Source organism: Rhamphochromis sp. 'chilingali' (assembly GCF_963969265.1).
Source record: "Rhamphochromis sp. 'chilingali' genome assembly, chromosome: 15".
NCBI classification, from domain to species: Eukaryota; Metazoa; Chordata; class Actinopteri; order Cichliformes; family Cichlidae; genus Rhamphochromis; species Rhamphochromis sp. 'chilingali'.
Window position 1 is genome coordinate 24,391,808 of NC_137942.1, and position 51,210 is coordinate 24,443,017.

Here is a 51,210-nt window from a genome sequence, read left to right on the forward strand (position 1 = left end):
GAGTACATCCAAGCAGAAATGGGTATCACGTTTCCTCGAAGGCAGTGACCATAGCACACTCTAAACTGTCTGCAGCCTGTGCAGCAATAACAACAGCAGTTGTCGGTATCATCTAACTGCCGGTAGAGATAAGAGGGTGAAGACAGGACAGAGAACGGGCCCAGAGGAAAGTTCAAAAGTTCCTTCCATGTGAACACTGTTGGTCACCAGGCAGGTAACAAGACACACAAAATGCTCTATTTGATATGTGTGATATGCATCTGCTGTCTGACTGATGTGGCCTGCTGACTGAGTGAATGTGCAATGAACAGAGCACAAGTGACAGAAATGACTGAGGTGGAAAAAGAGGGGAGGTAGAAGGCATGTAAAAGACAGAATCTGTAATAGTGTGTAAACTGCAGATTACTCCAAATAAACTATGGATTACTATGTGGTGATAGGTGTCCCTCAGAGAAAACTGTTATTGAGAAGAAGTGAAAACGAGGAGCGGCAGGAAAGGAAGATAGAGAGTGAACGAGAGATGACGATCAAGTCTTTTCATCCGTGTGCCAACCACTGACAACAGGCTTTCAGTGAACCCACTCACTGATACAAGACTAATAAAGGAGATCACCTGAGCAGAGCATAGCCAACAAGCTCATTCAGTGAGTGGGGGCACGTGCGCACACACACACACACACACACACACACACACACACACACACACACACACACACACACACACACACACACACACACACACACACACTAGTGTTACAGGGGCAATTTATTTGCAGGAAAAGCAGCAGCGTTTATTATGATTGCATTAGTTAATTGCTACATGCATCTACACCTCAGGGGTTTCAACCAACTGGACAGCACTGGAAACAGTGAAGAAGGGTATACGTTTTTGGACTTTTAAATGTATTTGAATACATTTTTCCTGTTGATAAAGACTTCCCCAATGGCCATTCATATTATCAGTCACATTCATACAGCACTTTAATCTAAGCACTTAAGAGCTTTATTTACCTTGCACTCAAAACTATGGCATATTTAGCATCACTACCTGAGCACATGGAGGAGAACATGCACACTGATAGGCCCAGAGACCAAGACATGTGAACCCTGAACCTTGATGAACATCATGTCATTTTCACAATAACAATGTTAATTATCTTAGCATCTTGGCTTAGCATGTTAGCATGTTAACATTTACTACATAGCAGCACTAAACACAAAGTTTAGATGACATCATTAGTTTTGCTCACAAGCCATAAATATAATATAAACAGACCAAAGTAATGGATCTACAATTGACCTTTAAACAAACACAATGCTGGAGATGATCACGCAACCTGCTATACGGTCAAAGTGACAGAATAATACTCCACAGTGACATATTTGCTTATGAAACATGGGTGTAAAACATAAAGAGGAAAATGACTGACAGAAAGAAACACAGAGTTAAGGAGGGAGAGTGTCCTTCAGACTGAAGGAAAGACAGGAGGATGAGGAGGCTGGATTCAGGTTTCCTGTAAGCCTTTAAGCCCCATTCAGGTCTTAACCTGCGCTGTCAGACTTGACAATGCAGGAAATGCCAGCAGCTAGTAACTCACTGAAGACTTGTCTCAGTGGATCAGACATCATTTCTTGGTTGGTTTGACTGCTTGAACAGACTCACTAAAGATAAGACACACACTTTGACTTGTTTAATGTTACTGGGTGTAAATGTTCTGGCTATTCACTTATGTACCCTGCTTATCGCTCTGTAAAAAACTGAGCTTTTACCACAAAGTGGTAAAGAAAATAAATGCATAATAAAATATGTACAAGTTCAGACTTTACACAGACATTTAGAAAATTAGTCAGAATTTTCACAAAAAGAACAGACCTCGAGAAAAGAGAGAATACTTCACAGCTTTGTAAATATTTTTGATGAAGTAATACTGACAAACTTCCTGCAGTACATGCATGGATGTAGTTTTGAAGATTGCACATACTAAGTATAACCCCCAAACCTCATGTTCAATAAGCCTAGAAGTCTAGAATTAAAGTTTGGGCCAATCCTAGGTCTTCAGTGTAAAACCAGCCAACTATGTTTTATATTTCTACATTCTACAGAGAATGAAACAATCACAAACATTGTGGTGCAGAGGCAGGGCCCAGGGCTGTTGGCTAAACCCAATAGCTGTATTCCAAAACTGGGACTTTCATATGAGGCCTCAGTGTGTGAGGCTTATATTAAATATAAGATGTAATTCTGTACTTGTGATTGATCCCTATGACCAGAATGAAGAGAAGTCATTAGTTTCTCAATAACAGGGTCCAACTTTATCCTTGCAAACAACTAAAGTGAACCTTTGAATGTCAAAAACTGATAAAGGTTATGCAGGCTGAGAATATTCTGCTTTGATGTGAGGTTTTTTAAAGCATTTATAATGTTATCTTTAAAAGAATTGAGCGTGAGCATGCTTTCTTTTCAGATAATAATTATATTATGTGGGCGATTATCCATGACAATGGAAAATTGACCAATTATAGCCTCCTAAGATCCAAGGAAAAAGGATCTTCCCATTGAACTTTTTGATTTCCTGCCTCTTTGGAGCTAAAAGAGGCCACCCAAACACATGAGATGTCAGTGGAAAGCTCAGGATGTCCTCTATTTAGTACATCAGGATCAGTATGGTAGCTCAAATAAGTCAAAATATATAGACCAAAAACACATGAATGACATGACAGAGGACATGAATGAATAGACTGGTTCTTATATATACCATTTTGTCATCAGACCACACGAAGCAGAATGCCTGTGCGCTCTCCGACCTTATTTTCAAAAACATTCCTTATAAAGATACTTGCAATGACCCATCAGCTCATTCAAACAGCAACACTGACGTAGGTGCCCTTGATTCCCTTTAACGGTTTTAATTTCGTCATTGCAACACTATTGTTTGTCTATTGAGGAGCCGAAAGACAGTTAAAAACTTGTTTAAAAAAACTAAAAAGGTCTTTAGTTCCTCCTACAGAAGGCATCAGCAGATCCAGATTTGCATGAGGACACACAAACACAAACTCACAGTGCTAAATCAACACGAGCCACTGTTACAGTATTGTAACTCCTCCAGTACTGTCACAAAGAGATCTGACACTTTGTGCTACAAATTTTACTTTAAAACTGTAACTGTGAAAATAACATCTTTTTTAACAACTGTTAGGTTCCTCACTGGGACTTCTCTTTAACAAGTTTTCCACAAAGTTGTAAAAGTTTAACCGACTAAAGATATACAAGTGCAAATATTTGTTAGTTGGAACACAGCAGCTAAAAATAATTCACTATACAGCGATTTGTGCCAAATTTAAAAACACAGTTTTAAAGCCTTAAATGGCATCTGCTATTTCACCGATCTCCCTTTTTCTTTTTCCACAGAAAGCAGCAGCACAAGTGGATAAAACATCTCATGACAGTGAAGTTGATGGCCCTTCTTTAGTTATAAAAGCACAATAAGCCCCTGGCTTTTAAGTAGCTTACCTCATCTGTTAATCTGAGTGACTGTGACTGATATTCAGATCATCTGTTTGCTACGAAAATCCATCAATTTATGAACCAACCCACCCACCGTCTGGAATAAAACCACTAAACTCGCCGACTCCTCTGTGCATGGACCGACTCCTCTTCTGGACATTTATATAGTGGCCACACACACGCACAGACACACAAAGTTCACCTCGCTTCTCTGAAATGAAATGAGCAGATCGAATGGTAAACATAACTTCTGATGTTTCAGTATCCACCTGTACATCTACAGAACAAAGGCACAACAGGGAGCAGAGAGAGAACAGTGGTGATTCAGACATATGCATTTTTTTTTGCTGTCCCACGCATCATTAGCGCAGTGATTGGGTTTCTAGGTAAACACGCTGCACTTACAAATGTCAACGTGCAGCATTACCCAGCTTCCTGTCCCAATAAAGTGTTTAAGCAAACAACCGGGTGGATCCTTTGTGTATTAATGGCAGGACTGGCACACAAGCATCCTCTCCTTACCACACTCACAAACACATATCACGCTATCATCATTGCCAAAGCGTGTCTTAACGTCAGAGCCCAGAGAGTTATTTGTTATAAATCCTGTGCGGTGACAATAGCTGTGAGACATTTGTGTGTGTGTGTGCGTTTCTCTGTTGGGGTGCCTTTTCAGAAGTTGTCTCTCTCTTTCAAACACACACACAGACAGAAATCACAAGATTGTAGCTCTGATCATATATATATATATATATATATATATATATATATATATATATATATATATATATATATATATATATATATATATATATATATATATATATATATATATATATGTGTGTGTGTGTGTGTGTGTGTGTGTGTGTGTGTGTGTATCGACACATTCTGCAGATGCCAGAATAATAGAGCGCGATAGGATGCCTATGATAACAATAGCATCACAACAGAGCCTCACAGACCTGAGAATATCTTTCACATCAGATGATATCTGCAGAAGTAACGATACTAATGATAAAATGACGAACTCTATTAACTCTGTTTTTACAGGAAAATTATATTTTTGGGACAAAATATCAACATTGCATTGCTTCCTTCCACGTTTGGATTCTTGCTTTGAAGTTCAGCAGGTCATCTTAAACTGACTAGATATTTGCACCATCTGATTCACAGATGTACCTAATAAAGTGGCAAATGGCTATAATTCTAACACAACAGTTCCTGCTTTCCATTTTCTTCTTTACTTAAATGTTTTTTTTAAACAGGAAACACGACAGTTATGTGAAAACTGCATTCACTTGGTTACTTTTTAGGTTTGTTGAAATATTTCATGACTTTGTGAGTATTTCAAATTAAAATAACATTTAAAGCGGGCCAATAGGAATCGGATTTGCGAGGGAAATTACTAAGTGTGTTTAACTGTTAATGATTCAATCTGTGCTTTTAACAAAACAGAAACTGGGCTTGCATGTGAGAAGAGAGAATACAATGCTGGATTCGTTTCTCTGTACCGGGCCTGCTTCTTTATGGATGTCACTGATGCTTTAGACAGAGAAACAACTGGACCACTTATTACTGGCCTTAAAAGGCATATAAGTCACACAAAGGCAAATGTCTGTTAGCAGTCTGCCATTCTTTACCTTACAAAAGTACACATGATCAATACAAACAATGTCTATAGAAACTAACATCCACAGATATTACTGCAGAGTGTTTTATATAACTTAGTGCAAAAGGTAAAACTCTATTCTTGTAGCAGCTGAGCAAACATTTTCTGACAACTGAAGTAGTGGTAATATGAGTAGTTAAATATGTCTTGCTGTCTATAGAGACATGAAACTGCACAAATGTTTCTTTAACTAAGGATAAAAACATCAAAAGCAATGAGACATTTGTATTTTGTAATCATATTCTTCTTAATCTTTCACAGCTAGAATATTTTTTCATTTTAAAAAGTATTTCAAAAAAGGTGAACTTACATATTCTGTATCCATGAAAAGTCTCAATCCTTTTTTTCATGGTTATGGGAAACATGGGACAGGCTCCAAGTGGAAGAAAATGGCATATATCTCTTGAAAATAAGATATTCAATATCTCAAATCATTGGAATATTTCTTAAGGTCAATGAAGGATCAAAATACAGAAATGTCCAACTTCTAAAAAGTTAATTTGCACATTCAACACTTGGTTTGATCTCTTATGGTTGAACCAATTGGCTAAAACAATATAGACCCTTTCACAATGTCCAATTTTTTTTATTTTATTTTTATTTTTTTTGCCTGTCCCGTTTGGCTCTTTTGCCATCAGAATTATTGTCTAAAGGCAAAGAAAGATGCCCAAAGGATTTACTTTACCAAATTGACCATCCCAGCCTTGCTATAATGGTCCATTTGATTCACCTTTTATTGTTTATTTTATTTTCACTTACTGAATATGGGACAGACGTGACTGGGGGAAAGAAGGGGAGAAAGAAAGAGGGAAAGAAAAACAGCTGAGAAGAGGGACGGGGGAGAAGGGCAAAAACCAAAAACCAACAGAATGAGCAGAAAAAGAAAAAAAGAAAAAAAGAAAAAAAAAGCATATATCAATCACCTGGGTCACCTGCTGAGAAAGAAAAAAGAAAACAAGCAGAAGAGAACAAGAGTAATAGAATAAACAACATCACAATGATATATGGGAATATGACAGTAAATACTAAATATTAAACATTATTGTGCAGCACATAAGATCAACAGAACACAGTGTGCTTTGAGGTAGGAGCCAAAAAGGGTGTAGTTTGTGGGTGTGATCACCCGTGTGTACACCTGTGAGCATGGACGCGCTTGTTTTTTGTTTTTTAAAAGGTTCCTTCATGTAATGATCTGCTAGAGGGTTTTTTTTTTGTTTTATAATAATTTTTTTTTATACTGTCAGATAAATTCAACTGTTGCTCTCATTTGGCAACTTTTAAACATTTAGATTTCTTTGTAGGTGACATTTAGTCATCTTCTGTTTGTTAACTTTTCACTGCAGTAAACACAGTGATAACTGGACTCTTAACTCAAGTATGCAACTTCATGTAGTGAGCAAAATGAAGCACAAGAGGGCAGGAGAGACAACGTGATCCAGGCTCTCAGATCAACGCTTGAGTTCTGTATGTTGTTTTGTACGTTTGTAATTTTACACTTTTTGTCAAATGTGATTATTCACAGTGTGATTTTGTCTGTAATTATTTTTCAAGGCACCCTAAAAAAATATTTATTAAAAAAAGCAAAGCTTGGTTCCCACTAACTACTATTCAACTTAGAGTCTCGTGAGACTTGCATGTCTGCTTACTATTTTTAATGAAGTTTTCTCAGCCCATACAGTCAGGTATGTAGGTTTTTTGTAAAGTGACACATGTTTCTGTACTTTTGCCCCTGCACACCACCGCAATGGATTTTAAATCAAGCAATCGTGATGTGACTGGAGTGTAGACTTTCAGCTTTAATTCAAAGGGGATAACATTATCGTTGGATTAACATTCATGAAGGCTCAAAATAATTTAAACCATCGACTAACGTGCAGCTTCATGGACAGACGAGACCTGTGGACGGTTAAAGACATTTAAAGTTTATTCCAAGTCTTGAGCTTGCATTTAGCAGCTCTTCACTGGAATTTTTCAATGAGGCCCAGAGATCAATGCAAATGAAAGAGCCATCAGTGGGCTGAAATAGAAGAAAATAAACCTATTAGAGATAGATAGAAGAAGGTTTAGGAGTGGCCAAATCAATAATGATGGCCTGAAGGACCAGATAAGACAGCTAAAGTGCACAATCACAGAGTTATTTTCATGTCAGGAAACACAATTTCACAGCATCTAACCAAATCATTGTCAAAGTCTACAATCCACATCACCTGCCCAGTTCTGAAAAAAACATCTTTAGACAAATGAAACCACGTGTACCAGAACACTGGGAAGAGAGTATGGAAGATGACACAAACAGCTCCCGATCCAAACCATAATACAATGTCTTTAAGTCATGGTGGAGGCAATATTATGGTGTGAATGCTAACTGAATCAAGTCAGTTTGGGTTTGTTTTTTTGAGTAATGTGACTGCTGATGTAAGTACCAGGAGGACTGTCAAGTGTACAGAGTTATATTATTATTATTTTATCTGCTCAGATTCAGCCAAACGCTGCTAAACCGACTCCTCTTCACAGTGCAGCTGGATAATGACCCAAAGCAAACTACAAAAGCAACCCAAGAGTCTCTCAAAGACAAGGAAAAGAAATTAGATATTCTTCAAAGACCAAGTCAGTCACCCGATATCAACCCAACAGAGCGTGCTTTTCAATTACCAAATACAAAACTGAATGCAGAACAACCCACAAACAGGCAGCAACTGAAGGTGGCTACTTCAATTTATTTCCAGCTTCTGAAAATGGAGGAATATTTAAAAATAGTTGCAATTCCTAAATAGACAATGCGACACTTTTGCTAAATCCTTTGAATTAAAGTTGAAAGTTGGTATATCTTAAATGTTGGACTTCAAATCCACTATAATGGTGTTGAGAAGCAAAATTACAATAAAAGGTCACTGTCCAAAAACCTCACTGTACCCTTCTTTAAGTAAAATTTGTGAAAAACTGTTATCTGCGTAAATAAACATAGTCTACCTCATTTAGGGAGTTACAAATATATTACAGATTATTATAGTCAACTAAAACTAAACCAAAAACTGAAAGTGTGAATATATTAAACTAAATTTAAAAAAAATCTAAACTAGACTATATTAAAAAAAAAAAAAAATTACTTTGTACTTACAATCTAACTAAAATAAAAATATACAATTCATCAACACAAGGTACCTGAAGATCCTTTGGTGCATTTGTTTATCAAAACTGGGACAAGGAAATTGTGAGTGAAGCCTTTGTCCCTGTTAAAAGGTGTTATGGACTTCTTAAATCCTTTCCCTGACAAATACCTCACTGTACCATCAGTCCTGCCTCTAAACACTTTGCCATGGCAAGATTTAAGACACACAAGACACTGAATAGCTTTGTCTTTGATATCTGTACTGTACATATTTATTATAAAATGCTGCAGTACTTTAGCTTATGTTAAAACAAGCTATTTATTGATTAGCAAGCCATGCTAGGCTAAAGGATACTGCTATTCAAAACTAGCAAATTAGCATGTTAACGCTACACTCTGCTCGATAGCTAAAACAACAGACAAATATTTTCATCACATTAACTTCATTGTACCTCTGTCTCTGTTATCTTTTCCCCCTCTTCTTTTCTTTTTGTCTTCTTCTGTTTTGGCAGTTTTGACATTGTCATAATGCTTTCAGGGGTCACAAAACTCAATACCCCATTATTATATTAAAACTAAACCAAAAACTGAAAGTGTGAATGACTATTATAATAAAATGAATTAGGAATAAATAAATAAATAAATAGATGCAGACTATATAACGTAATTAAATTTTATTATCTAAAAAAATACAATTCCAGAGAGCAGGTTTAGTCTAATAATATTATTATTACTATACAGTTAAATAATGTGGGATTATTTTTCCAGATTAATGGTTAATAGTATTTATAGTGAAAGTCACACCTTTTTTTCCTTCCCTCGCTTGTGCTGCCCCCTGGTGGGCTGACTTTGCATACCATGGTTAAAAACTGTCTCTGACACTAATATAAATCACAATAAAGCTAAACGTTTCCAAAGAGTAAATACTAAACTAAAACAAACAACCTCAGTCTAAACTAAAAACAGAAAAAAATATATAAGAACAGAAAAAAATTACAGACTATGATAGCTGCAGTAGAGAGACAGGAAAGACTTTTAGTGTGAAAAACAGCCACACTGTCTCAGCAGGTCATGACCCTGGCCCTCATGTTATGATTGTCTTATCTCAAAGGTAAGATGCACTTTTGGTTTCAGTTAACCACAAGGTGCAGCAGTTGTGGAGCTATAGATGCGTTGGTGACTCATAGGTAACCCAGTCAAGTGTTTCTAACGGTTATTCACCAAGCTGTGAAAAAAGTTATTTACATCCAGGAATTACAAGCTACTTCTTCCTCTCACACACTAAATGTGCTCTCTCAGCTCATTGCTTTAAACAGCTAATGAACAAGGACACAACTCTAGCTCATGGACACCTGCACCCCACACACTCACTCACGCTTAGCCATGCCATATGGAGCCAAACAGCATCAAGTGTCATACCTGCACCACTCAGCACACACCCAGCCAACAGTACCTTTGTTTCTGTTTCTGCACCACGATATCATCCCACCATCTCTCCTCTCCTGCTCAGGTAATTTCAAAGCAGAATGTCTCCATCCATGACACACTCGATGAGACATCTTTAAGGCATCTTGAAGTACAACCCTGTCAACTCACAGCCCCCCTCTCTCTTTCTAGTATAAAGCATCCACTCAGTCCTCGTCTCCTAGACTGAAGAGATGCTTGTGAATTTTTAATGGCCCTATTATGCTTGTGTGTGCGCGAGTGAATGGGGTCCATTGGCTGGGAGTCCACACTTTCTGAAAGACAAATGGTCAGCTTGCTTTGGAGCGTTGGATACAGCTATACAAACAATTCGGCTGCAAGGAGGCAGTATGGGAGGGGGAGCTCAGAGGGGACATCCCCATCAGCTACTGTGCACCTGAAGGATTCATGTGACAAAAACATTTTAAAGTCACAGCTGGCCTTTTGTGATAGTCTTTATCACTGTTAGTTAGACCTTTGTAGGATTCCCATTTATTTGGGACCACCACTACGCCTTTCTACTTAAAAGGGAGTTGCCTGTGGCTTTAGTGCAAATCTAATTTGACACATATGAAGGGGAAAGACTTGCCTTTTCTCACCCTTGACCTTAAGCTTATGATGATGTAGGCATGCAGTTTGGTTCATACATTTTTGGACAATGACAATTTTTGTTATTTTGGCCTACTTCTCGACTTTTCAAAGAAGAGCTTTGAAGAAATGTGGAGAACTATTCCTGAAGACTGAGGTGGTCACATCAAATACTGACTTTCAAGTTTGTTAGAATTGTTGAAACACTGTTTTTGCCCTATATACTCCATTTACACTTATGTGTGTGCATAAATTACTGCAGCCATTTTACCCAGAAAATATGAAACTATTCAAAAAATAAAGGGTGGTTTGAGGTTTTTGGATAGTACTATTGCTTGCTACATAGCTTGAATTGCTTAATAATGCACTTAAACTGAAAACTATTAATTCTTTAAAAATAAATGGTATGAAGTCCAAAACACAATCATAATTACAACAGAAATATGAGTAAAAGCAGAAAGTAGAATAAAATAGAACCGCTAGTGCTGCTACAAGTTTGTTTACTCGGCTTATAAATTCAAAGGCATCATTGCTCTGACAATGGAAAAAGTTCACATGGCAAAACAAATTCATTAAAAATAATTGCATGTTCACATAATGAACTTTTGAGCCTCATTCTGCTGGATGGTCTCTTCCTGCTAAAAGGGAGTTCTTCCTTCCCACCACAGCTGAATGTCACTCATTAGGATTTTCTGATTGTTGGCGTTCTCTTTACAAATCACCTTGAGACGACTTTTGTGGTGAACCTGTGCTATGCAAATACAATTTAACTGGATTATTATTGCTATAAATGACCAAATTCAAAGTCAGACAATAAAATGCCAAAAAGTAATCTTTACTTTGACAAAAGAAGTGTAACAAAAAAATATATATATATATAATAATAATAATAAAGGACACAAAAACATACATGTTTGCATGCGCCTCAATCTAAGATTGAGATAAGGCTACAAATAAAACACACATAAAAAGACTGGAAATGTTGTATGGACTTTATTCTATCCATGTTCTCTCTGAATCAATGCATCTTGTGTTCTCTTTATCTTAATCAAAAGGTAAAATGCACCATTTTCTGTCCTTATCCAATTCTTGTAAGGTCTTTGATTCACTGCCTCTCTTAATTTCCATATACAAAATAAGGATGGTGGGTATTATTTTGTTTTTATTCTCTACTATACAGTTTATTTTTTCCTCCTCTCCTGGCGAGTTCCTCCTCTGTCCAAACAGAAGCTTTTCTTCTTCTTTTCTTTTACTTCTTAACAATTTGGATGACATCCTCGTGCTCCATGATGTGCGTTAGGCCCACTCTCTGAGGGCTGTACTTGGTACTGGTTCCCTAAAAGACCGAGAGACAACACATTTTAGTTCCCCTTCAATCAAAGGGCTTCATGTTCAAGTGTAAACTGTATATTTATTTGCCTTCTCTGCTCTATGTTTCAAAATGAGAATTTTGCTTTACATCTCTAGTAGAAAGAAAGTGTCTGTTCTAAATGCCCTGTGACCAGGACGTCAGCAGACTATGTTTACTCTAGTCAAGAGTACAATTGTACAGAGTTAGCTCAAACGGTTCATAGGACAAGCAGAAAATGTGTCTCTGAAGATTGTTGACCCTGGAAACTTGAACTTACCCAAACCAGGGCATATTTGAACTGGCTGGCTAAAGTTCTGTGGATTCGATGACACTGCAAGTATTTAAAGACAAAAATTAGACTGTGCACATACAGTGGGGCAAAAAAGTATTTAGTCAGCCACCGATTGTGCAAGTTCCCCCACCTAAAATGATGACAGAGGTCAGTAATTTGCACCAGAGGTACACTTCAACTGTGAGAGACAGAATGTGAAAAAAAAAAAAAAATCCATGAATCCACATGGTAGGATTTGTAAAGAATTTATTCGTAAATCAGGGTGGAAAATAAGTATTTGGTCAATAACAAAAATACAACTCAATACTTTGTAACATAACCTTTGTTGGCAATAACAGAGGTCAAACGTTTACTATAGGTCTTTACCAGGTTTGCACACACAGTAGCTGGTATTTTGGCCCATTCCTCCATGCAGATCTTCTCGAGAGCAGTGATGTTTTGGGGCTGTCGCCGAGCAACACGGACTTTCAACTCCCACCACAGATTTTCTATGGGGTTGAGGTCTGGAGACTGGCTAGGCCACTCCAGGACTTTCAAATGCTTCTTACGGAGCCACTCCTTTGTTGCCCGGGCGGTGTGTTTTGGATCATTGTCATGTTGGAAGACCCAGCCTCGTTTCATCTTCAAAGTTCTCACTGATGGAAGGAGGTTTTGGCTCAAAATCTCACGATACATGGCCCCATTCATTCTGTCCTTAACACGGATCAGTCGTCCTGTCCCCTTGGCAGAAAAACAGCCCCATAGCATGATGTTTCCACCCCCATGCTTCACAGTAGGTATGGTGTTCTTGGGATGCAACTCAGTATTCTTCTTCCTCCAAACACGACGAGTTGAGTTTATACCAAAAAGTTCTACTTTGGTTTCATCTGACCACATGACATTCTCCCAATCCTCTGCTGTATCATCCATGTGCTCTCTGGCAAACTTCAGACGGGCCTGGACATGCACTGGCTTCAGCAGCGGAACACGTCTGGCACTGCGGGATTTGATTCCCTGCCGTTGTAGTGTGTTACTGATGGTGACCTTTGTTACTTTGGTCCCAGCTCTCTGCAGGTCATTCACCAGGTCCCCCCGTGTGGTTCTGGGATCTTTGCTCACCGTTCTCATGATCATTTTGACCCCACGGGATGAGATCTTGCGTGGAGCCCCAGATCGAGGGAGATTATCAGTGGTCTTGTATGTCTTCCATTTTCTGATGATTGCTCCCACAGTTGATTTTTTCACACCAAGCTGCTTGCCTATTGTAGATTCACTCTTCCCAGTCTGGTGCAGGTCTACAATACTTTTCCTGGTGTCCTTCGAAAGCTCTTTGGTCTTGGCCATGGCGGAGTTTGGAGTCTGACTGTTTGAGGCTGTGGACAGGTGTCTTTTATACAGATGATGAGTTCAAACAGGTGCCATTCATACAGGTAACGAGTGGGGGACAGAAAAGCTTCTTACAGAAGACGTTACAGGTCTGTGAGAGCCAGAGATTTTCCTTGTTTGAGGTGACCAAATACTTATTTTCCACCCTAATTTACGAATAAATTCTTTACAAATCCTACCATGTGGATTCATGGATTTTTTTTTCACATTCTGTCTCTCACAGTTGAAGTGTACCTCTGGTGCAAATTACTGACCTCTGTCATCATTTTAAGTGGGGGAACTTGCACAATCGGTGGCTGACTAAATACTTTTTTGCCCCACTGTACACATAGTTTGCTTCTAACTTATTATGCGTGTAAAAGCATCTGACTTGAAAATGCGCTTTCCTTACCACATGTTCTACACTTGCTCCTCTTCTCATGATGATGGCATCATTAAAGTCAGGGCGCTCTAACAGAGAAAGCAGAAAAGGGTAAATTAATTTAGATCTAGTGTATATTCATCCATGTAAGACAAAAGTCTCACAAATGACTAAGAGAAAAATACATGTGTGCACATGTGGATACCTCCTCTTTTCTTTGTATAAATGCAGATCAGAGCCAGATATTCCCACAACCTTTCCAGAAGGTAATCCAGATTCAGCTTCATCCCACAACTGAAACATACAGTCAGAAAAATAGGATACTTTTACCTCCTTCATACAAACAGAAAAGGTGTGAAGTGACTGCTCTCATTTGAGAAAAAAAAAAAAAAAACAAACTCTGTGAATCCCTCCAACCTTCTAATTAAGCTGAAAATGGGACCAAAGAGGCAAAATAAAGGAATTCCTTCTGTGCTGCTGCAACTACACGAGAATGAGTGAATCACAATTATAAGTTGCATTGTTTTACTTAAGCCAGCAGGTTTTATGTGTCTGTTTCTTGTATTTTAAAAGTGACTAAAGAAACTGGACTGTGCACATACAAAGTTTTTATATAATATAAAAATGTCATATCGCAATATCATTGCTATAGCAACGTCATGTGTTTAGATTCCCAGGCATGTCCCCCATGATTACAATTACTTAGTAATAAGGCACTTAAAGGGAGCTATTTCAGAGACCTTCAACTAGTCAAAATACTTTTTAAAGGTAAACAAAGGAGACGACGAGTGCCACTGGAGCCCACACAAGCTTAGCTTCATGTGGATAGAAGTTACTAACACAACTTAAGCTGCTTTAGAGTTCACATTTGCATCATGCTTTATATTATATTACATTATATCCATTATATCATGGATATAATGCTGCTGCTGGCACTCAAATTAGGTGGTGTCATCAGTGGCAGCTCACTGGAAAAGGAGGATGGAAAATATCCTTCATTTAATGACACGAACAAACACTGGTTCCTGCAAACATCAATAAAACGTTGCATTTTTTTTCCCCCTTCATTGTCGGAAATTGTGAGCGTTATTGCAAAGTTTCTTAAAATATCATGATTTGATTTGGACTCTACTCTGGAGCCAGTTAGCTAACTTACATTGATTGATTGATTGATTGGCAATTTATTTCAACATGTGAACAACAACATTATGGTGTTTATTTCTTGTGAACCTGTGGAAAGATATCTGACCTGATGACAACACTGTGAGGTCTGCGTGCTAGGCGGTCCACTTCCTCAATGGAGATTTGATCCACCTTATTGTACACCTGTGAAAACACACACACACACACACACACACACACACACACACACACACACACACACACACACACACACACACACACACACACAAAGTCAAAGTTCAAGAGATTTGCCCAATATCTCAAAATTATTTCCCTTTTGTTATGAGTCAAAACACAGAAAATCATCTCAAATCTCTCTAAAATGACAAGGAAGCTTCTAAATAAGTCCAAGGCTTTAACTGACTCACATATAGACAAGGCATGTAAACTCTGTTCCCAACAATGACGTCAATGAACTCGTCTGGTGTGCAATCCTCCCTGAAGAGAACCTCTGCATTAAAGATTTCTGAGGAGCAGAATTAAAGGAATAACCAGACACTTCTGCAGCCTACTCACAAATTATGTCACAGAAATGCTAACTGGGCTAAATGTACATCAAAGAGATCAACGAAGGATACTATATTCATGAAGTATGAGCTGAACGAGCTTCTCCGAGCACTGGGTGAGAGGAACTGTGGAGTTGAAGGAGAGGCCGCCACCTTTCTTGGGCTACAGGGGAAGGAAAAAAAGCACATTTGCGCTGAAATTAATGTTTGTTTTCCAGCTTCAAAAATACCAGTGATACATAACGTGGTCATTTGTGGTATATCGTGATGTCTGTAGCTAAAAGCAGAATCGCACATCACAAAGAATCACTTAGAGGAAAACATCAAATCACTGCTTTGTGCATATAGGGTATTATTAGTATAGTTATTCAGACTTTTGCAGAGGAGAGACAGTGGCTATACTGGACAAAGGATGCTGAATATGGAGCTGCAAGGCAGGAGGCAAAGAGGAAAACCTGAGAGGAGACTCAAGTGAAGGAGGACATGTAGAGAGTTGGTATGACAGAGGAGGATGCTAAAGACAGGGTTAGATGGAGGCAGATGATCTGCTGTGAACTCCAAAAGGACCAGCTGTACAATAATAAAAAGATTATTATAGTTAAAGTATAGTTAGAGTTATTCGGTGTTAATAATATCTCAGTTCAATTAGGTAACTCAAAGATAACTCTGCCGTCCAGGATGTTTGATATTTGCACCGTCTCAGACAGTCAACTCTATTTATTTAATGTGCACCATGAAAGATTAACTCCGGTAACTCAAACTGGCAGGAATTTAGAACAGATGTATTGATAAAAATATAAATATCTGCAAATGTTTAGTGTATTGATAATGTATTGCAAGAGTCAGGGAAAGAGCAGACTGCTGTGTTGATATTTTGCTAAACCCCTTCAGTAGTTATTGCCACCATCAAATCAACATTTACATATAGAGAACAAACAGCCAAATGGCTGTTAGTGGATGCTGTTTACAATCTTCTTATTTCAGTTATTCCAACTGTGAGACAAAAAAAAAGACAAATATACACACTGTACCTTGAAATAAATATTGGGTTTTGTTCTGTTGAGTCTGATGCCCACTGACTCCAACTCCTTTTCTAGAAGTGCCCTAAAAACAAACAAAAAACCAAACAAAGAATATGTTTGGATAAGAATTCTAAATAAACACTTGTGTGTCCCTGAAACTCCATCCAAGCTCTCCAAACTCACAAACCTCTGAACATCTCCTTTGGTGGCATCCAACATCATGACGACAACATCTGCCGTCCTGGCAACAGCGATCACCTGTCGACCTCTACCCTTGCCTATAAGAAGTATAAAAGTTAGAGATCAGCTTAACACAACAACTACAAATTAAGGTCTTTTATTCATGTTTTTTTCCACAGTTTTTAGAAGCACTTACTTCCACAGGTATGATTTGGTTTTCCCTTTCCCCACAATATTAAACACAGCAACAAATACATGTAAAATCATATTCATCTGTTTATACATAATTCTAACCACAACTATAAAAACCACACCCTTATACCTAAATATTAAAGTCTCTGTACACTTTAAATTTAAAGCGACAAAATATAAAAATATAAATCCTAAGTGTACCTTGAGCAGCACCCTCAATGATTCCCGGCAGATCTAGCAGCTGGATGTTGGCCCCTTTATACTGAGGGAAAACAGAGTAGAAGAGTTTCAAGATACAGCGCTTAACACACTGTATGTGTCAAAATATTTTTAATGTAGATGTGTGTACCTCTATGACACCAGGTATGCAGGTGAGGGTTGTAAACTCATAGGAAGCAGCTTCACTTTCCGTTGATGTCATCAAGCTAAGGAAGGTGGACTGCAGAACACAGCAGAGAATGAAAGTGTCAACGTTAGTCAAAGATGGTGTTTTAGTATGTTACGCAGCCTTTTGACATGTTTGTAGTGTTACAAAGGCAAAGTGAGTCCTTCTCTCTCACATGAAACACTGTGTACTCCAGAGTTCTTCTGTTACTTGCTTCAGCCACCAAAATGCGCCAAGCCTTACACGTGAATTATACTTCTGCATCAGATCTATGCCATAAAAGAAACCCCATTCTAACCCTATGCTGCAACCTTCTACATAACCTGATGTTCACCTGCAGGGGCAGCAGGTGACCCTGACACCCTCCTCCAGCTTATCTAAGGAAACACTGAGGCCTTCCCAAGCCAGCTGAAAGATGGGCCTCAGACCTCCTCCCATGCCTGAAACACATCACCTACGTATGGTCCAGGAGGCAACCCAGTCAGATGCCTGAACCATCTGTCCAGAGCTTGTGGCCACAGTGGAGGATCAGAACACGAGCTGGTAAATCAACAGCTTTACTTTCACGATCAGCTCTCTCTTCACCACAACCGACTACCAGTCTGTTATAGTACTGATGCAGCACCAATTAAACTGTCAATCTCTCGCCCCACTATTCCCTTACTTATTAGCAAGACCCTGAAATTCCCACTTGTCCCAGCTTTGGAGTGAGCACTCCACATTTTTCTGGTAGAGAACCATGGCCTTGGACCTGGAAATGCTAATTCTTTTTTCCATCGCCTTGTACTCGGCTGCAAAGCTCCCTAAACAAGCTCGAGGTTGCTGCTCAATGAAGCCAAAGAATATCATCATCCAGCAGAGACGAGATTCTGAGACCACCAACTAGCTATGCCTATGAATTCTGTCCATATAAATCACAAAGACTCCCCTTAACACTAATTTAAACAACAAATAAGAGTTATGGCATGCAACTAAATTTTATTTTGGCCTCAGCTTTGTCATAAGGGCTAAGCAATCAGAACAAACTGGACTGAAGGGTTTTTTAAAGAGACAGGACTTAAAGCTAAGCCCTTCAGAGGGTGACAAGAGGTGTTGCTACAAAGTACAAGCAAACATTAATGCTCAAAATTACCCTTTTTAAAGCCTTTAAAAGTTATTCCAGAAAAAATTCCAAAATAAATTAGGATCCAGCAAATGATCAGAATAAGGCATGCTTCAAGGAAACCTGAACATACTAAAATTTACCCTGCTTTCTCGTGGTAGGATTATGGAAAAATAAAGACATTATTAGAGGAAGACAAGCACAAACTCCTTTATCTTCTACGTCCAGACCAGGAAACACAACCCACCGTCCACCATGTTGACATACCTTACCCACAGAGGGGAAACCGATGAGAGCGACACGGGCATCTCCTGATTTCATGACATCGAACCCCTCCCCTTTGGCCCCTGCTGACTTGGAGGGCTCCAGAAGTTGAGCTCTGTATTTGGCTAGCTTGGCTTTGAGCAAACCCAGATGGTACTCAGTGGCTGGAAGTAAGAGTGAATGGAAAGGGGGGATAATGGAGCTGTTAATGCTGCAATTAAAATAACAACAATACAGTTGTTTTTAGATTGTACTTAACATATGCATAAACAAAATGTGGAAATAAGACTAAATATTGATTCGTCTTGAGGTATAATGCAACACTCATAGCTGACAAACACACACAGCTGGGTACAAGTTGGTCCATTGTGGCGCTAACAGTTAGCGCTGCGACTTCTCCCTCTCACCTTTGTTTTTCTGTGTTCGAGAAATTTCTTTCTCTATTTCCGCGATTTTCTCCAGGATTCCCATGGCTGAAGTTCAGACAGGTGTCAACGCTTACACTGTTAAAAAAATCAGCAAATAAAAAAAAAAAGAAACGTGTCACTCCAGAGTTGTTAGCTTTGTTAGCCGCCCGGCTAACCGGGCAACTAGTAACACTTTAACAGTTGAGAAACAAAAACAGAGAGTGAGGATATGATAAAGCAAGCGAGCACCCGAATACAACACGGGTAATGTCAACAGCTTAAATTATTGAAATACTGTAGAAAATTACACTTTAGCAGAGGATACACTCAACAGCATGCACAGTTAACCGACATCACCAACCGGAACACGGTCCGTTCCAGTGAAATGTCCGGGAGGAAACAAGAAAACTCGGGGAAACTTTTACCGCGTGTGTCGATGTCGTTACATCAGTCGGGGAAGTGACCGCTTGTGACCATGACACTGTCGCCACGGTAGAGGAAATATTAAAGAGCAATTACCCGTCCACTAAGAGGCATTTGCATTTTAAACAGCTATACGTCCATGCCTGTCAAGTGTTCAGTTAGCGGTATTAGCTTATACGTAAAGTAAGCATGGCTGCGCCCACGGGACCGAGAGGATCACAGGTGCCCTCTGCGTTTGAAGGATTCCCCTTTCCAATGGCTAGCAGACCACCGGAGGACAGCTCCGGTAAAGAGCAGGAGCAGACCGGGGATGTGAAAAAGAAGCCATGCAGGGCTTGTACGGACTTTAAATCGTGGATAAAGATGCAGAAGAAGCAGGCGACAACTGCTAGTGGTGGTACCGCACAGGTGACACAATGGAGTCAGGCTGGAAACTTGACAAATTACTTCGACGGTGTAAAGTTTATGATGTCGTAACATTGTGATTCACTGTTTAAAGATTTGGTTGTGATGGCAGCCAGCAAACTGGAGAGATATCAATATGTATTTGTGATAACCAAACAACCATAAATCATTCATTCAGACGGGGCAGCAGGCCACTAGTCTCTCTTGAATTCATCAGGTGACTGTCTGTGTTGATCCTGCAGGAGACAAAAGCTGCAGATTCAGAGCCACAAGATCCCCAGTGTCCGCTGGACAGGGAAGAGCTGGGCCGCAGCACTTGGTCCTTTCTGCACACTATGGCCGCGTATTACCCGGATCATCCATCTACCACTCAGCAGCAAGAGATGGGGCAGTTCATCAACATTTTCTCCAAGTTCTTCCCATGTGATGAATGTGCACAAGACCTCAGGGACAGGTCAGAACCACACGAGTGCTGCCAGATTTAATGTACAGGGCTGAAAGTCACATATCGGCACTTGCGCACATCTTCACACATAAAGGATCTTAGAAATGATTCGGCATATTTTACTCTTTTATTTACCACCCTCACACTTTCAGATGCTTTAGGATGAAATGCCACGATCACCAAACCACATTTCCTCTCCACAGATTGAAAACCAATCAGCCAGACACTAGCAGCCGCCACGCTCTTTCTCAGTGGTTCTGTCGTCTTCACAACAACATCAACGTCAGGTTGGGGAAGCCTGAGTTTGACTGTTCCCGTGTGGATGAGAGGTGGAGAGATGGATGGAAAGATGGCTCCTGTGATTGAGTGATTGTGCTGAGAGAGATTTGAAGACTCGAGTAAACCCCGTCGTCGGTATAAAACACCACTAAACTGAGCTCATGTTTGAGTGTTGGGTTTTTCTGGTTTTGTTTTAATATAGTATAATTAATCTATTAATAAAATTAAAGATTACATAATAGTTTTCCTCAGTGTTTCTTGAGTTCAGATCCTTTCAGTTCAGTTTTATTTGTAAAGCACTGAAACATAAAAACAGTTTTCTGCAATATTATAGAGAGAAACTCAAAACACTAAACTCAAGATTCTGGGTTATATTATAATCCTCTCCTTGTTGGAAGTGCTTAACCAGGTATGACTCTCACTTGACCATTAGAGCAAAGACACCTGTGTATTGGTTCGTTATCACCAACCTTCAGTGCTGTGGAAACATATCGAGTCATCATTTCTTTATATTTTGCTTCCCAAGAGCCAGATTTTCTTGTAATTTTTCAAAGTGGTCCTAAGCAATAGTTCTCCAGGCTTTCTGAAAGTCTTTCAAAGTTTATCTTTGGACATCCAAAGTAAAGCTGGGAATGTCCTTCAAGAAACCTGGAGAACTATTAATGAAGACTACTCAAAGCAGGGGTGGGTAACTCCAGGCCTCAAGGGTCGGTGTCCTGCAGGTTTTAGATCTCACCCTGGGTTAACACACCTGAATCAGATGATTAGTTCATTACCAGGCCTCTGGAGAACTTCAAGACATGTTGAGGAGGTAATTTAGCCATTTAAATTGTCTGTGTTGGATCAAGGATACATCTAAAACCTTCAGGACACTGGACCTTGAGGCCTGGAGTTCCCCCACCCCTTACCCACAGAAAAGACAAGAAAGCTGCCTAAGAGAGTTCAGACTGTGTTGAAGAATAAAGGCAGTCATAGGAAATATTAACTTTCATTTTGTCTTGTATACTATATTTTCATGTATTTTTGCATGTTTCAGTATATCACTGCACCTATTTCCCATTTTCCCAGCAAAATATAGAGAAATGAAGAGTCAAGACTTTTGTTAAAGTACTGTAAATTTTGGACCAGTAAAATTTCTAAATTTCTGTCATTTCATTTTTTACTATACACTATGCAGTGTTTTGTCTGCTGGTCTGACAAAGTAATCACTCAACAGAAATCACTAGACTGTGTAAACGTGTGACAGAAATGTGTCTGTTTTCCAGAGGGAATAAAACATGTCTAATCAAAATGATTGCATTTGTGAAAATTTAAGCACACTGACTCAAAAGACTACATAAAAGCTCTTATTTTGAAGAGTTCTTATATTTGTTTTACTGATCATATAATTTTTTCTCTATTTATGCCATATTCTCCTGCCATATCTTGTCTAGAATTATTTCCTTTATAACCCTAGTGTCATCACACATTCAGTTTATTTCCTCAAACATAGACTATTAAACTACAAAAAACATTAGTGACTTCTAGTGGTGTCAGCCATAAATGCACCTCATTGTATAAATCAACACATCTACTGCTTCAGTGGCCTTTCTCAGAACACGTTACATAAAACAATTCACTGAATATTAAAAATGGCACATTTGTTTTTCTCCAGGTGTAATAATATAATATTTTTTAGTATTCACAATGCACTGGTTGTACAGCCAAGTTGCATTTATTTAATTTATGTAGTATTTATTGAATCACAAACCACGTGTCCTCAGGCAGTGTACATAAATTTACCAGGAATGACTTGTAAACCTGTGCTGGGATTTTTAGTAAGGCTGATAATGTTGATTTTTATGGTTCAGTCATCATTGAGGATTCATGAATGAATAAATATCCCATGATGAGACACTTGTGACTATACTTTCTGTGGTATTTGGCATTCCTGTACCATCATAAGACTTTTCTTTATTCCATATTTCATAATCACAGAGTGTTTGTGACTGGGGCACGCACAGTCTCACCCACTGTATTGTTTATAGCCTGCTTAGCTGGATGCTAACTTATATGAAACTCCTGGAATAGTTGTAAACCTGTAGATTTAGATGGTGCTCAGGACAACAAAGACATATGCTCAGGGTTAGGAGATTTAAGCAAAGTTTACTAGTAATTCAAAACAGTAATTTTATAGAATAAAATCCAGTTCATCAACGTAAAATATCTGAGGTGCCAAAAGCTCCAAAAGCTCACTGATTGCATTACCAACAACCAACCTAACCTTAACCTTTTTAGCAGACGATAAGTGGTAATGTGTGCTTAACATTACAAAACATGCCAAATTTAAACCTCCTAAACAGAGAGCTTGAAACACTAAAATGGAAATCCCACAATGCATCTGTTAATTTAAAATTTACAAGAAAGGTTTTCCACAGGCTCCCAGAATGCATTGTTGTTTGTAGAAGTTTACTGTATTTTTAAAAATACAGCATAAAATAATAATAAAATCATGTAGTTCTTACAGTAATTTGTAATAGCGCTCTTTAATAACCTTATCCCAGATTGGGTTTCCTTTCTTTTAAACTTTTATTTGTTTACATAAAGTTTGGCCAAAGATTTGGGAAAAGTATGGCAACATAAGCTGTCCCACACGGGTATTGTGTACTCTGTTTTTGCCATTATTAATCCCACTAACCTACTGCAAAAGCCCTTTGAGGTCAAACATAAATGTGTATTTCATTAACCTGTTCTATTTTGAACCAACAACATTGGTCCAAGTGGCCTCCATCGTTTTATCCCCGCTCTCACGCTATCCTCCTATAATTGTATTCCATTATCCTGTTTTATTCCTGTGTAACAACATTAAAGTGAGCTCTGGCATAAATGGCCTATCCCGCTCGTCCGTAGCGTGGGCACGTTCTGGCTCCTGCACGTTCTCCACCGAGCGCCCGCGCGCCGTTTGGGAGCGCGCAGGACCCGTCCCTACAGCAGCGAGCAGCAGCAGCGCATCCATCCTGCCGTGGAGCCGGGAGCGTGGAGCCGCGAGGAGCGCACACACAGAGCGACAGAAGATGGACGGAGTGGGATCGTTCGGAGCGGGCCGGTCCGGGTCCACTATCGACCCGATTACCTTCGCCAAGCAGCCGCAGACCATCCTCAGAGTGCTGTCCTGGGTGAGAGCGGGTTTTCACGGTGGTCCCGCTGTGTGTGTGTGCGGGGGGGGGGGGGGGGGGTCCTCTCTGTTGTCGTTGCTGCGCGAAACCAGTGACGTGTTTTCCCTGTAAATACAGGCTCGAGAAATCCACTAAAAGCTGATAAGGATGCGGTGTAAATGGAGACATGAAATCAATGTTAATGCTGGGGGTGATTTACAGAAATGTGCTGTACAGGGTGTAACCAGGGCCTGGTGCTTATCTGACACCGTGACCAGTGATTTCACTACAGATGTGTGTGTTTGTGAGGTGTAAACGACCTCTCCTCACCTATTCTCTTTCCCTTTTTTTCCTTTTTTTTTTTTACATGCCACCTGCCAGTGTTTAACAAACACTGAGCAGCAGACCGGGTTGTGCTGAAAATAAGAGAGGCACATCCATATTCACTCATCAGCATTCACGTTTCTGGGCAATTGTGCTACTTATTTACGGTCCCATTGACCTACCACTTCTTATTTATCATTTCACCTGTCGTTTACACTGTTAAGTCACAATTTTCAGCTCATGATTTTGCTGATTTACCCCTACACTGCCGTCGCCGTTCGTCATCCCACCTGTGATTGGTCCGCGATCGTCGTTACGCACGGAGGGCCACGAGAAGCTTCGTGCCCTGACGTTTCGTGTAGGCTAAACGCATCACCTCTGGGTGACACAGAGAAGGTCTTCCTCAGTGGTGCCAGGGCCTCAAAAGGAAGCCAGTGGATCGTATGCAATTAATGTCATCATCATCACGTGATTTTAAAGAATTTGACTGGATGCAGAGGTTGCCACGTCGAGTTAAGATAGCGCTGTGATGTACTTATGCAGAAAAAGCTGCCTCACTTTATAGCTGTGGCCACTCAAGATGGAGCCTTTTAAACTCTGCTTGATATACGTTAAGGTAGCCCTGTGCTTCCAGCCCCATGTGGTACTTCCCACCACTGCAGTGGCAGTTTACAGAAGACAGTATACCAGGAATCTATTTCAGGAGGAGGGGGAAATGAATTCTAGTCTGTAGTGGGAATCCACAGTAAACAGGCAATTAGGTTAATGCCCTTTCCTCTCGTTTGTTTAAAAAAAAAAGCTATTCGTCAGTTAGAAATCTCACAGCAGGATTTTTTTAATTAAGGAAGAAGCGAATCAAAGTTTAGAGCAGGCAGGTAAAAGGAGAAGCCAACCCTTAAAAAGACATATTGTTTTTAAGCAGCTTTTATTTTTTTTATCACAACGATTCACTAAAAGCACCCGAGTGTGCGTCTACTCAGATTAAATCCACACATGTGATTAGTTTAAAATGTGGACCTGACATTATTCCTTTGTGTGTCCCCTCCACCTCTGTCATATGACCCACAAGCCCCCCCCCCAGTAGGAGTGCATTTTTTCTTTGTGAGTGTGTGTGTCAGTCACATGGCCCTACTCTGCCATGAGTGTTAGTCAGCTGATCAACAGAGGGAAGAAGAAAGGCTGAAAATGAACTTGAGAAATTTAAGTTGGAGTTTATGGTAGTAGGTTTACGTGCAGTTACACACACACTGCCTCGGGACTGTGTGATTCTTTAGGGGAAGCGAAGCATCCACCTCTTCCAGTCGGTCAGAGAGAAAGAGGGGAAATTAGGTTAATGCCTTTTGGTTTGAGTATGCTCAGAGAGATGCTTTTGAGTAGTGTAGCCACAATCCCGCTTCCAGTGAGTCTGCAAGCAGTGTTTGTTTGCTGGATAGACAGAAAACTGAAACAGTATCGCTTTAAATGGTAATCTGTTTTTGTTGTTTTCTTTAATCTAGCTCTTCCTTCCTGTCGCTCACTTTGTTCTGACTCTGACTCCACCCTCTACTTTCCCTTCGAACAACAGATATTTTCCTTGGTGGTCTTCGCCTCCATCGTGAACGAGGGTTATGTCAACATGGGCAGCGAGCGACTCCACTGCATCTTCAATAAGAACACAGACGCGTGCAACTACGGCGTGTTCGTGGGCCTGGTTGGCCTGCTGGCATGCTCCTTCTTCTTCCTGCTTGACTACAAGTTCTCCTCCATCAGCTCTGTTAAAGACAGGAAGAAGGCTGTAATGCTTGAGATCGGCTTCTCAGGTGAGGATGTGACATGTGATGGGAGGTCTTGTTCGCAGACACAAGCAAACAGGGAAGGCACAGAGCATTTCTTCCAGGCTGTCCTGGTGTGTCTGAGTTATGGCAGCTACAGGAAGTGATTCGTTTTTAAAAGGTCTTGCTGTGAGAAAAAATGAAGAAATCAAACAAAATACATCATCACTAGTGCATAATGCCAAACCGCGTAATGGGACTGTGCACTGGATGTTTTTGGAAAATGTACTTTTAATCTAAATGGTTCGGCACTTTTGTGGTTAAAGTCCTATCTTTTAAATAGGACCTTTTGTGTTAAGTTGGGGTCGGCTTCATCCTCTGTGGCTCCTCTGCTTTGGGGTGTGCCACAGGGATCTATTCTTGGGCCGTTATTGTTTTCATTGTACCTCTTGCCTCTTGGCGCGATTTTCCGAAAGCATAAAGTGCCATTCCATCTATACGCAGATGACTGCCAGCTCTACTTACCTTTTAGTCATTCTGATAGTCTCCCAACTGGACCTCTGCTTGACTGCCTTACTGATGTCAAAGCATGGATGGCAAAAATCTTTTTAAATTTTAATGATCGGAAGACAGAAGCAATTTTATTTGGCCCAAATCGTTCTTCTCATACTCTGGATGTTGATCTTGCAGCTTTGACTTCCCAACTAAAGAGTTCGATCACAAATCTTGGAGTTAAAATTGATTCTGCACTCACCTTTGATGACCATGTAAACGGGGTGGTAAAATCAGCATTTTATCACCTCAGACGTTTATCAAAGGTTAAGCCCTTTCTTTCCAAGTGTGACTTGGAAAGTGTTATTCATGCCTTTATTACCTCACGTTTAGATTATTGTAATTCTCTTTTAATAGGGGTTGGGCAGGGCACTTTGTCACGCTTGCAATTAGTGCAAAATGCTGCGGCACGATTTTTAACTGGCAGAACAAAATTTGATCACATCACTCCGATTTTGGCCTCTTTACACTGGCTTCCAATTTAATTCAGGATCCGTTTTAAAGTCCTTTTATTGGCTTTTAAATCTCTAAATGGTCTGGCACCTGTTTATTTGTCTGACTTGTTGAAGCCCCACGTCCCCACTCGTTCCCTTCGGTCAGCTGAGCAGTTGCTGCTTTCGGTCCCAAAGTCACGGCTGAAACTTAGAGGAGACCGAGCGTTCTCTGTTGCTGTGCCGATGCTTTGGAATAACCTTCCTCTCCATATTAGACAGGCTACATCAGTGCCAGTTTTTAAGTCTTTATTAACCCTCGGAGGCTTTAAGTCAAAAAAGCTTTTTTTGACTTAAAGCCTCCGAGGGTTAAAAACCTATTTTTATTCCCTGGCTTTTAACTCTGTGGGTAACTGATTGGTGTTGATCATGTCCATAACTTTATGACCACAGCACACTGTTGAATCTGTGCCAGGTAGAGTTAGGGCAGTTCTGAAGAACAAATGGGGTCCAACATAGTACCAGCAAAGTGTACCTAAATAAGTTGGTTGATGAGTGGATAAAACCAATTATATACATGACTAGCATTGATTTCCTTGCTCAAATCAGATCTGCACTTTGACAAATCACAGGCTAACCACTGAATGCCTAAAGGGTCTGAAACTGAAGTGAGTGAACGAAGCCTGGAATCATGATTCAAAAGGCCGGAGTTCCCCAAAAATAACAAAAATGCTACAGATACCAGCTTGCTTCTTTATTTCAAATAACATTCAAAGGAATGAAACCTGTCACCTGAATTTAAGTTTTAAATAGTATTAAGGAGCATTTTATGTTTCTAAAAGGGAACAAAGAAGTGCTTCCAGTCCAAAAATTGGAGAAATCAACACCTACAGGTGCTCTTTCATCTATGTGGAACGCTAACGTTGAATAAACTATTAATTGCTCTGCTGGTTTCTGACAGGTTTCTGGACCTTTCTATACTTTGTAAGTTTCTGCTTCCTCGCCAATCAGTGGTCTCGGACCAGAGCTGAAGAGCTGCCACTCAACCAAGGAGCAGATGCCGCTCGGGCAGCAATCGCCTTCTCTTTCTTCTCCATAATCACCTGGGTAAGCCCCTCCAACCACCTAAAAGCAAAACCACCTTTAACCCCAAGAGCTGAGGCTGGAAATCTTTCTATCTGAGTTGATTCCATGTCTAAAGTTAATTATGAAACTCCAGCAGCAACTGGCCTTATGAGGCATTGATGTACGTATTTATTGAGACTTTGGACTTTCAAAAAGTTTCTTTTTTTTTATTGTAATAGCTGTACTGATTTTCCTAAATGCTACCTCTGACATTGCCTTTATAAAATATAAATAAAAACTAATCAGAAGTTACAAAACTGTAATAACTGCCTGGCTCACAGTATACAAAAACCTGCTAAAGCACTTCTCGATTAGCGCATACTGCAGTGTAGCTAGTTTAAGTCTAACTATAGAAATGTTATTTGTTTTAAGGCTTTTCTTTTGGACTCTCTCTTGGCTTCTTCTTGAAGTTTTATTGGTTTCCATGATGGGCTGTTTTGTTAGCTGTAAACTCAGTTCACTATTTTCCCTTCTTCTTTCTGACATTTTGTTGGCACAGACAAGCTACCTAGCTTGTATAACTAGCTAGCCAGCTTACCTATAAATTAGCTGGCTTTATTTCTACTAAATTCTATAAAATAAATGATAAAATTCTTCTTTTTAAAACCTTTGTTGCTAAAGTGTAGTTATAATGTGCTTTTATGATTAGGAATACCTCACATTGAGTCTCAGACTCACTTTTCCCTCTCTGTGGCCCTTTTCCCGGTCCTCCAGGCTGGTCTAACAGTGCGTGCGGTCCAGAAGTATCTGCTCGGCACAGACATGACACTGTTCACCACCGAACACATGGACGGTGGCGCACCCACCCAGCCATACCCCTCCAACTCTCCGGGAGGCGGCGGCACCACCATCGAGACCACGGAGACCTACCAGAGCCCACCATTCACCGAAAACAACGCAGCACCCACATACCAGGTTCCCATTTACTAGAAAGGATAGACCTGGTGATGGTGGTGGAAGAAGAAGAAGACGACAGGGGAGAGGGATGCAGATAAGAGGAAACTGCTTTCTGTGATGTTACACGTGCAGTTGTTTATGTTGATCCGGGCTGAGTTTTCAGTAAGCGTTGAATTAGCGGCCTCTGATTCCTCATTTCTTCCTCTTGGTACCTTTTCCTTCCCGAACATTCCAGTTTTATCGTCACTTTTGTACGCCTCTCTGTGGAGCAAGGCCACAGCACAGGTACGAGAGCTGATAAATCAAAAAGAAAAACAAGTGGAGGAAATGCAGAGCAGGAGGCCACTTTTGCCGACTTCAAACGCATTTTGACAAAAAATAAGTATGAAAAAAAAGTGATCAACAAGTCAGTGACTCCACCACAACAAAGCAGTATTAGATCCCTAAAAATAGTGCAGGAGGCACTCGCATCCAGAGAGCACCCTTGTCTTATTCTTTTCATTTATTCCAAATCCCCTTTCATGCCAAACACTGCAGGGAATCGTTTTTCTTTTTCTTTTTTTTGGTTGTTGTTTTTCTTTTTCTTTTTTAGCTAGAGTCTGGTCTTTCCTCGTATGTTCCCTGCTGCAGTTAGAAACCATCATCTGCATTAAATCTGCATGTTTCCAAACTTAGAGATCAACTAAGTGCCATACTGTACTGTGTGTTTCAGACAGTGACTTAATTTAGTAGTTTTCCACATACTGTAAAGAAAAGAAAAACAAAAAAAACACAACGGCAATGTTTTTGTGACCAAGTGCAATATTTCACATTCTTATGTAAGTAGGTAGATGCAGTACTGTGGGTAAACTAGTTTAGGTCAATTTCAGGTGCTGTCTCAAATCACATGCAATTCTTTGGATTGTGCTGATAAGTCTCGACGATCTGACCACCCTGGTGATGTTTTGCAGGAAATGGAAGTTGTATCAGATGATCAAAGCGCTCCAGAGAGAGAGAGAAAGAGGGAATTTCTCTTCCATGGAAGCTGAGCTATTATATATATAATTAGAAAAGTTCAAATTGTGCTATATCATCCTTTCAGACATGTTTTAGTCTCCCTTAATGAAATCTATCGCACATTTTAAAGCAAACGACACTCACGGTGCAAAATATAAATGGTACAGTGTCACCCTGACTGAGCCGGTGTGATTTTGGGGGTCAGCCTGATTACACTTCAAATTCAGTGTGGAAACCTTCATCCTTATTGAATCACCATTCAGTCTGGTATATTTCTGTGCCTGGCATGAATGGATTATTAAATGGACCTAATGGGCTCCTGCGCTGGAAGTGATTATTAATCCTGGAAAGTCAGTTACATGACTATTAAAAACACACACACACACACAAACTGATCAGGAGTTCGGGGGGAGGGTGGGGGCTTTTACAGCCTGTGCCCAGGGGGCCTTTGTCTCACAATCAATCCATGGTGCCAGGGAATGTATTCAGTGTGTTATTTGAGACAGCGCCCTGTGCTGACTGCTGTGTGTACAAAAATCAGGAGAGTGGGAGATATTCTGGGTAAATTATGTAGGTCCGTTTATGTTTACGTTTTAGAAGCTGCCAAACTGCCCTGTGTTCTTATTGCTGTCTTCTGATTACCACGTTACTACTACGTTACTACTATGTTGTTAATAGGATCTTCTGGAGGGGGGGGGCAAAAGAAAGAATATAGTTGGGGGGTGTTACAGATCGCTCGCTGGCTAATTCATTGATCCTGCAATCCCGCCACATTAAGGAGAGAGCGGCGGGTTGGGGTGTAATAATTAGTTGCCATGACGACAGGGTTGTGTGGATGTTGGTCACCAGGGGCCCTGATGTAGATAGTACCCATGCCAACCATGTCGGTGTGTAGCAGTGTCTGTGCTGTGCTTCGCGTGCACGCTCTCATCAGTGAATCTGTGGTGTCGTGTGGTGTGTGTGCGACCGTGCGAGTGTGTCCACGTGCACCATCGTCGTGCACGAGGGACGTGTAAGTCTGCACGCTTGTGTCCAAAGCCGTGAGTGTGTGCAGTCAGTTGGGTTCTGTGCTGCATCGAAGTTTGTTTTTTCTTTAACGTGCATTTATCAGAGAGGGGGAATCACGAGCGTGCTACGATATTTAATCATTTTGCCTCAGTAAAAACACTATTTAACCTCAGTGTCACTGATAAGGTATACATAATGCAAAGCAAATTAACTGGGCCAAATCTAAAAGAATTCTAGTTAAAGTGACACACATGACCAGTCGAAAGCCTTGCTTGCTGTTCTAATGGATCCAGTGTAAATGGTTATCTCTGCTGCGGCAGGACAACTGAAGCAATCATCATAATAAGGAAAGAAAATTGTTTGTTATATATCGAATGCTGTGTCACTCCGACTCTGATAGGATGTTTTAGAAAGACTGGCAGCATCGGTGAAGCTGACAGGATCATTTTATACGTTTGTAACCGCCAATGTATCCATACTTTAAATTTACTTTCTGATTCCTCAGTTGTAGTTTTGCACAAGTGTGTACACACATTAAAAAAAAAAAAAACAACTTAAAGTATTATTAAAAATCCAGATCCGGCCCTTGATTTCATGGACTGGAGCTACAGGAAGCCAACAGACTGAAAATGTTAACTACTGTAGATATGTAGTTATAGAAAAAAAACTCTTATTCTGCAATAATAGAATTTCTGTGTGTCCTCAGTTCCAGCACTCAAATGAATAACACTGATCTACCTGTGATCTTTAAAAAAAACCCAGTTTTACTCACCTCGCCGTCTGTCAGCGAGTGTTAAGTTAAGCATGTCTTTAAAACCGTGGGATAATCCAACAGTCCTGTCTTTCAGAGTTTTATTTTGGGACAGGGTGCAACGCCACTGGCTGCTGGACTACAGCTAGAATAGGGGACAGGAGGAGTACCGTTAAGTCTATTTGTAAGAGTTAAAGGACTACACTTTGTGTTTTAGCCCACCAGCTGCAAATTGTGCACAGATCCCCTACTTTTCACACGGGCTGGTCTTAGTTTATTTGAAAATGCTTTGAATATGTTCTCACAGACTCCAGCTTGGTTTACGTGTTGTTTGTTTGTTCAGATTTATCTGTTAAGGACGCTGGCTTACCATAAACCACAACCTGCTAATAAATAAAAACTTTGAAAAAATATTTAATCATAAATATAGGGGTTTTTTTATACTATTTTTGACACCATTTTTCTAGAGGAGACATTTGACATAGTTGAAAGCAGCTTTGTTGCTGGTGGAGTCTGCCATTGCCATTCTGAGAAATCGGATTTAAGCAGCTATGGATACAGTTTAAGTTCAGTTTATGGCATGAGTTTTGAAAATAGTCTGTCGTTATGTGTTAGAAAGCACCGATGTAGTCCTTTAAGTCTTCAGTGTTGCCGGGATGGTAGTGAACAGATAACTGTGGTTGGGTGAGAGGTGCTGCTGGGGTGTTACTGGGTAGATTGGGTTGCTGTCAGGTCAGGTTGTATTGATGTTCTCAGTGCTTCAGTCTCTTCTTCAGTCACTGTGGTAGATAATAATAATAATAATACAAGCATTCTCTGTGTTTCGTGCTCTGGCCCATGTACACCACCGTGGTATTGGTTTGATTGTAAAATTCAGTATGTTATTGAAGTAAATGAAATTATTGTGTGATGCTGTTCAGGGTCTGATGTGTCCACTACTACAGAAAATTTAAAAAACAACAACAAATAAATAAATTTATGTCAATAATGCATATTTATAACTAGAAAGCACTCTCTGTTGGAAATACTTTGTCCGATCACTCTTAAAGGGGCTAAAATCAGTCGTTCATGCCATTAATCTGTTAGACCGAGGTCATAAAGAAGGCATGTCATATAGTATAATGCGTTGTATGGATACATCAACCAAGAATTCAAGTGAACATTGATTTTATGGCGTGTTACCCCTTAAACGTTTCTTCTGAGTTGCTTCTTCCTTTCCTGAAGGTGTTTGACCTCTTCAGTGTAAAAACGCGTGTACAGAGATGTGTATCACTGTCTATTACCTGAATGTCTCTGGACTGCAGTCTGACCATCACTCCAATAAAAAAGAAACCATGTTCTGGACTGGCTGTTTGTGTCCCTGGGTTTCGTGGGTGAGGACCTGTGACTTTGTGAATGGGTGAATGACTGAATGTAGTGTAAAGTGCTTTGGGCTCCTTAGGGACTAAGTAAAGTGCTATACAAATACAGGCCATTTACCATTTACTTTATTTTCCATATACACACTATTTCCCTGGGCTTTCCAAAGCTTTAGAGAATGGAAGCTGTGCCAACCCCTACACTTCTTCAATAAGAAAGCTCTAATTGTGCACCAGACGCGCTCCATCCGGAGATGGACCCCAGAAAAGGAGGATGCTCTGAGAGACTGCTATGACACCACAGACTGGGATGTGCTCCTGAGCCCACATGGTGAGGACATAGAGGGGGCACACTGTCTTACAGACTACCTCAACTTTTGTGTGGACACAGTCGCCCCTGCTAAGACGGTACGGTGTTATCCTAATAACAAACCGTGGGTAACACAGGAAGTCAAAGCTGTCCTCAACATGAAGAAGAAGGCTTTCAGGAGCAAAGTGAAGGAGGAGATGAAAGCAGCACAGCGGGAGGTGAAACGCTGCCTGAGGGAAGCAAAGGACACCTACAGGAGGAAGGTGGAGCAGAAGTTGGAGAGGAACAATATGAGGGAGGTCTGGAATGGTGTGAAAACCATCACAGGCCACAACACCAAGAAAAGCACAGTGGGGGGGACTGTGGAGAAGGCAAACGAACTCAACAACTTCTTCAACAGGTTTGACCAGCCCACAACCCCCCCACCCTCACCCTCACCTTCACTACAGAGTCCTCTCCCCACTCTCCTGCCTCCCTCGCTTCCCCCCCTTCCTGACACCATGACACCCCCCTCCTCCAATCCCTCTCTCAGCAGCAAGACATCTCCCCCCCTCCCCTCCTCCCAAACATCTCCCAGTGTCACAGTGGATCAGGTCAGGAGGCAACTGAGGAAGCTTCGCCCCAGAAAGGCAGCAGGCCCAGACAAGGTGTGTCCTAGGATGCTAAAGGCGTGTGCTGCTGAACTTGGGGAGCCGCTACAACGAGTCTTCAACCTCAGTCTGCGACTGGGGAGAGTGCCCGCCCTATGGAAGACATCCTGCATCGTCCCGGTCCCCAAAAGGAACCGGCCCAATGAGCTGAATGACTTCCGACCGGTGGCACTGACGTCACATCTTATGAAGACTCTAGAGCGGCTCTTCCTCAACCTCCTCCGACCACAGGTACAACATGCCCAGGACCCACTACAGTTTGCATACAAGGCGGGTGTCGGAGTGGAGGATGCCATCCTGTACCTCCTACACAGAGCCCACTCACACCTGGATGGGGGAAAAGGCACGGTCAGGATCCTGTTTCTTGACTTTTCCAGTGCCTTTAATACCATCCGGCCCTGTATGCTTCAGGAAAAACTGAACAGGATGGAGGTGGACCCCTGCCTGGTGGCTTGGATCTCCGACTACCTCACCGACAGACCACAGTACGTCAGGCTGAAGGACATCACGTCTGACACAGTGGTCAGCAGCACAGGAGCACCACAGGGAACTGTGCTGTCCCCTCTTCTCTTCACCCTGTACACCTCTGACTTCTGCTACAACTCTGAATTATGCCATATTCAGAAGTTTGCAGATGACACGGCCATCATGGGGTGTATCTGGGATGATCAGGAAGAAGAGTACAGAAGTCTGGTGAGGAACTTTGTCGCATGGAGTCACACAAACCACCTGCAACTCAACACCTCAAAGACTAAGGAACTGGTTGTGGACTTCGGGAGGTCTAGAGCAGGTCCACTGCCAGTTCAGATAGAGGGGGAGGAGGTGGAGGTGGTCAACAAGTACAAGTACCTCGGGCTGTGGGTGGACAATAAACTGGACTGGTCATGCAACACAGAGCACCTGTATAAAAAAGCCCAAAGCCGACTGTACTTCCTCAGGAGGCTGAGGTCTTTTAACATCTGCAGGAAGCTCCTGAGGATGTTTTACCAGTCAGTGGTTGCTGGAGTACTTTTCTATGCTGTGGTGTGCTGGGGGAGCAGCACAGCAAAGAGGGACTCATCCAGGCTGGAGAAACTGATCAGGAGGGCTAGCTCTGTGGTCGGCATGAAGCTGGACACTCTGGTGACAGTGGCAGAGAAAAGGACATTAAAGAAACTGATGGACATTATGGACAATGCCAGGCATCCTCTGCACACGGCCATTAACAACCAGAAGAGTCTGTTCAGTGACAGGTTGCTTCTCCCCAAGACAAGAACTAACAGACTTAAAAACTCCTTTGTCCCACACGCCATCAGACTGTTTAACTCCTCTCTGGAGGGGAGAGGGAGGGGAAACAGGAGGACAAAGGAGGGGGGAACAACTAAGCTGTAGTGCCTCTGCACCTCACTGTACAATACCTTGTGCAATACTTTTTGTAAATAGTCAACAGTGCAATAGACTCAATACTTGAAATGTGCAATTCACTTGTATTTTTATTTTTTATTCCTATTTATCCCCTTTGTATATTTTATTTATATTTGTCTCTGTATTTATATATGTGTGTGTGTGTGTGTGTATATATATATATATATAACAGTTCTGTAACTGTAACTTCGGTCGTTGCTGTGCTTTTTTTGGAAGTCGAATTTCCCAGAGGAACCCACCCGAGGGATTAATAAAGTTCTATCTTATCTTATCTCTTATCTTAGATAACTTAACTTTAGAGGGAAATCATTCACAGGTAGATACAAGTACCAAAACTGGTACAAAACCTGTTTTATTATTGCTTTTCTGATCCATTTTCAGTATAGTTAGACTTGCACTGCACTTGCTTTTTATGTGATCTTGGTGTCAAATCAAACATGAAGACGTTTTTTGTTTGTGCTTAAATAATGTGCCATCATGTGTGTGGGGTGTAGTAGTACATATATTAGATCTCCTTATGCTCCTCACTAGTTACCCAAAATACAGCAAGCTAAATGTTGGAACCACGATAGCACTACGATTCATAAAACTAAGGGTTAAAAGGTCATTCGTGAGCCTGCACAGCACTGTGTCAGCAGACCACTGGAGCAATATAATGAAAAATGGTTAAAAAAACAAACAAACTGCCATCAAGTCAAACATGGAGAACTTTGCAGTGTCAACAGAAACTGTGTTTTTGGCAGCAGGTCAAAAATAGAGCAGTCTACTCTGTGAAAACTAGTCTGCCACTTTAATACACAGACACCCTGCTGACAACAGTACAAGCATGACAAAGAGATGAGTAGATAATCCATTACCTTTCAATTTGTGTCAGTGCTTGATTTTACTTGAGTACGCAGACCGAGTGTGGGTGGAAACAACGATGCCTTCAGCTGAATTTGTTCATCATAACCAAATGTGTAGTCAGAAGTGGAGATCTCAATTGTTACCATCTTGTTTCTCCCATGTTTAAAAAGACAATTTGAACAAAACTGTTGAGAAATATACAACAAGACTCATTGTTCAGTTCTTTAATTTCCTTTTGAAACCTTGTGCAACATCATGGCCACATTTGTACCAGTCCATAAACAAAATTATGAAATCTACTGGTGAGTTGTGCAAACGGAATAAAAGAGAATGGGGTTTATTGAAAGAAAAAAAAAAAAAAGCATTCAACTGATGAATCCATAATTTGTTCCAATTTCTGAAGCAGCTCACTTTCTGACACACCATCCTGAATGAGGAGTCCATTCACTGACACTGTTGACAGGCCTGCATAGAGCAATGAACAATTAAAAGCAATTAGACAGCTATAAATATAAAGCTAAATATTCAAACTGAACCTCTTATTTAACCAAGCAGCACAGCTGGAGACTCATGCAGACTTTATCAACTTGCCAGAGCAAGGTAAAAAAGAAAGAAAGAAAAGAAAATCAATATAATATCAGCATTAGGGAGCGTTGTATTCTTCAAGTAAAGCCCTGGCTCGCCTCTCCGCTTTCATTAAATAAATTTAGAATTCTGATTAGACGTTGCCGGTGCCAGTGCCAGCTGGGGACGTCCTCAAGCGATGAGAGTTGAAAGAAGATATAAGATGTGGCGACCCTGTGCATCTTGAATTGTAAACCAATCACATAAACCTATCAATATTAATCCCCATCAAAGTGGAAACACCATGAACCATCTTCTTTTGCTACACTAGGCCTCCGACTCCTCCCAGAGGAAATGAGCGGCTGCTTTCCCACACCGGCTGCTGCGTGGCTGTGTCAGAACCACAGAACTGAATTCGCCTCGCAATGGCAAACGGACCAGAGGAAGGCTGAGAAAGGGGGGCTAGCTGATGATGCGGCTAATCGACTGCAAAGAGGGGAACTCCTCGCTCTCCGTGATGTGCAGGGTCTTGTGGGAGTTGAAGTCTTTGGGGGCCAGCACCTGTCTGCAAGTGGGGCACACCCGGCAGTCCAGCTCAGCTGCCATGTTAACCGCTGTAGCAGGCGTCTGCCAGGCATTCTTCTTGTTTTTATTTTTCTTTCCTCCTCCAGCCCCAGACTGCTTCTCCAGTGCCTTACAGTCTCCGTGCGCAGTCAGAAGCTCCTGCTGCTTGCCCGTGTCCGGTAAGAGCACAAGCAGCTCATTGAAGATGCGGTTAAAGCCATCCCCAAGCAGGTCCTTACAGCTGCGGTGGTACTGGGATGCTGATATCACACCCTGGAAAGACAGAAAGGACATATGAGCAAAGTAAACAAACAGGAAGTGCCAAATGTGAGGAGCAGGTTCTTTCAGTGGGCTTCTTCTCGTTTGTCATTCATGTTAAATAAAGACATAGTCTTGGGAAAAGGTAAGCCCTAACAAAATAACCACTGGGCTAAACATTTTTCACTCAACACATGGAAGCATTATTATTATTATATTATTAATAATAATTAATATAATGCAGAAATCAGCTGCAGTTTTGTTTTACTGATCGACTACACAGTCCTACAACCAGGGGAGTGGCACTTTACATCCACATCTGTCCGAACTAGAGCAAAATATAGAGGTGAAGGCTTTAATGTAATCCAATCAAAGGTATTTAAATTTATTATGTTTGGCCAAAAAAATCGGATTCAGAGAGAAAATAAAGTTGCAGCCATAAAAATCCGGTAGTACATGCACATACGTATTCACATTTTTAGCTGGCAGCACATTTCTTTATAAATGTGGAAAATCATGACATCATTATAATGAATTCTCTTGATCTACTCTATGGTAATCACGCACACTACCCTCCTGACTCTGATTAACGGTGCTGAATAATGGTTGTGTTTATGTGCAAGATTACGATGATGTACGCTAACCTTTGACCTTCATAATCACTTTATCCTCATTTGAGGATGATAAAGCAGTGACAGTTATTATTTATTATGTCATAATTGATGTATAAGACCAAATACAACTAAATTCTTACCGATTTAAGTCAAAGTGAACTAGAATTTAAAAAATAAAATAAAAGTCTGTCCCTGAGGTACTACTTCTCACAACTCTTGGAGGGATGCACAACCTTAACACAGAGCTGTAACCACTTCAGGGGCATTTAAAGGGGACGGGGAACAAAAAACAAAAAACAAAAAAAACCCAGACACAATATCCATACCAACAGAGTATTTAGCTCTTATGTAGTGAGTACCTGTCTGAACTGGGCAGAGTAGTTTTTGAACTGGTTGAATTTTGATTCGTCATCATTGAGGTACTTCCTAATGGACTGGATCAGCTCCAGGTTCCTCTCGCGGAAGTCCTCTGGCACCAGGTAACCATTGCTCGGCACTTTGGGAGGCCTGGGAACAGACAAAAAACACTAAGTACCAACAAGGCCAACCAAAAACCTTTGTGTCAAGCAGTGATCATGTAATGTAGAAAAACGAGAGGCTCACAGGTTGACTACTGGGGGTGTAGACTCCACCACATTGCTGTTGAGGGGGATCCCTGTGAACCCTGGGGGAGGTTTAGGGGCTGACATACCCAGGCCAGGTGGAGGCAGGGGCATGGTGGAGGATGGGGCTGGAGCTGAGGCTTTCATTGGGAAAGAGGTCTTAAAGCCTGAAAAACAAAGAGATCGTGAACTTTGAATGATGCAGTACCAACTCTGAAAAACAGTTCTCAGGGTTTTAACTATAAAACCAACACCGCAGTGTTCAAACAAAATGCTTATTTGTGAGGCATTTATACGGTTTTACAATAGTATAACATCATTACATCATTAATTTGATGAAAACCGAAAATTAAGTCAAATCAAAGCTCAGAGCTCAGGGTTTAAATATTCACCTAAGAACATTTTGAAGAGCATGTTCACAGCCGGGTATAAAAAAGTTTTAACCAGTTTCCCTCTTTACAACAACTGTGTGGTGGGTGACTTGTTTGTTGTTTTTGTTTTTTTAAATTTAGGGATGTGGGTGCTTTGTAGTAACATCTGGCTAAAAAACAAACAAACAAAAAACCCCAAACCAAACCAAAACATTAGATTAGCCAAACCGTTCACTAAATGAGGAGTCAAACTCTATGACTCTTCTTTTATATGAAGTCTATGGAAAACCTTAGCTGTCTACCTTTTTACCACTGCTTGCCGGACCGCTCTCATATCAATCAAATATCATATTGCCTAATAATGAAACATTCCTGGTTTCCAATCAACCACACAACCAAAGAATAGAAATGACTTTCCATAATTCTTATTGACTCTGTTTATTGTAAGAGCTAAGTTGGAGAGTTTCCAAATGATTTCCAGGAAGTCTTCCCCACAGCTTCTTTGTGATGGCAGCTATCAGTCATTAAACGACACAGGAAATCATTCCTGCCTGTGGCCATCTCCCTGTACAACGCATCCACTTAACACACCGTTTGCTGCTACAACTACACATGTTTCTTTTCCAACTATTTATTTATGAGTGACTTATGTATGTATGTATGTATATATATGTATATATTGTACTATTCTTAGTTAGTGTATTGTCTGTCTTGTCTTAATGTTGGTTTAAAATGGAGCACTGTAACAAAAAATAGTTTCCCCCAGGGATCAATAAAGTATTCTGATTCTGATTCTGAAAAGCAGCTGTACATTCAGTTTTAAATGTATTAGTCGTTTGTAGTTTGAGGTCCTGTAAAAAAGACCTGTATGGTGGATATATTGGGTGGAAAGAAGCAACAGTACATGTAAATTGATGATAAATGAATACTGTGGATTGTTATTCCGTACCTGGTGGTGGATTTTTGGTCATGAGGGCAGGGAACTCCTCCTCTTGTTCATCTGCAGGCTCCGCATTGGGATGATTTGTTACGGGAGCGTCATCTTTGCTAGTGGGTGGCGATTGCTCAGCGTAGCCGTTAGCCAGCCCACTTGTAAGTGCCGCTGTCACAGGACCGGAAAGCGGTTTGTTCCACGTTTTCTCAGGAACATTTTCCTTTTGTGCCGTTGTTTCCACTGAGACTGGATTTACAGTTGTTCCCAGGTCTGATGTTGTAGTTGCAGATGTAGGGGGAGCAGTTGGGTTCTTCGGTTTTTTCTTCTTGTTGGCTTTTGGGGTCGGGAGATCGGTGTTGGGGGTTGGATTTGAAGCGCTCGGGGTCACAGCTGGGTTTGAGGATTTGCTGCTGCCTGCTTTAACAGTTAGCAGAGAGGAAATATCCAACATGGTGGGCACTGAGCGGAACTCCTGCTGCGTCATTCCTCCGCTTTCATCGTCGGAATGAAGGGGAGAGTAATTTGACAACGCTTTCCCGTTCTCACCCACTTTCTTTTTCCTCCGTGAAGACGACGAGGATGAGGAGGAAAGGAGCTGAGGGCCAGAGGATACAGAGGAAAGGGGTGGGGGAGGTCTGGAGGAAGGAGTAGGCTGAGTGTTGGGTTTAGCTGCAGATGTGTGGTTGGACCAAGCAGAGGTGGTACCAGCTGCAGGTTTGGGGGCCCGGACTCTGGAGACGAGAGCAGGGAAATCCTCTTCTTGAAAAGAGGACGTCTTCTTAGGCTGTGCAGAGTAAGCTGGAGTCATGGGGGTTGTGAGTGTGGCAGTTGACAGGCTGGGGAAGTCGTCCTCCTTTAAAGCTACGTGGGATGGTGCAGTCACTGCAGGAGCTGGCTTTACACTGCAGGGACAAACAAAAAAACAGCACAAATAACAGATTTGTGTCACACTATGCTCACATACACACTGAATAATGAAAACGTTGTACTCTGATGAAGCTTACACAGCTGCAGCAGCTGTGGCTCCCAAAGCTGGGAAGTCATCTTCTACATCTCGCGGGTTCTGGCTCTTCATTGTTTTTACTGTTAAAGAGGCAGAAATAAATACACTAAAACTAGCAGACAAATACGCCTGACATCTAGCAACCATAACCATTATGTATGTTTTTTCAGTTTACTTTTTACCTGGAGGTTTGCTCGCTTGTTTGGCATGTCCGATCGGGTGTCTGAGCTCTTCTGGTTCTGGTCTCTCGGCCCTCTCCTCTCTGCAGTGTTTGGGAGCGCTCCTCTCCTGCACTGCTGCTCTCTCTTCTTGTCTTCGCATTGCAATGGATGCCCTCAAAGCAGCTTCCACCTGCCTGTCTTCCTCATTTCTGTGCAGACAAGCAGACAAAACGGTAAAAAGCAAGAAACTACTCCCACTCTAACAGCTGCTGAAGTTTTTTTTAAAGTAATATACAGATACACAAGCACGCAAACACAGTAACAGCACAATGTGAGACACCCAGGTGCAACAATGCCGTGCAGTCATTCTTCAAATGTTTTCCCATGTCTGTCTCTCAATACAAGTGGATGCTCTGCAGTCCAGTACTCATGCATATAACTGCACCCATCCATCTTTTTATATCCTGCAAAATTTCCATGTCACAGACAAAGACGAATGTACCCTTTAACAACAGCCATCTCTTCCAATTCTGACAGCTCCACCACTAATGCTCCCTTCCAATTAACTCGGAGCTGGTCATTTATACTCACCTCGAGTACCTCCAGCTTTTCTGTCCCCCGTGAGGCCTTCCCCTTCCTCCTCGGTTGTGACGCACCTCCTCGTAGTCCTCGCCTGTCACCATACCTGTAAGAACGCATGTGTTTTGATCATCTCAAATGCCAAACAGAAATCCTGGTGGTATGGCAATACAAAAACACCACCGTCTCGACCGACCGACCTTCATTTCGCCTCTGCTGTCTTGGGGCGTAGTTAAACTGCAGGTCGATGTGGCGGTTCTGTCGAGCCTCTGCTCGGTTCTTGCTGTGTGCTGCAGCCTTGTGAGCCTTGTAGTCAATCTCGGAGCGAAACGCGTGAGTGAACTGTTCTGTGGCGCAGCGACCTTCCTCGCACAGATAGTGACTCTCTCTGAAGTGCTCACTCAGATACTGGTAATCACTGTTGGTAGCACGGTTAAAAACAAAAGTCTGGTTTAATATTCTTCTACATTAGGTAACAAAAACAAAGGAGGGTTTGTGTGGATGGGTGAAAGGGTCACACACACCTGTAGTACTCCTGAGAGCCGTCTGCGTCACAGAAGTGGCAAAAGTAGTGATCCCTACGCAGGTGTTTCAGCAGCTCATCGTTATCAAGGTAACGGTCATCGCAGAACTTGCAGAGCGGGTGGCCTCTGTGACTGGTGTCATCTGGGTCTCCATGCGCTCTGTGACGTGCCAGCTCCTTACGATTATACCACTTCCGTTCATGGGAAAAGATCTGCAGGGAAAGAGTAACTTTTAAAGTAAATAATTATTCAGGAGATCAGCAAACAAAGCTCTTTATCAGGATATTGACATCTGTCTTCTTTATATCTGGCTTCCTTCAACCAGCCCTTATTTGCCTGCAAATGTAAGTCTGTCCAACTCACCATTTTTATATGCAACAGCAACAAATGCATAAAAAAATAATTGCAAAATTTGTAAATCTGACTTAATGGTACAAGCAAAACCGTTTAAGTTAATGACCTGATGCACAGCACTTTCAGTTATCAACAGACAACTTGAACAACGCTACGGTTTCTCATTCGGTGTGAAAAGCAATACATCAAATAACAACCTTAAAAAGGAGGGTGAATTTAATACAATTCAACAACTGTATTGTGTAAGTGCTTTTGTTACCATTTAGTAGCAGATACTGTTGTCAAGGACAATGACCGAATGCCTTCAAACTGAAATAGAGTAACTAACTAAACATTCATATTTATATCTGAACACTGTTGGTGGTAGCTCCAGTAAATTAAAAGGAAAAAGACCAAAAAGAACCGTTTGTGCTACAAAGTTTCCATGTACATTTGGCCAGTCATGTAATACTGAGAACCCGATCAGACACCCCTTTATTTACTCTTTAGGGATGATGATGATGATACCTTTAGATGCTTTGTGCAGAGCTTGCAGCAGAAAAGCTCATGCTGCTTCCTCATGTGCTGCTCAAGCTCCTCAAACCTGGAGAAAACCTTGGGCTCCGAGCAGCAGAGACACTCGGGCAACAGCAGATGCCTGACAGACACACATCGAGGAAAAGTTCAGTCGGAGTCAAGTAAAAATCAAAAGGGGCATGAAAGGCAGTTGGATACAGCAGGAAAAACCCAAAATTCAAGCCAAGTTTTTGTTTAGTTAAATGACAGATCAGATTGAGGAGACTTCCTGCTAAAGCAAGTCATTTACACATTTGCAAATAAAAGCGCTCACTTTAGTCATCACACAAACTTAGACTCACTTTAAAAGCAATCAAAACAAGAACACAGCATGGAGTGTTCAAGAAGATAACACTAAAGGCTTTAAAAGCTGACTTTTAGTTATACCGGTTTATACACATGCTTGTATACATTTACAATATGACCATATACTGAGACAGCAAGAGCACCATCTCTAACCACACATAGCATTAGTTAATACCAGCATGGCTCTCTATACACATTTCCATTGTATTTTTCAAGCAACAGTTCAGCTATATTAACTGTAATTCTCTTACTGCTATTTCTGGGTTTTGTAGTATAAATGAACTGAAATGCCAAAGAGCAACACAAGCACAAAGAATAGAGACATCTAGTACCTGTACTGGGCATAGATCTTCTCATCCACAAAATAGATGTCATACTTTTTCTCACAGTGGAACTGCTGATAGGGCAGAGACTGAAAGGCTTCCAGTTTTTTCACAAACACCACCTGAAAACAACATGACAGTCTTATTAGTAATAACCTGTGGTAACTGGAGGAAGATGATTGTTTTAGAAATAGAAAGCATACCAGTGATGTCACACAAACACCTACTGTAATATCACATGAAATGATGCACGAGCAAAACCACGTCAGTACAGAGGATGCATACTTGGTACGCGTCTAATCTAGGCAATTCAACACAGTTTGACATTACAACATCCAGCTGTTGGGAAAGTTTACGTCCGCTCATCATGGCCACGAATGTCGTGTTAATTTAGTGCTGAAAGGTTGAAATGCTCTCTGTAATCCTGGCTGGATATTTGACTACTATTCTTTACAAAATTGTTAGACTTCAATCAAATTAGTCAGTCTCAGAGTTGTTTTCTAAGCACAATCAACAAATGCTCAGTGGGGCTGAAGTAGGGACTTTGGGAAGGCCATTCCAGAGGCTTATTACTAACCTGCTTTATCTATTCTAAATCCAGTTTTCATGTGTGTTTGGGATCATTGTCCTACTGGAACTGTGTCCACATTTAACCCTATCTTGTTTTATCAAAGTCATTAAAGATGTGTGCTATACAATCATTTTACCCTGGAGAAAGAACGAAATCATTTATAGCCCCAAACGACCATGACATTAATTCCCATAGTGAGTGGATGTAAACTTCTGATCACAGGTGTATTTGGCCTTTAGGGGAGTGTTATGAGGCCGGGGCCACCGTCCACTTGTTTTGACTCATTCCGTCATCTGCAATCAAGATTCGGAATTTATTCAGGGCTGACAGTAGGCAGACATCACAATGACCTCTAAAACTATATCAATTAAACATTTATCACAACCCAGTAATAACAGGTAGCATACCAGCGCCGCTAAAGCTCATGCTAAATTGAGAGGTGACAGCTAACGTGTTCAATTAAAAATGTATTATAGAGTTTACTGTCACCCTGGCTAAATGAGGTATACCCATAAACGTCGGATAGACAAGCACTCTGTCATCAGCTCAATTATAAAATCCGGCTTCTAAACCAACTCTTTCTGACCAGTGTCAGTCTAACAGATAAGCTAACTTATGCACTTGCTAATATTCGCTAGTTAGCTTAGCTAAGTTAATGACAGCTAAGAAAAAGTGTTCTCCACAGTGGGTACGCACAATGAGCTGCCACCTCTTTTTTCCCCTGGTGACTATTTTAATTGATTCTGAACACAGTTAGGATGCCAACACACAACTTGTGCCTACTTTTATAGAGTAAAAACTATGAGAACGCTACGGCCTAGCTAATGCCACAAGGCTCCATCCTCGGGTTAACGTAGCAGAAGAACGCGCACCTTGTCGAGCTCCTCCCGGCAGACGGCGCAGTACTTCTGATCGCACAGCACCCTCATCTTGGTGGAGCAGCGGTAACAAACGGGATGGTCGCATTTTCCCAAGGCGAAGATCTCGACCTCTTGGCAGCACAGAACACAGTTCTTCTCCGCGTCTTTTGTCGTTGTTGAGTCCATCTTGGTGAAAAGGCACAAGTCAAGCTTAATAGTTATTTGGGAGCGCCACAGAGCTGAGGTGCTTACGTAATTATGAAAGTCTACTGCCGCGTCACGTAAGTGTTACACCAGCGATCAACACACCACAGGGATGGACCGAGCGCACGCTGCAGCGGTGCTTTTACCCATCACACCTTGTGGGATCTGTGCGAGCCCCACGTGCGTACCTTGGTGGGAACCGGTAAATGTGCTGATAGGAGGTGTTGTACTTTGGAAAACATTCATTAAAGCTGCGGCTAAAAACAGCAGACTGAAGCTACAATTCACGCGGGCCCACCTTGGAATATATATATGTGTATATACATATGTATGGGAAGGAGGATCTTGAAGTTGATGCATGCGCATATATATATATGTATATAATTTTTATTTTAAATCGTTGTATGGTCTAGATCATGCTGGTGGTGTATATTTTCTTGCCACACTTTAGGCCCATTAATACCTACTGCTTCCAGTTCACCTATGCATCAACTTCAAGATCCTCCTTCCCACTTTCACAGACCTTCATAACCTTGCTCCTTAGTATTTATCTGATATTCAATGTCTTTTGTCTCTTCCACTTGGGACTCCATGGGACTCAGAACCTTTAGTTGCCCTGCCCAAATACTTTGCAATGCACTTCCACCTGATACAGTTTCCTTTAAGGCCTTCAATGTCTGTAAAATGCCCTCATCTTAAAAACTATACCTGCCACCAGGTCATAATAAAACTGCTGCTTAAAATGTTTGTTTGCTGAGGGCCATTCCAAACCAAGCCTGTCATCTGAATCAAACACATCCATGTTGAAAGTAGCTGTGTTAATAAAGCTTTGGTTTTTAACATGAATTCTTGTGCTTACGTTTTTCTAATTGCCTCTTAAAATCTTTGTATCCACACACTCATCTTTTTTATTCTGCTGCTGGTAAACAGGAAGTTATTCCTACAGTTATTCCTACAGTCAGGTCCACCAAGGATTTTCTATTTGTGCTTCTAAAGAGATGAGTCAATGCCGTAACCCAGATCTTGGTGCTCTCTTGTGTCTATGGATGACTTGGAGACAGAACCCAGAGAGACAGAAGAACTTTTCTGATTTGGCTGTTTCCAAAAAACACCCAAAACTTTGCACTTCTCATCTTCCACATAATCAAACATTACCTCTTTACCTATAAATTCCCAAAGGACTCTTTAGTTTGTAATGTTTTATTGGATGGCTTACGCAAGTTACAGTTTCACCTTTTTAAAAAAGTGACTGGTGTCCAGGCAGGTGAAGCCCCCGTCACTCATACAGTCTGTCAGCAGTGATTTCCATTGCTCATCTGTCCTTTATTGTGGTCAAGTGTGCAGGATTGTTAAGTGTCTTTGTAAGCTAGCGCCTCTTGTAGTGGTTGTTGCTCAGTCCCATCACTCTGAAGGTGCAGCTTGCGATCTTCTCGTAGAGAAGGAACATGAGAGCAGCAGTCAGCACCGTCTGCAGCAGTTTTGCTTCAAGGCCTTTAAAAAGACCCAACATGCCATACTTCCTACAGAAGAAAACCAGCATGAAAACGTTAAAGAACAAGAGGTGAAAGAGCAAAATTATTAATATTCAGTAACTCAGATGATACATCACGAGGGCCCAGTGATGAATGCCCATACTCCATATAAAGCATACTCCCTAATTCATAAGGTTCGATCAAGGAATTAAACCAGGGATTATTTGCTTGTTATGCTGGATATAATTAATCTAATTGTTAAAATATAAATGCAGAGATTATTCAGTGTGTTTTCCTGATGAGTTCTCTAGAGTCTGATTGTACAGTTAGTTGTATATAATTATTACAGATGTGTATGGTAATGCATTTGCAATGGTTTCTGTTGTAAATAAATAAAAAAAAATAACGCAAAAAAAACCAAACAAACAGAGCAGCTTCTGTATGCATACAGATTTTTTTAAATACCAAATGGAGCTATTTTTTTCATCTTGTTCTTCATAGTAATTCTAACCCATGTTGCCTAGTATGCTCTGTTTAAATGCGGTCACCCAAAATCAAACAGATTCTAATGTGGATGTAACAAAACCCAAAACCATATTTGGGGTTCCCATCCAGCCATTTTCCTCTCCTTATCCAATTCAATCACCACTTTTTCATAGAACGACAGCCAGACACAGGCAAAACCTCAGAGAACACGCTAGTCAGATGGCGGCTTCAAACCCAGGACCTTCTAACCCATATGTCATGGTGGCAATTTGCACTGCAAGTATGTTAATATGCGTGTGTAAACACTTACCTCACCCTGTTGACCAGCAGACACTTTATAGTTCTGAGACTGGACAGCAGCTTTGACTTCTCTGTCGATGTGTTGTTGTACTGTCCAAACTGTGGTGATTGAACAAAAAAGAAAAGCATCTCTGAGATTAATGTTTTCTTTGTTACAGGTTCATACATTCACAAATCTAGCTACTAAAAGATTATATGTGTCACTTTAAAAGTGATCAACAGAATGCAGACATACCCTAAGAATGGACTGTATAGTCTGCAGTGGGTATGTCACAGTGGTGGCGATGGCTTTGGCGATGGCCCCGATCACAAAGACCTCCAGTGATGACAGCTTTGGGCAGAAAGAAGAACCTGAATCTTTTGTGTATCATCAGAGGAACAAACGTATCCCAAAGGTGAAAGTTTTGAGTTCAGATGACCTCAGTAACAGGTGTAGTTTAAAGTTTTACTCTGCCTATCAGATTTTCCTTAGCTAATAAACATACCAACAAACGCTGCGGTAGTGTCCAAAAAAGTCTCAAAACGTGGTGTTCAAAAGATCAGGGAACACATGCAGAGCCACTGAACAAATCATGTGAACAGAATTACCAACCAGACAATGTCTGCATACTTCCCTTCCCTTTTCTTACTCACCTCCTTGGGAATGCCTCTCCTCAGCTGCCTCTTCAGGCCCTCATAAATCATGAATTGGATAGCGGGGTTTAGCACCAGCAGCAGGGACGGGAAGGTCCCGTTCCACAGTGCTGCGATGCCCTCGTCACGGATGATCTGCACAAATGCATCTGCAAAATCAAAACAATTTGGAAACAAACGCGCGAAAGAGAGAATTTGTAGTATGCACATGTGTAGAAGGTTTGCACAAATACTCATTAGAAGAAAAATGTAAGGTCATTTACCCAGAATCCCAGAGTAGTTGGTGGGATGGATGTCTTCATTGTGAAACTTAGAGCCCTGGAGCTTCAGTCTGGTATTGACAACCCACAAAGGGGTGGTGACAAGTACATTTACAACCCCTGGAGAGACAAAGAGGCAGATGAAATTGAATCTTTACTACCGGTTTCAGCATTTAGAAATGTAAATAATGTAAACTGGTTTTATACACTGTGCAGAATAGGCTACTAAATAGGAGTTCACGCTAGTCATTCTTAGGACAAAGGTATGAGGGACTCGTCTGAAATTAGATGGCAGATCTTGCCAATGACCACCTCACCTGCTGCGATGCCTATGATCAAGTCAGTGCTTGGTGCTGACTGTTTTCCTTTCAGCCAGCTAGCCTTGAGGCAGTGGAAGCAGTAGAAATAGACAAAGTTGGAACAGCACAGGCTGCAGATGACAGGGAACCAACCTCTATAGGGTGCCAGTCTGAATTAGGGGGCAGAGGTAAACACAGGAACACATCTTAGCAGCCTTCTACTGCTTGAAAGACTGTATTTTGATGTTTGAGGGGATGCGTGCAAATTTATTAAAATAGTTTTGGCTTGAAACACATTGAGATTTTCACTATTTATACTCACAATCCTTCCTCTTTCACAATTTCTGCCAGAATGGCTGGAGTTGATTTGGCTTTCCTGTTTTCATCCACTGAACACAAACAGATGGGGATTTTCTTTCAGTAAAAACAAAACAAAAAACCCCAAAACTTTTGGAAATGAGACTGTGATTTCTGCTCTCTTACCCTGGAGCCGTAGTCTGGCAGTATCAAGAGGGAAGAACACTGTCATTGCAGTCACACTTCCCTAAAGGGGCAACAGTAAGAAATCCATGGCATGCCATTTTTTTGACATATGGAACAAATCCTCGAATGAACCCCATATAAAAATCAAGCAAGTTACAGGAACATACATGTAAACGGTTTAAAATGCACACTAGGATCTAAAATAAGACGTTTTATATATGATTGTTATTCAGTATTCAATTCGGTGCGTATAATAAGTTACACGTACATAAACATTTCGCCGAATAAAGAGGTTATTATTATTGTAAACACTTCCACATTTACAGCTACATTATCTACTATTTATTGTTTTTGGTAAAGTTGGGAGTGGAAATTGTTATTTTGAACTGAGCTCTGTTTGGATAAAGCATATAAGAAGTGACGCTACAGCAACTCCCATTTGTGACTTAAAATTAAGCAGCGCATACTGAAACTAAGATCAACTTACCACTGCTCCTGAGACAGCATGAACCAAACTCTCATACGAGAAAACCTCGCTCATTGTCACCGCCAAATTGAGTCTGTTACATTCAATAATATTCAATATTGCCTTGACAGCCTAATAATTATTATTACAGCCTCCTTTCTCTTGCTAGCTGTTCTTGTTTGCCTCTCTCTAATAAACAGCTCGCTTCCTCGTTTCAGACTCGCGCGATGGCTTTAGGGAAATGTAGTTCTCTTCGCCCTACACGTTCCTGTTTGAACTTCAGGATTTCCTTACAGAGATTGGATAAAACCAGGGGTGATTTTAGCCCATTTTTGGGGTTGCTTCAGCACCCCCGAAATGAATCAAAGCACCCCCAAATATTTCTTACTTTTTTGACAATACTTGCTACTACACACTACTAAAAATATAAAAAAGCATGCAGTACTTGGTTGAGATGTAACATTTTAACAACAAAAGTATAGATACCCCCCCGTCCCAAAATGGTTTGTTCCAGTTCGGCTCTCACCTACTCTGGCTCTTGCGCCGTCGTTGCTGCCAGAGCGATGGTGGCTGAGACGCAGCGGGTCGGAGGTGTAAGTGCCTGGTTTAAAACGGGACATGTTAACTGCATTTAACCTTCAGTTACTTTTTATTTAGTTAGGTAGGAGTCAGGCCATGTTTCTTTTTAGCTGAAAAACATTACACCCAGGTAACCTGCAGTATTGAAAACGTGTTTTGCGACAATGTTAGCTACCCTACAATCCATCCTACTGTGTAGTAAAATCAGCGACATTTGACTGTCCTGTTGTTCCCATTGAAATTTATACAGCCTATTTAAAATCTAAAATTTAAAATTGTCCTAAGAAAAGAACCAGGTAAGAAAACAGACAGGGAACAGTGACAGGCAAAACAGAAACTGCTAAACTGTTTGTGAGAGTTGACCACCAAAAGTATTTGCCAACTTTAAGGTGAGGCAACACAGGTTAAAATGAAAGGAATAAATCTGCAGAGCCATAGTAGTATCTGCAGTAAAGATATTTTCATACATTGTACCATAGGCAAAGTTGCCTCCATTTTTATAATTTTCTTTTAATCAATAATTTGTACATTTCAAGGACTCTATTTTTGGAGTCTATTTTCATATATCTGTATTTTATTATACATACGATGTAGCTTGCCATCACCAGTGTGTGAATGGGTGGATGACTGGATGTGTAAAACACTTTGGGGTCCTTAGGGACTAGTAAAGCGCTATACAAATACAGACCATTTACCATACACATTAACTCATTCACTGCCAGCCATTTTCAAATCAGGTAACTCCCCACTGCCAGGGTTTTTGTGCATTTTTAAGTAAGTAAGTAACGTAAGTTCAACGTAAGTTTTTCAATTGACGTCTATAGCCGTCAATGGCAGTGAATGAGTTAAAAG

At 41.0% G+C, this 51,210-nt stretch overlaps 5 protein-coding genes across 6 annotated transcripts; 2 read left to right on the forward strand and 3 right to left on the reverse strand.

Moving 5' to 3' along the window:
- Nucleotides 1-11,309: 11,309 nt before the first annotated feature.
- On the reverse strand, nt 11,310-19,363 carry drg2 (developmentally regulated GTP binding protein 2). Its single transcript, XM_080904525.1, has 14 exons — nt 19,253-19,363; nt 18,945-19,040; nt 18,541-18,701; nt 17,136-17,225; nt 16,988-17,048; nt 16,602-16,692; nt 16,424-16,496; nt 15,465-15,555; nt 15,255-15,352; nt 14,954-15,030; nt 13,910-13,998; nt 13,735-13,793; nt 11,964-12,017; nt 11,310-11,671 (listed from the first exon to the last, which is right to left on the reverse strand). The coding sequence occupies exons 2-14, from the start codon at nt 19,006-19,008 to the stop codon at nt 11,585-11,587; spliced, it is 1,095 nt and encodes a 364-aa protein (XP_080760651.1). The 5' UTR covers nt 19,009-19,040; nt 19,253-19,363; the 3' UTR covers nt 11,310-11,584.
- A 10-nt stretch (nt 19,364-19,373) lies between these two features.
- gfer (growth factor, augmenter of liver regeneration (ERV1 homolog, S. cerevisiae)) lies at nt 19,374-21,790 on the forward strand. Of its 2 annotated transcripts, none has more exons than XM_080904527.1 (3): nt 19,374-19,823; nt 20,015-20,226; nt 20,421-21,790. In XM_080904527.1, exons 1-3 carry the CDS (start codon nt 19,557-19,559, stop codon nt 20,581-20,583), a joined length of 642 nt encoding a protein of 213 aa, XP_080760653.1. In that variant the 5' UTR covers nt 19,374-19,556; the 3' UTR covers nt 20,584-21,790. The 2 variants fall into 2 exon arrangements, with proteins under 2 accessions (XP_080760653.1, XP_080760654.1); XM_080904528.1 differs by having other exon boundaries at nt 19,378-19,775.
- A 1,507-nt stretch (nt 21,791-23,297) lies between these two features.
- Nucleotides 23,298-33,015, forward strand: syngr3a (synaptogyrin 3a). Its single transcript, XM_080904526.1, has 4 exons — nt 23,298-23,651; nt 25,519-25,753; nt 27,650-27,795; nt 28,528-33,015. Exons 1-4 carry the CDS (start codon nt 23,550-23,552, stop codon nt 28,741-28,743), a joined length of 699 nt encoding a protein of 232 aa, XP_080760652.1. The 5' UTR covers nt 23,298-23,549; the 3' UTR covers nt 28,744-33,015.
- A 3,213-nt stretch (nt 33,016-36,228) lies between these two features.
- On the reverse strand, nt 36,229-45,508 carry znf598 (zinc finger protein 598). Its single transcript, XM_080904714.1, has 12 exons — nt 45,189-45,508; nt 43,755-43,867; nt 43,069-43,198; nt 42,208-42,419; nt 41,884-42,101; nt 41,696-41,789; nt 41,126-41,313; nt 40,945-41,023; nt 39,956-40,842; nt 38,637-38,802; nt 38,393-38,540; nt 36,229-37,434 (listed from the first exon to the last, which is right to left on the reverse strand). Exons 1-12 carry the CDS (start codon nt 45,360-45,362, stop codon nt 37,060-37,062), a joined length of 2,784 nt encoding a protein of 927 aa, XP_080760840.1. The 5' UTR covers nt 45,363-45,508; the 3' UTR covers nt 36,229-37,059.
- Nucleotides 45,509-46,555: 1,047 nt separating this feature from the next.
- Nucleotides 46,556-50,015, reverse strand: slc25a17 (solute carrier family 25 member 17). The gene is made up of 9 exons (XM_080906069.1): nt 49,801-50,015; nt 49,314-49,374; nt 49,153-49,219; nt 48,849-49,000; nt 48,535-48,651; nt 48,272-48,420; nt 47,874-47,969; nt 47,649-47,737; nt 46,556-46,900 (listed from the first exon to the last, which is right to left on the reverse strand). The coding sequence occupies exons 1-9, from the start codon at nt 49,852-49,854 to the stop codon at nt 46,747-46,749; spliced, it is 939 nt and encodes a 312-aa protein (XP_080762195.1). The 5' UTR covers nt 49,855-50,015; the 3' UTR covers nt 46,556-46,746.
- Between the last annotated feature and the right edge of the window lie 1,195 nt (nt 50,016-51,210).

Coding starts and splice junctions, on each gene's coding strand:
- syngr3a (XM_080904526.1), top strand. CDS start 23,550: ATGGACGGAGTGGGATCGTTCGGAGCGGGCCGGTCCGGGTCCACTATC. Junction 23,652..25,518: donor TCCTCAGAGTGCTGTCCTGG/GTGAGAGCGGGT, acceptor TTCGAACAACAG/ATATTTTCCTTGGTGGTCTT. Junction 25,754..27,649: donor GCTTGAGATCGGCTTCTCAG/GTGAGGATGTGA, acceptor GGTTTCTGACAG/GTTTCTGGACCTTTCTATAC.
- gfer (XM_080904527.1), top strand. CDS start 19,557: ATGGCTGCGCCCACGGGACCGAGAGGATCACAGGTGCCCTCTGCGTTT. Junction 19,824..20,014: donor TGACAAATTACTTCGACGGT/GTAAAGTTTATG, acceptor TTGATCCTGCAG/GAGACAAAAGCTGCAGATTC. Junction 20,227..20,420: donor GCACAAGACCTCAGGGACAG/GTCAGAACCACA, acceptor TCCTCTCCACAG/ATTGAAAACCAATCAGCCAG.
- znf598 (XM_080904714.1), bottom strand. CDS start 45,362: ATGGACTCAACAACGACAAAAGACGCGGAGAAGAACTGTGTTCTGTGC. Junction 38,803..39,955: donor GACCAAAAATCCACCACCAG/GTACGGAATAAC, acceptor TTTGTTTTTCAG/GCTTTAAGACCTCTTTCCCA. Junction 38,541..38,636: donor ACACCCCCAGTAGTCAACCT/GTGAGCCTCTCG, acceptor GTCTGTTCCCAG/GCCTCCCAAAGTGCCGAGCA.
- drg2 (XM_080904525.1), bottom strand. CDS start 19,008: ATGGGAATCCTGGAGAAAATCGCGGAAATAGAGAAAGAAATTTCTCGA. Junction 18,702..18,944: donor TCGAACACAGAAAAACAAAG/GTGAGAGGGAGA, acceptor TCTTACTTCCAG/CCACTGAGTACCATCTGGGT. Junction 12,018..13,734: donor GAGCAAGTGTAGAACATGTG/GTAAGGAAAGCG, acceptor AAATACTTGCAG/TGTCATCGAATCCACAGAAC.
- slc25a17 (XM_080906069.1), bottom strand. CDS start 49,854: ATGAGCGAGGTTTTCTCGTATGAGAGTTTGGTTCATGCTGTCTCAGGA. Junction 48,652..48,848: donor GATCATAGGCATCGCAGCAG/GTGAGGTGGTCA, acceptor TTGTCTCTCCAG/GGGTTGTAAATGTACTTGTC. Junction 47,738..47,873: donor CTATACAGTCCATTCTTAGG/GTATGTCTGCAT, acceptor CAATCACCACAG/TTTGGACAGTACAACAACAC.